The 72,089-nt window shown below is 42.6% G+C and overlaps 1 protein-coding gene across 1 annotated transcript; it reads right to left on the reverse strand.

The window, feature by feature from the left end:
- Positions 1-23,454: 23,454 nt before the first annotated feature.
- LOC121854734 (neural-cadherin-like) lies at positions 23,455-59,537 on the reverse strand. Its single transcript, XM_042349471.1, has 18 exons — positions 59,503-59,537; positions 58,731-58,922; positions 56,164-56,410; positions 55,718-55,934; positions 55,224-55,334; positions 54,779-54,944; positions 54,086-54,594; positions 52,916-53,149; positions 51,864-52,055; positions 50,434-50,499; positions 48,234-48,424; positions 45,124-45,313; positions 44,468-44,650; positions 43,987-44,045; positions 43,582-43,712; positions 40,586-40,694; positions 23,941-24,080; positions 23,455-23,480 (listed from the first exon to the last, which is right to left on the reverse strand). The coding sequence occupies exons 2-18, from the start codon at positions 58,840-58,842 to the stop codon at positions 23,455-23,457; spliced, it is 2,883 nt and encodes a 960-aa protein (XP_042205405.1). The 5' UTR covers positions 58,843-58,922; positions 59,503-59,537.
- Positions 59,538-72,089: the final 12,552 nt, after the last annotated feature.

Raw genomic sequence — 72,089 nt, forward strand, 5'->3', positions numbered from 1 at the left:
CAGGAAGAGAGATGTGTATGTGTGTTACTCGTTACAAAGATGTTACAGATGCGTTACATGCACAAGTCCTTCGTCACGTTACTGCCTGTTATCGTCTACACAATCTTGCTCTCACTCTTTGATTTATCTTTTAACGCCATAATAATCTGTACCGATAACTTGTGCTGGGTTAAGATATACAAGTTTTTATCAGACACTTGCTGGCACCATAAAGAGCGCCATAAAGAACACCATAAAGAGCGCCATAAAGAGCACCATAAAGAGTGCCTTATAGAGCGCCGCCATTACTCTCTCTTATCACTATAATAATCTCTTAAAAAGTCAAAATTTGTGGCAGCAGATATTTAAGTCTGTACTGTACTGAGCACTGTGGCCTGGCATCATAAAGAACGCCATTAAAGGCAGAGAACCAGTAAACATTTGTCTGGTGCAGCTTCCGTCAGGGTCGTTGAGGGAAGGTTGGAACGCCAGGCGATGTTAACTGCTCGATCAAGTGCTGGGTGTTAAGGGTAGAATGCAAAGGTGGGTGAGGGGCAGGTGGGTGAGGGGCAGGTGGGTGAGAGAGGCAGGTGGGTGAGAGAGGCAGGTGGGTGAGAGAGGCAGGTGGGTGAGAGAGGCAGGTGGGTGAGGGGCAGGTGGGTGCAGGTGGGTGAGAGAGGCAGGTGGGTGAGAGAGGCAGGTGGGTGAGAGAGGCAGGTGGGTGAAGGGGTGAGAGAGGCAGGTGGGTGAGAGAGGTGGGTGAGGGGCAGGTGGGTGAGAGAGGCAGGTGGGTGAGAGAGGCAGGTGGGTGAGAGAGGAGGTAGGTGGGTGAGAGAGGCAGGTGGGTAGGTGGGTGAGAGCGGGTGGGTGAGAGGCAGGTGGGTGAGAGAGGCAGGTGGGTGAGAGAGGCAGGTGGGTGAGAGAGGCAGGTGGGTGAGAGAGGCAGGTGGGTGAGAGAGGCAGGTGGGTGAGAGAGGCAGGTGAATAAGAGGCGAGGGGTGCATGTTATACGTTCATCAGGGTGGTGGAGGAGGTGAACGTGACCCAAGTCTTCAGGAGACAGTGCCGGCCAGAGGTGCTAACTGCTGACCCATCATGTCCACTCATCCTGTTATCGACCCCCCCCCCCTCACCAACACCCTCCGGACACGGGGCAACAAAAGGCTATACACATCCTTACTCAGCGCAGATAGTCGCTCACAACGTCAATCCGTGGGGCAGGTCTTGCTCTTACACACACACGTACACACTTTTTCCCGCCAGGTCTGTACCGCCTGCTCCTGCTAATGGCGGTAAATGGACAGCACTAACGTAAACACCACTTATTCTTCCTTGAGTCGCCACCACACGCAATAAACGCCTCATTAAAACTTTCCTCAATCCATTGTTGGAGTAAAGTTCAATATCCTCCCTCTTCTTTCTCCTTCGTTGGGGTGGGGTGAGGTAGAAAGGGGAGTAGTATTTAGGCCGGGGCAGATAATGGATTAGGTGAGGTGATGGTGGGTGTTGGTGCTTCAGTAATATCACCTCCTCTCCACTCAAGGCAGTTTGGCCACGTCAGGGACCATCACCAGCACACAACCTCCCCGACCTTCAACACTAAAGGGACGCAAGAGTCGGTTCCTTCGTGTCAACAGAGTTATATAATCATTAATATTATCCCAACAGTTACCACGAAGCGTTATATAAAAAACTGAGTCTATTAAAGGTAAAAAATGAGGATAATTAGAGAATAAAGGTAATTATCCCCTCAATTTGCAGCAAGCTAAATTACACCACAAGCCTAACTTAATTTCAGACAGTACAGGTGAGGCCAGAACGAGGTCACACTACTCTGGGGAGGTCAGGGAGAGGCCACACTACACCGGGGAGGTCAGGGAGAGGCCACACTACACCGGGGAGGCCAGGGAGAGGCCACACTACACCGGGGAGGCCACACTACCCCAGGGAGGGCTTCAATGCTCGTTCCTGTAATATACATAACCAATATATTCCCCTCGATAACTTTATCTCTAACTTTTCCGAACACCGAACAGCAACAATGAATCACCTCACACTGTAATTAGGTCGTTCAGTTCTCTCTCTCTCTACCTGATAATTTCCACCACTAAGTTACAGCCAGGAGGAAAACTTTCCACACTTTAAACGATAGATTGTAAGGTATTAGGCTCTTTTATGTCTCCTTCAGTGCCTCCTACAGTATGCCCGCTGCTGGAGCTCATTATGTCAGGCAGGAAGACCCACCAGAAAAGAAGAGTCATTATTATCATCAGGAAAATTATTACTATTATTATTCTAAATGAGTTATTATCCTACAGTCATTAACACCTTTTCTTCATTCGTTTCGTTATTAATGTTATACCGTAATTATTATATGAATACTAGTCATTATTTTAGAGTATATTTTTATACTCTAGTTACCTTATACAGAACTTCACTAAAACATCAATTTCTTTCGTATTTTTGTACCTGTAATCAATGTGAATAGTTAATATGTAAGTAATTGTTGTGGGTGAACCTGTGAGGAGGCTACAGGTGTGTTTAATACCTGACTGAGTGTGGCAGGTGAGCTTACCTTCCTGGGGCAACACCTACACCACTAACACCTCTCACCTACACCACTAACACCTCTCACCTACACCACTATCTCCCACCTACTACACCACAAGCTACTCTCTATCATCGCACACTCCCCATTCACACTTTACTGACTACCCTTCTCCCCCCCTCTCCTCCCCTCCCCAACCCTCATCTTCACACTGAATTATATATTAAACTAAGTTCATTAATCTCTTCCGCTCGACTTACAGAGACAAAGTTATCTAAGGGTGACATATTCGTGAGGCTGTGGCTTATTACACAATGAAGCTCCATAACTCTTAACAGCAGGAGTTATTGGGCCGGCAGCATCCTCACAAGTGCCCGTCATCCATCACTGCACAACACGCGGGCAGCAAGTGGCGGGGACCTTCGTGTGTGGGAGATGATTTTATATGGGTCATCCATCACTGCACAACACGCGGGCAGCAAGTGGCGGGGACCTTCACACACACACACACACACACACACACACACACACACACACACACACACACACACACACACACACACACACACACACACACACACACACACACACACACACACACACGATCCAGGCTATAACAAGATACACACAGTAATATTAGTTAATTAAAAGACTTCAACTGAGCGGGAAGGAACAAACTCTTAATTGAAAGAGAACAAATAGACCCACTAATCAAGAAACTGTATTTAAACAACTAAACAACTTTGTTATCGGTCCCCAAAAAAATAAAAAAAACATCTCATTTGTCGTATTGTTGTCGTCTCCAAACAAAATATTTCCTGGTGCATATAAGACAAATTTTCCTTTCAACGATATTATTCACAAATTAGATTCAATATACGATCTAAGAAAACTACTCTCTCGCTCTCTCTCTCTCTCTGCTGTAGGAACATCATTTATCTCAGAACAGGTCATCAACTCAACAAAAGCCTTACAAACCCCATGAGTCGTGAGCACAGCGGAGACCTACCACTCACACCAAGTAATAAAACGGAATAGAGGTGCAGGTCTTCCCGTCAGCATCCCAGCCTCCTCACTAGGTCCCCCCGCCAGCATCCCAGCCTCCCGCCAGTGTCCCAGCCTCCCACCAGGTCCTCCCGCCAACATCTCATGAAACCTCCCGCCACCGCCTCCCTATCGCCAACATCTAACAAAAATTTCACGACTCTCCACACCGGCAGGATACATCAGCACGACCCATCACGTTCCCTTACCAAATAGAACTTTATTATTATATACAGGATCACAGTGGAGCCGCGTCTCTAACCCACAACTGAGGAAACGTAGAGAAGTGTTGTGTAAGATCCTCGCTACCTGTGTGTGTGTGTACTGCGTGAGATGAAGTGTTATTCAAGGACACACACACACACACACACACACACACACACACACACACACACATACACACACACACACACACACACACACACACACACACACACACAAACACACAACATACGCTCGCATGCAGACTAATGTCAAACACTAACTTGTACATCCTCCCCCTCAAAAAAAAAAATAGTTAAAAATTGTGTTGAGTTTTAGGGAGAAATATCGGGAACAAGACACAAGGACTCGAGTCACATAAAACTGCAGTAAATCCAGACTTGCCGAGTATAATGAGGGGAGCAAGTGGGCTGTTCTGCTCCTGAAGGGTGAACCGGGACCTCCTGCAGGGTAACACACACACACACACACCACCGTCAATGACCCCCTCCCCCACACACACATGAACATTAACGACCTCACACACGACCACAAAAAAGAACCCACACACACACACAAGGTTTCCAAACACGCACACATGACCGTCAACGACCCCCCTCCCCCATCTCAAAAACACACACTCACTTCTCGAGCTTTAGGTAAATATATTCCCTCCTTTCCACCAGTCATTCCGCTTATCTGTAGAACTGGTCCATTGTATTATCCTGCCAGAATTCAACTTTATAAAATATTCTGTTTTTCTTTCCCACTGGAGAGACGTAAAGTAGAGAGTGTGTTTATATATAGACGCCCGTGTGTTCCTCTCATGTCTGGCTGTACTCCTTGACTAAGCTAACAAACACACTCTTCATATACAACTACACTACAGATAGTTACTATTATTGACTGAAAAAAATAAAAAAATAAATAAACAAAACCATACAACTAACAACAGAGCCACGAGAAGGTGTATAAACATGTGTCTGTCTCAAGCTACTGTGTTGAAACAAGAGGAACGCCAGGGTAGTGGACAATGGTATTTCCTTCTCTTCGAAAAATAGAAAAGCTAAAAACACAACAATGCTTTTAGGTTACAGACACACAACAACAAAACACTGTCGTACAATGGAGCTTCGTACCATCACCACCAGAGGGTTCTCCATAATTCAAAAGTTGTTAGCGAGAGAGAGTGTGTGGGGTGGCGATGGTGGCGAGCAGTGGATGGGGTGGTGGAGGCGAGCAGTGGATGGGGTGGTGGAGGCGAGCAGTGGATGGGGTTTTGGAGAGTAAGGGATGTGGTTGTGGCGATGGTGGCGAGCAAGGGGATGGGGTAGTGGTGGTGGTGAGCAGAGGATGGGGTTGTGGAGATAGTGGCGAGCAGGGGATGAGGTTGTAGAGGGACAATATAACTCCTAATGGTTTAAAATATGTTACGTCACGGGTAAAGTATAAGGTATTAGTGTCAACATGGCCGCCAGGAAAGTTGTGGTGGGTCACAGTTCTCAAGTTTGGTGGTCAAAAATGATATAAAGTTACAGTAGTGGTGATAAGGGTGGTGGTAATGGAAGGGAGGGGTGGTGGTGATGGAAGGGATGGGTGGTGGTAATGGTGTTGGTTGGGGGAAAACTCTGCCTCGTTCAAATATCCCCCCCCCCATACTCGTCTGTTTGTTGTACGATAATTTAATAAAAAAAAAGTGGTGGGTAAAACTGAGGGTAAATTTAGCCCCTGGAGTGAAGAGAGATGCTCCTGCCTCCCCAAGATAGATTATGGTGTTGAGTTATGGTATGGTGGTGGTGTTACGGTGCTGGGTTACGGTGTTGGTGTTATAGTGGTGGGTTATGGCGTTGGGTGGAAGGCTCCTGGTTATGGTGGTGTAGTGCTATCACCTGCGCAATAATTTTTACCTTTACTCACCATTCTCCACCACCATCACCACCTGGGTCACCATATATAGTCACCATCACCACCGTTCACTACCATCTTCCACACTACCCTTATCACCATCATCATTGTCAATATCAAAACCTACACCACTACCACACCACAAACAGTACCACACCTCCATCACAACCACAACACCACTACTTCCCACCACCATCGTCATTATTCACCCCAGCGCCACGTATAGCTGCAACAACAATATATTTGCTTAAGTAATGGCGGCCCCCCACTGCAAACTCTAATTCAAGCGGTGGTTGTGGCGTTAAGTGTCGTATCTCCACCACCACTACTACCACTACCACCATTCTTCAAGCTGTCCCACTTCAGGGGTCATATCTGGAGCTCAAAGTTAGCTTAATACTGTTTTTGAAATCTCTCTCTCTCTCTCTCACTACAGAGTCAGTACCAAGAAATATGTGAACCAAGTCTACATAAACAAGTATATCATCATTAAGTAATAACCGGTCTGTCAGTTACTCAGGTCCTTCGCTTAACACAGGTCCTTCGCTTTACAAACACAGGTCCTTCGCTTAACACAGGTCTTTCGCTTGACAAACACAGGTCCCTCACTTAACACCATGGCCCCTTTACCATGATGTGATAAAACAAGGAATCGCTGGCCACCTCGCTAATACACACAACTCGCCGACGTGTTAGGCAGCAACAGCCATATAGAGAGCCGGTGTGGCAACATCTGGTGGCGATCAAGTTGGCTAACAGGGTAAAGGTGGCCACGTGATGGCCACCTCGCGCTGGGCCATACTTCTCTCTCCGCCCCCCACAACTCCGTTTAAGTTACTACAATCAACATGAAATCCAATTTTTCTTTCCGCTTCCCGAGCATTCGCTTTTATCTGATTAAACCAGGATGCCAATTTTGAGAGGAGTTGGGATGGTGGTGATGGGTGGTGGTGTTAGGGGGAGGGGTGGGGGTGGTGTTGGGGTGGTGGTGTTAGGGGGAGGGACTCTACCTCACACAGTATTAGGTAAACTTGTAAACCCTTGCACCACCAAGTGATGCTCAACTCCGTCTTGGTACACTTGTTGACGTCACCAATAACCTTTACTGCCCACCATCCTCTCTCATATTAGTCAAGTTTCATAAACGTGTCGATCAAACACAGACGACACCTCAACACGACAACATAAAGTGCTGCTCAAGTGCTACAACAGTACACAAGGCCCCTAACATTCACTAGCAAGTCTACGGCCTTGGCGCACCCACATTCAACCACAAATATATATTAAACCTACCATACGTGTAGTAATTCCTGTTAAAAATGTAAGTTATCTCTGTATTTAAACTCACAAATTCAATATATAAATAATAAAATAAATTGAACATTAATTTACCTGTCTAAAACACCCATCCTCAGGTATATACACACAAAATAACAGCACAGGTAAACAACAGGTAATACCATATATAAAGTACCACAGCCACACATATAACACAGTCGTTAATAAAACAAAAACCCATTATAAAATATAACAAACAGTAAACCATCAGTGTATGAGCCATAACACTCGGCCAGCTTCACTATCACACCACGTCAGGGGATAATACTCAACACGTCATTATACTGTATATGTTCTCAGGCGTTAACTCAACAACTTAAAGCCTACACACTAACACACAAACACTTTGACATACAAACAAACAACCAACTAACATATCTGGTGAAGCTTCTTGAGTGACACCAACAAGTATTAACTAGGGAGACAGTTAACGAAGGAAGCAGTTAACAAGGGAGACAGTTAACCAGGGAGACAGTTAACCAGGGAGACAGTTAACAAGGGAGACAGTTAACAACGGAGACAGTTAACAAGGGAGACAGTTAACAAGGGAGACAGTTAACCAGGGAGACAGTTAACCAGGGAGACAGTTAACCTTTGAGAGGATAATGCACCAGGCTGCCCCACTGACGTAACAGAGACAGTGTAGAGACCAGAGTATAACAGCGTCAAGATGAGGAGGTCGGCAGCCCCAGCGGGTCTCGAGGTCGACCACACCACCACCCTGTAACAGGCTCCACCGCTTCCTCCAGGCTCCACTACTCCTCCTCCAGGCTCCACTACTACTTCTCCAGGCTCCACTACTCCTCCTCCAGGCTCCACTACTACTCCTCCAGGCTCCACTACTACTACTCCTCCAGGCCCACTACTCCTCCTCCAGGCTCCACCGCTTCCTCCAGGCTCCACTACTCCTCCTCCAGGCTCCACTACTACTTCTCCAGGCTCCACTACTCCTCCTCCAGGCTCCACTACTACTCCTCCAGGCTCCACTACTCCTTCTCCAGGCTCCACCACTCCTCCAGGCTCCATCACGCGGTATTTGCAGCAGCCGTGAGTGAGGTACATGTGTTCCGGATTAATTAGAGGTATATAGTGTGGTAGCCGGCGAGGGAGACTGGTGGGGCTGTGGCGCTTGTTCCTATTATTACTGCGCCGGTATTACTACTATCAGTACTACTACTACTACTACTACTACTACTACTACTACTACTACTACTACTACACACACACACACACACACACACACACACACACACAGACAAACTCTCTCACATGTCTAAACTCACTTCATTTTCTTCCTTCATAATAAAAAAAGGAAAATATTTTTTTTCCTCGCCACAAAAATAGTTTCATACCTTTATATACTATATTGTTAACACATTTACGATCCCATTATAGTGTCGGGGAACACAACACCTCACTAAAACTTTATACATTGTTGTAATCTGATCACACACTAACAACCCTCAACACAATATCAACAACAAAAAACAATTGAGCAGCACAATAATACGCCACCAGGAGGCAGGTGGACCATGGCAGCAGGGGAGGTGGACCACGGCAGCAGGGGAGGTGGACCATGGCAGCAGGGGAGGTGGACCACGACAGCAGGGGAGGTGGACCACGACAGCAGGGGAGGTGGACCACGACAGTATACAATGACAAAAAAGGCTCCCGCTTATATGACACGGGAGGACCAACACATGCAGCCAATATTTACAACCTTAATATCACCGCCAGCATCACGTGCCGCGGTGACAACGACCCCACCCACCAGTAATAGTGGTGGCTGTGACGACCTCCCTGTTGTCACGACCTCCCTTATGTCACGACCTCCCTGATGTGACGACCTCCCTGCTGTGACGACCTCCCTGCTGTGACGACCTCCCTGAAGTGACGACCTCCCTGAAGTGACGACCTCCCTGAAGTGACGACCTCCCTGATGTGACGACCTCCCTGAAGTGACGACCTCCCTACTGTGACGACCTCCCTGCTGTGACGACCTCCCTGATGTGACGACCTCCCAGCTGTCACTCTCAACCCACAGCTACCATCATCCAAGAGTCTATAAGCTTCCCATGTGGCCAGTGCCCCCCATGAGAACACAGACTGGGTGTGTGAGGACTGTGATGGGGTGTAGTACAGGTCCCCGTCACCACCTCCTCATTATTAGCGTCTCATGGGGCCGGCCAGTATGGAGTACACATGACCCATTTTAATCTATTTCATTTTCTTGTTGATGGTAAAGGTGCATTTTACGGTCCACTGCTTTTATGGGTCAGTATATATCGTGGTGGTGTTTATCGTCTCCCCGCCCGCCGCCTCGTCGATACCACCAACAGCCGACTATCTCTCTCGTCATCCATAAACTAACTGTAGTGTAAGTCAGTCAGTCAGTTAGTCATAACTTTTACTGTGGTGGGTGACCTTACGGCGCTAACATGTAGTAAACGTCACGAACCTAAATTGGAACTGTGTGTTATCATCAGCCTGAGGTGGTGTGGGGGTGTTACTCAGTGTGGTGTGAAGAATACATCACCATTCACCTCTAATACCATCCGCCATCACACCAGTAAAAACACCAACAACCTCACACTCTCTTATCAGTACAAACATGATTCCTGGATTAACGATACAACAGTACAGAACATCACGAGTGATAGGCAATAGCCACAGGCAGTCGTTCTCCTTCAATACAAACGGGATTTATGTAGGTATATTGTGGAGCCCCGTCAAGAGCCCCGCGGTGCTCACTCTTGCCTCTCCCGCTACATTACACATTGGTCTTAGCGAGTCACTGCATCACTAACCAGTTTGTAAATTAATGGAAGATACTTAACTTCAATATCTACTACACGGTGACACGAGGAAGGTTGGTAAGATTATCAGTGTGGCGGTGATGTGGACAGTACTGAGCACAGTCTGGTGAGCACTGTATCTCACCCTGTACCTCACCCTCCACCACCTCCCACATCTACTAGTAACATCAACGCTCCACAAACACTCCATTACAACACCCACGAATCAGGAAGTAGCGTGGCACATCTAGACTTATTTCTGTTTATGGTGCTGGGAGGTGAGAGGGAGGGAGGGGCAGCGGGGTGGTGAGAGGGAGGGAGGGGCCAGGGGTGGTGAGGGGAGGGAGGGGCCATGGGTGGGTGAGGGAGGGAGGGGCCGCGGGGTGGAGGGAGGGAGGGGCCGTGGGGTGGGTGAGGGGAGGGAGGGGGCGGGGTGGTGAGAGGGAGGGAGGGGCCGCGGGGTGGTGAGAGGGAGGGAGGGGCCGTGGGGTGGTGATAGGGAGAGAGGGATGAGGGAGAGGCCGAGGATACACCAAGAGGAGCTACATACGGTGCAGCCACACAACACAACACACTCCTTCCTAACCTACACTCTCTTCCTTACTAACAGTACCCGAAAGTCGATGATGGCACCACACATTACACCATCACCACTACGCCGCCACCATCACCACTACGTCACCACCACCACTCCAGACACACACACGACCACAAAAACTTAAACTATTAAATCACGTTTTTATTACAGGACGAGATAATATGTTAGTCCATCGCCGTGTACCATGTGTGTCAGTCTCACAGCAACTCATCAACCTGTTATGACCCATTTAAACTTTACTGGACCCATGAGACAACCGATGACCCACTTTGGTTACGTATCTATCATGATATATACGTAAGGTTAACTACACGTAAGGTCAACCACACGTCATGTTAACCACACGTAATGTCAACCACACTAAGGTCAGGTCAACTCACACATAAGGTCAACCACAATAAGGTCAACTCACACGTAAGGTCAACAACACTAAGATCAACCACACATAAGGTCAACCACACTAAGGTCAACTCACACGTAAGGTCAACCACACTAAGATCAAATACACGTCAGGTCAACCAAGGTCAAAGCATACGACCTAACATCTCTGGTTTAAGAAAAGAATTACCCTGCTAACATATGAGGCAGCAGCCCAGGGCGGAAAAAAAAACACTGAGCGTCACCTGAAGTAATTATACACACTGGCTCTGGGAGAATCCTCGAGGCGGCAGCGAGTTACCCACAACAATTAACTTTAAGGATCTTACGTGAGTTAAGAGAATGGCGAATCTGTTCAAGGATCCTACGAGAATTAAGAGACTGGCGAATCATCCCAACTGCCTCATTCCCTTCTTAACCTTTCGAGTCCAGAATGGTTAAATCATCGTCCCCCAAAGGGTTAAACCATCATCAAAGAGTTAAAACATCGTCGTGAAAGAGTTAAACCATCACCATTAAAGGGCTAAACAAGCTGATTTATAATAGGGTTACATATTTTAGAAGCACCACCGGTCCACCACCAGTAATTTCGAAAAAAGTGAGATAATTTAATTTTTCTTTAGACATACAACCCCCCAAAAATATTAAGAAACGGGGGATCAAGCCTTTTCTTACACATACACATCAGTAATCTTCAAAAAAAAAAAATAATAATATTCCCTTTTCTTTAGACGTACAGCCGTAATCATCATAAAAGGGAGAAAAATTCCCCCTTTTCTCACCTGTATGATCAGTAATGTTTGTAAGAGTTCTCGAGTTACCTGAGAAGTTAAGCTAAGTTTTGGAGGCGGCACAAGACTCACACTAATGCCTCCCGCCCGCCCATGGTAACGAGAGGGCGGAGGAACACCACTGAAAAGAGGTTTGCATTTAGTTCATGTCGGGAGGAGACGTTCGTGGGTACGGGAGGAGACGAGAGACCGGGAAGAGGAGGAGGAGAGAAAAGAGGAGAGGGAAAAGGGGAAATGGCAAAGGGAAGAGGGAGGAACAGGAAGAAGAGAAGGAAGATGAGGTAGGGAAAAGAGGGGAAGAAGAGGAAGGGAAGGAAGATGAGGAAGAGAAACGATGGGAAGAAGAAGGGGAGTGGAATGGAAGGACAGTGGGGATACTATATGAATAATCTCGAAAGAAAAGTAAAACAAGAAAAAAAAAGCACACTGATGAACAAGGAATGAGTACGTCGAAAAATATGAGGAAAATAAAGATAAAGGGCGGAGGAGGAGGAGGGGAAGAAGAGGGAGGAAGAGGGAAGGCTTAACGGCAGAAGAGTGGAAGAGAGGAAAAGGAAATGGAAGAAGAGGATGAAGAGGAGGAAGAAGAGAAGAAGAATGAGAAGGAGGATGAGGAGAAAGAAGAGGAGGAAGAAAAAGAGAATGTGAATGAAGGAGGAAGAAACACGAGAGAGAAGAACAGGACAAAAAAGAATAAACAATAACAAGATCAACTAGGTCAACTCGACGTGTATACTGTACTCGACGTGTGTACTGTACTCGACGTGTGTACTGTACTCGACGTGTGTACTGTACTCGATACTGTACTCGACGTGTGTACTGTACTCGACGTGTGTACTGTACTAACTGTACTGCACTGTACTCGACGTGTATACTGTACTCGACGTGTGTACTGTACTCGACGTGTGTACTGTACTCGACGTGTGTACTGTACTCGACGTGTGTACTGTACTCGACGTGTGTACTGTACTCGACGTGTGTACTGTACTCGACGTGTGTACTGTACTCGACGTGTAAGCTTTCTGTATCAACAAACTCGACTGGAGGAGTGGAAGAAAAAGCCAGGCCAAAATGTAAGTTTGTGCCAGAGTGTGATAGTGTGACGCCATTCTGTACTTCCTCCCGGGGGGACCGGTGGGGAAGTGAAACTGATAAAAGTGTAGCATTGAATCCGGCTTCCACAACAATAACAATATTCATAACAATAAAAACAGCAATAATAATATCTGTAATAACAATAAAATCACTAATAATAAAAATACTACTACTACTACTACTACTACTACTAATAATAATAATAATAATAATACCGCCAAAATATTCTCAAAATCACGTCAGAATTGGACCATGTTGCCAGCGTCCTTTTAAATCTTCACGTTCGGCTTAAAGGCTCAACCCTGTAATACCTCGAAGTGTAACACTTAAATATCTACACCAAAGTTTTTCCCTGATAAAATACTGAAGAAAAATATTACTACGATTATTATTACTCATATTATTACGAAATAAATATCATCATTATCACTAGCATTAAAATAATCATCACATTTATTGGTTAAGTTACTTTACCTTAGGTTAGGTTAGGTTAGGTTAGACTTTTGACACGTCCACAACAAAATGACCACAGGTTTAGCAGCGTTTGGGTGTAGCTACAGTATATATGGGTGTATAGGTGTTGTGGTAGGTGTAATCACTCGGGGGTGAGGGGAGCAGCAGAGGGATGGTCCAGCCTACTACACCAATCTCTTCATCCTGTACTTCTGCCCTCTCCCCCTCCACTCTCCCTTACTACCCTGTGTCACCCTTTCATCCTGTAAACAAAACAGTCACCATCTCTCTCTCCCAATCATCACGAACACCATCATTACACCATCACTTCCACTATCACCACCACCCATCACCAAGCACATAATCATCACCACTGATCCCCCCAGCAGCCCTATCAACCAGATCGTTACACGGGGATCATTACAGCATCATTAACAAGCATCTCAACACCCACAGGTCCACGACACGACCCCAGGTTAATTGTTTTGTGGCGACCTGTGTACCTACGAGAGGCTGAGGAGGAGGTGGTGAGATATAGGAGGAAGAAGAGGAGAAATGGATGAAGGAGGAAGAGGGAAAAATGGATGAAGGAGGATTATTTACGGCTTACAAATTTATTGGCAAAGCTTGGAGTACAGTTTGCCTATTCGGAGTAATTCAGTCAGGTTTTGACACTGAGGGTGGTATCACTTCTCACTGCCACACAGGACAGAGGTTCATAAACAAAGAAATAGATCATATTCATTAACAGTATATATAGGTCAGAGTCATGTGGGTGATGTCACTGTTCACTGCCACACAGGACAGAGGTTCATATACAGTAGAAGTCATATTCTATTTGAGGACTAATCAGTGTGGGCTAACAAATTTGGGATAAACAGCAAGAATGGGTGGGAAAGGGAAGAAGAGGGCATGTGGACAAAGGAGAAAAGGTAGAGGAGGGGAAAAAAGAGAAGAAAAGAATAAACAGGATGAAAAAAAAGAGAAAATGGAATGTAGAGAAAACGGAACAGAACGCAGGAAAGGGGAGAAGACAAGAGGAAGAGGGAAAAAAAGGTGATCAACAAAGATAACGGGACGGGAAGAAAAGGAAGAAGAAAGGAGAAAAGGGAGGAGAGAGGGGAAACGGGAATAGAGAAGGACTAGGAGGAAAAGGAGCAAGAGGAGGAAAAGGAGCAAGAGGAGGAAAAGGAGCAAGAGGAAGAAGAGGAGGAGGAAACAGGAAGAGAAGAGGAAGAGGAGTGTGGTCGTTAATCTTGTTTTACTGAAGCACCAACAATCTCTCGCTGCTTCCAGGCTCTTCCACCACCGCCGCCTCCTCCTCCTACGCCCTTCTCTCCCTACCCCACCTCTCACCGCTCATATGTATGTGTTAGGACGGAATTCACTATTGCCTAATATCCTTACACACACATCCATCCATCCACTCACATTCCTCATCACCTACCCACACACACCCACCCATTTCCCCACCTTCACACAAAAACGCACCCACCTCCCCACCCAAGATGTAATGCCAGGCAATATACAACACACTCAACACATCACCAAAGCAACAAAAAGCTGGGTAGTGAACCGTGGCTGACAATGGATCACTGTCCCTCAGCAACACACACTAACAATCCCCCGGGCAAACACACATTAATCAAGGAGAACAGGTGAAGTATGACCCCATTACTACACGCTTACCTGTCCACACCTGTGAGGGAACCTATTACAGCTCAAGTCATCTGTCGACATTTGTACGACACCATTGGGATATGATCATCTGTCGACATTTGCACGACAGCACTATAACACAGGTCATTTGTCGACACTTGTATTAGCGCCATTAAAACAATAACGTGTCGACACTGCAGAAGTTATTACTCCATAATTACAGAACTAAATGTCGTCGCCGTTACACGTTACCAAGGTTGATGGCGTTACAGGAACCTGGCGTTACAGCAACATGGCGTTACATACTGTATTCAGCTTTATTGTTAGTTTTATGCGTCATTTGCCTTTAATAATTCTCAATGAAACAAGTAATGTGTTTGGAATATCCTCACATGACCTTTTTTAGTATAATGTTACTGCCGGGCCGAGCACTGCTCAGCACTCCAAAGTATTTTTTACTAATTATCGCTCGCCTTCGTTTAATAAGTTCTCGCTGGGAAAATCAGCGAGTTTCTGTAATCCACAATGTAATCTGCATACTGTCACGTTAACACTTAGTAAAATCCTCAACAGCGGGTGTAGGTGTGGGTACTAGTTGCCAGGACATGAACAGTGCAGGACCTCAAGTGTTTTGAGATCTTTGCTACAGCCTCCACCAGTCTTAACACGAGGCTGGTGGCGGCCACAACCACAGGTGGGTCACATCCTCCCCTGGACGCCTCTCACCATCATTCATTTATTTAACTGATTTATTCAACTAATAATTATTCAATATACATAACCTTGTCTCTAATATTCAGACCTGTACAAATTAAAAAAGAAGTCTCCCACCCACCCACCCATCAACCCACCCACAGGCTCTTCAACTCGGCGTCTGTGTGCCGACCAGCCGACGAACAGTGAGCCAATATTCCTGCTGTATTTTCCTTGATATTTATCTTCTGGATCTCACTCCCTCCTCCATCTCCATTCTATCTGGACACATGAGCCATTTCCTCCAGGTTCCATTACTCTACCTTCTTCAAGACCCTCTTCCCTTCTGCAGGTAATACTCTCTAATTCGATTTGACGACAGCAGACGGTGGAGAGTCGACTCCCCCTCCCTCCTCAAAGTTACCAACCCCTCACCCCCATCCTCCCCGTCCTCCAACACACAATCACCTAATCTCCAACACAATACCATCACCTAACCAGCATTACCGAGGGCACGACGCACTGGGGCTAGATGCAACACGTCACAAACACGTCAGATACACCCGCGAATTATCCCTCCCTCCCCCCTCCCCCTCACAGTCCCTCTTACCGCCTCATACATCACACCTCGAACTGTGATCTCAGCAAAATCTTGAGGAAAATTGCATAGCTGCCTTTGTTCACGTCAAGCAAATACAAAAAAATGGTAAATCTTTGGTGTGTGTGTGTGTGTGTGTGTGTGTGTGTGTGTGTGTAGAGAGAGAGAGAAAATTCCTTCATCCCTCAACAATTAGAATGACAAAGCTCTGGGAGGAAGAAGTGAAGGAAACGAACGGGAAGACAATGAGGAAGATGAAAGAGAGGAGGACAAGGCGGCGTTAAGGAGGACAAGGAGGAGGAAAAGGTTGACAGAAGACACAACTAAGGAAATGCATTTTAAAGAGGGAGGAGACAAGGGAAGAGGAAATGGGAGGAAAATAAATATAAAATAAGGAAGTGGAAATGAAAACAAAGAGAGAGAGAGAGAGAGAGAGAGAGAGAGAGAGAGAGAGAGAGAGAGAGAGAGAGAGAGAAATAGTTAAGAAAGACTCGGTGGAAGCAATAACCTTCCACTCAATAGCACACACCCCACCCCACCCCATCCCACAGCACGACGACAAAACATCCATCAGTCAGACTAAGAAGGCTTCCACAGGGCTGATTAAACACAGGTAAATACACGAAGCCAGAGTGAACACAAAAGTGGAGGTGGAGGGAGGGGCACAGATGAGAGCATGTTTACCGGGACTATTTTACCGTGAAAAAGACTGTCAGAATAATGGCTGGGAAAAAACCTGTACGGGGTAATGTTTGTTTTTTTTTTCCCCGAGGCCTGGAGAGCTCACTGGGACAGGTACCGTGGGGAAAAAAAATTAGTGGTGGTGTGTTGAAGTACAGGTGGTGAGGGAGGGAGGGAGGGAGGGGTGGCAAAAGACGTAAATAAAGTGAGGCAAGTGTTAGGTAGGTCAGACAGAGGTAGTGGTTCTGGGGTGGAGGTGAAGTTGAGGCCAGGCAGTGTTATAACTCTGTGGTTGTAGAGGTGGTGGTGCAGCTGCTGTAGGGGGGTGTTCTAAGGTAGGTTTGGTTAGGTTATAAGAGATGAGGAAAGTGAGCTCTCATAACCCTGGCCACCCTCCCTGTGACCCTCAACACCACACAATAACTTCCAGGGTTGAAATTCTCTCTCAAGCGCTGGATATGAGGCAATAAGACTGGGGGAGATAGTGAGAAATGAGGATGACAGGGAAATGTGATATAGACAAAGGGAGTGAAAAAAAATTAAAGAATAATGATGAGAGTTGTGGAGATGATCAGGTCATAAGAGGGGAAGGGGTGACTGCTGGTGGTGAGGTGCTTAAAGGAGTGTAGGAGGGGAGGTGTGTGTGTACAGACCAACACACCATGAACCAACCCAGTTAAAACGAGGCACACTCGATACCTGGCCCGTTTTACTCGTCTCAATCACCCACCTGTTGTGAGTTATGAACAAAATTACTTCCACAACATGATGGGCTCCCAACGATTTATAATATCCCTTCAACCTACGATCCATCCTCCTAACTTAATCACTTCCATTTTAATTAAGTTGACGCGTCGGGGTGTTGATTAGCGGAGGCTGTTGGCACGTGATGTGTTTAGCTGAGTGAGGCGACACATAATGTTTACCGCTGCTGCATAGTTTTCACCAACACTGTCGCCACCACTCAATCACCAACACTGTCGCCACCATTACTCGCCAACACCATCACCACCACTACGACTCACCAGGATCGTTACCATCACCACCACCATCACTCACCATTCACCGTCGGCAACACACAGCAACACCGTCACACACTCCCACGATATATTATTAAACATGCTCCAAACACATTTCCTCAATATGATGTTCGGGCACAATCGTTCTCATAATTGAAACTGTCCACCATAATCCAGGTTACAATTATTATCTCCCTCATTGTCGATTCAAACATTGGAATAATATACAGACGAACTTCAAACTGGGTGCTTCTCCACATAAAACACCGCTAATGACAACAGACTGTGTAATGAACAAGGTGGGTGCAGTGAAGAGCAGTTATCGCCATCACGAACACGTCATCATTTCCAAAACTTACTTAACTACCCCCCCCTCTACTGGAGTAAATGAAAAGGCATTTATAACACCATTTTGTTTATCATCTTTGTAAAGTATAGTAAGTGGGTCTCTCCCTGGCCCCCATCCCTCCCTGACCTTTCTCCTTCCCTCCATCTCTCCCTGATCTCTATCCCTCCCTGATCTCCATCCTTCCGTCTCTCCCTGATCCCCATCCCTCCCTCACTATATACATGTACCCTGCCGGACACTTCCTCTCTTACACGCCAACAACCACAGCACTACCACCATCACCACAACCATAATAATAACTTACAACACGATGGACGGTAACGATGGGGAGTTCATCTAGCGTACCACAACCATGTACCACCACTACCACTAACCACATCCACACATTCATCCGCTACCACATTACAACTACCATTACTACCATCACCATATCCACCCTTCCATACGCCACTACAACCACCTAAATCATCACTACCACCACCAAATACGACCACTAGCCTCTACCACAACCATCACCAAACAGACCACTAGCCCCTACCACAACCACCACCAAACAGACCACTAGCCCCTACCACCACCATCTTCCTTCCCCTCATTAGCGTCACACGTAAACCACCCACAATACCTTGATCACTCTCCCGTCAGTGGCCGTAATCACTAACAACAACAAGACTCCCAATAAACACACACACAAAGACGGTAAACCTATCCCACACATCAACAGCCATACTTCTCATACACAATACACTAAATATACAGGTATGATTATCACCGATTATCCAGGCTGGCAAACACAAACACAATATCCTTTACACATGTTAAATATGAACTAAATTTATCACCATAATTACAAGATGTTTCCTATATCACAACCGTTCGCCTTTTTCTTTAGTTGAGTTTACCATCATCAAACACTTATCATGATCAGTTAATATATTTACTAAACAAACACTTTGTCAACAGAGAACATCAACACCCAGATACAAGGAGAGGCGACTATACCAACGTCAGCCTCCAAACTACCCGCTACACACGTCCTCCCACCACACACTGTCTGCCCCGCCTCTCACACGCGCCTCCACCAAAGAAAACGAGCGTCAAGGCTTATAGAAAACGGGTTCAGTCTGGCATTTAAAAGACACCTCCCCCTCCCCCCTGTGTTTACAAGTTACTGTGTATTTATAAGTACTGACACCTGATGTATTTTAATTCGTCTTCTTTCTAAGCGGAGACGAAAAAATTAAAACTGCATAAGGGTATCTGATGACCCACCAAAATGAACCCTTACAAAACCAACCAAATAGAACCCATATGAACCCACGAGCAGGCTTAAGACAGTACTACATCACTTAACAACCTTTGAACACATATTTAACAACCTAAACACCGTCACAAAGGGTTTCTTATTCCAGATATTTCACCCTGGGCGCCGCGGTAGACATGGACCATCAGAGGAGAGTAACCGACCACAACACCACGCAGTATATAGCGACTCCTTCGACGTCTTAACCAATACCGCTCATTTGTTTGTGACTTAAAAGACGGACGATTATCGGAGCCATAAATCAGGAAACAGTCAGGCCGAACATACGAACATACACACCGAAGAGGGGGGGAGAGGGGGGGTGGGAGAGGAAGGGGGAGGGAGGGAAGGGGTGGGAGAAGGAAGGGGAAGGGAGGAAGGCTATACATCACAGGACTAGCGGGAGGGAATCTCTCTACATACTCCAGTACAGAAATATATGTATATAATATTTCATGAATAATAGAGATATTATTCATTTCTACAACCCACTAAGGCAATAATAGAAATAATTCACTTGCAGATTTAACTAAAGAAAGAATATAAATCATTGATGTTTCCCATTGAGGCAACAGTAAAAAACTTAAAGTATTAACGAGTAAATCCCACTACAGTTATAATGTAAATATCAAGGATTCATTTGTACATCCCAGAGCTTTTTGTTAATACCACACACACACACACACACACACACACACACACACACACACACACAGAGGTAATTACGGTCAGGCTACACTCATCTTCATCACCGCCACTCCAACACTCTCCCACCAGCGTCCTCCCACATCTTTACACTTGTGTTATGTCATCTACATCACCAACACCATCACCACCACCAATCTACATCATTAACTTCTTATCAATCTTCATCATTACCGTCAATCATCATCATCACTACAATCTTACATTTCACTATAATCATCACTAGAGTTGACTATGTAAGTACCGGTACATTAGCAATAAAATCCCGGTAGAGTAGCAATAGGGTATCAGTAAAGCAGCAGAAGACTATAGTAAGTAGCAGGCACTCAGGAACCCATAAGTGGAACAAATCACAGCTCTTGGTACAGTATTTATTACATTCATTACGGGCGGGCGGGCGGGAAGCCAAGGCTGTTAACGCCCTATATACCTTATGTAATTATCCCCCTATTGACGGACGGACGGACACCTGTAGTTTGAGCCTCTCCCCACCTAGTTATTATAGATCATATTTGTATCACTTATGTTACTTGTATATTATTTGTAGATCAGGAGACCAATTCTCAAATTATGTTACTGTATATTTTCAGCCTTCCAGCTGCCATGCTCTTTCAATAAACCGTTAATTATTATTATTATTATTATTATTATTATTATTATTATTATTATTATTATCATCACACGGCCAGAGAGGTGTTCGTTCCGGCACTTGCCGCTAAAACTCTACGGATATGTGTCGCCATATTTCACTATCACTGTTGAGAGGAGACGCTGATTTTCTCTCATACACACATACAGTAGACGCACACCAATACTTTGTTCTCGACCATATGTTTAAATCACAAAAATTATACAGATGAGAGCAACAAATAACAACAATAATAACAATAAAACACTGATAATAAGAACAATAACATCAATAATAATAAAAATTATAATAATAATAATAATAATAATAATAATAATAATAATAATAATAATAATAAAAGAAACAATAACAACAAAAATAACATCAATAAAAATACCAATATATTAACTTTCTGTGATTCACTCAGGAACATTGAGACAAAATCCCAATGGAAATAAAATACCACCAGAGACTCCCACAACCGAACACTTTCCCAACGAACACAATCCCTCCCTGGACACCGTAACAAGAGTGGGGACTATCCTACCTGCCTAAGGTCTTTAAACCCCTAATACCTCCACAACTCACTCTTTTCTGCCCACGACCCACACCACCCCCAGTCACTTAACCTCAACATATGGGTTTAATCTTTATTCACATTTATAAAGCTCGACTCCTCTCTATCTTCCACGAAAAATTCATCTTCTCAAAACTCACCGGCGAGATCTTGACTCTGGATGCCGATTCTCCGAGGTTCGGGCGTTCACCCCCTCCTCACCCCTGCCCCCTCCACCCCCTCCTCACCCCTGCCCCCTCCACCAAACTGATCCTAAATGCCGACTGAGAACGAATCAAGTTTCTGGTCGATTCTCAGCGGGATTCCAACACTATTTTGGCCGCCATCGTCAGGTTAAGTGAATCAGTTAGGTGCCATCTCACATCTCCCAGTTATGGTTGGAGGAAATTCAACTTTACAAACCTTTAAGATTCCCAGAGCGGTGAGGGCAGCGGCGGCAGAATTCACTACTGAAGGTAATGGTGCAATGGAGAGGAGTTTTCGGAGTATGGAGGAGGAGGGAGTAAGGGGGAGGCGGGAGTAGGGGAGTGAGGGGGAGGCGGGAGTAGGGGAGTGAGGGGGAGGCGGGAGTGGAGGGAGAAAGGGGAAAACTGGAGTACGGGGGAAGCAGTGGGAGTAAGCAGGAGGCGGGAGTAAAGGGGAGGAGGTAGTAGGGGAAGCGGTGGGAGTATGGGAGAGGAAGGAATAAGGGGGAGACAGGAGTAAGGAGGAGGCGGGGCGGGGGTAAGGAACACACAGCGAGCTTCAGAGTGATAGCATAATAATAACCACTTAAAACTCGGAGCGAGACCCACCCCGGGGATTAGCTCAGGCCGCGCCACCCCACAGAAAAACGCTTCGCTAGACACATCCCAAACTGAATACACCCGTCCACCTTATGAACGATAAAGATTTAAGTTATGCACAACTACACAGTCGCCTCACGTATGCTCAGGACGTCGAGGGAAGACTTTTATAAACGGCCGCAGTATGGAAGTGGAGCAGCGGACTGACGTGGGTGAAGGACGAGCCTCGCAGGGCACTGGAGATGCTGATAAAGTATATTGATAAATGGTAACTGTCTGAATAGCAAAGAGCTTATCTCTTAATACGAGAGAGAGAGAGAGAGAGAGAGAGAGAGAGAGAGAGAGAGAGAGAGAGAGTCAATACAACAGTGCAGCTGCCGGGACTTGGCTGGTACTCGATTCATTCACCAGCAGTCTTACAGCAGGCAGTAGGAGAGAAAACAAGAAGTGACTTATGATATATTAGTAACCTGTGTGTGTGTGTGTGTGTGTGTGTGTGTGTGTGTGTGTGTGTGTGTGTGTGTTAATAACCAGGCCGCCATAATAATAACAGTAACTCAGGTGTTACTGCTGGACACCGCCGAGGCATCACCTCATAACTCAACAGTAACAGTCTATTGGAAACTATACACAAGGTCAGAGAGCTTCAATAATACTGTTATGTGAGCCACCGTCTTCAACTCGTGTTAAGGGCCTCTTGTTGACCTTACTGGAGCCGTAGACCATAGTGTGGCTCTACAGGTATTACTTGTAATTAATGTTTCTACACACCTGCCTCTATCACATCTTTATCTTAAACACTAATAAATATTTTCCTTTATCTCAGTCATTACAAATGTGATTCCTTAAGTCATGACACACGGAAGAGGATGGTGACCTGCTGATGGGGCGGTGACCTGCTGGTGGGGCGGTGACCTGCTGGTGGGGCGGTGACCTGCTGGTGGGGCGGTGACTCTTGCAGCTGGTGACCCTCTACACTGCTCACCATGCACAGGGTGAGGTACAAACTGCCACTGGATAGACCCACAGTAACCCAACACTAACACGGTGTACTAAGGACGACACTTGACACAGCGGGGTTGTGTTCACTTTAACAACGTCTAGTGTTGGGGTTTTATCTGGTGGGAAACAGCCAACTGGGGTTATGTGGAGCACACAACCTCCGCTGTGACCAAACAACACCATAACTAACAGTATAATGTTCACACCCAACACCACAGTTTAGTTTTGTTATGTGTTTTCTATATGTTGCTGCCTTGTGAAACACCCATGTTGTCCCTCCTAACTCATGTCCCTCACTACCAGGTAATTCAGTACTTACCGAGACGAGTTCTAACACAGGAGGTCTCGCTTCTTACCTGTCAACAAAACAAACAAACATTAATAAAAATTATCGAACATCTTAACTACACAAACACACCAACATCCTGATGACCCAAACACTGTAATAATATATACATCTGAGACGGTAACAATACGTATGATACAGGTACAGTACAAGGAAGCCTGGCAGTAGAGGACCTTAATGAGCGCTGGCCCTCACAGTGTACACGGCCAGCCACATACTCCACCAGTGGGGATAATATATTGCCTAACAAATACAAACACCATTTCCCACATTTTTTTTCACTTATTTTCATTAAACAATTTTCGCTTTATTGCCATACACCCGCGTTAGGGATACACACGATGTATTTAACTTATCCTCACTTGTTAAAACAGACACATCCATCCCCCTCCCCCCCTACCACACACACTCCCTTCAGAGTCAGTTGACGCGCGGTGCTAAACTTAAGCCAAAAAGAAACTTCAACCCACAATCTTCAGGTAAGCTGCTGCCGCCACCAGAGTTCAACTTCAATCGTCGGTAAAAGCAAGTGAATTCAATTACGAAGTTGCCACAAGCTTTACCAAACTCCCGTGTGCGTCTGTCTGCCACCAGCGCCATTCCTCCACTCCTGATTGGGACAACCACACTCAGCTGAGAGCTAGTTAGGAGGTCGGTTTTAACTTGCTAGATGGCGTTTGTTTACGTGTGTCACAGTAGACAATGTTATTCTACTCAATTAGTTCAGCAACAGTTATTTTGGGATTGGGTTAGGTTAGGTTAATAGGACAGCCCAAGACACCACACCCCTCACCACAGCCCGGCACATCTCACCTCCCTGACCAGCCCCGGGAAGGTGTTTGTGTATCCTTCCTTTACCGTGCACGACTATTCTGATGCCGGGAAAAATAATAATAATTTCATGGTTATGGGCCTTTAAATTCACCGTCTTGCCGGAATAATACCAACTGGTTTTTTCTGAGGAGGTCGTTGTCGTAACAGATGCAATACGCCCCCCCCCCCCTCTCTCTCTCTGCCTCCTCCCACCGCCCCACACACCCCCACACTGCCTCCCACGTCGTCACTACCGTCTCATACACCCCCACACTCATCACCACCACCCAGATAACACCATCGCCACATCCACACAACCACCATCACCATATCCACACAACCACCATCACCATATCCACACAACCACCATCGCCACATCCGCACAACCACCATCGCCACATCCACACAACCACCATCGCCACATCCACACAACCACCATCGCCATATCCACACTACCATCACCCACACCCTGACTGGTAACAAAACCACGACCTGCCTTCTGCACTATGTCTAGTGTTACCTGTATATTTAACACAAAAGATGTGCACTATACTTCACAGCCACACCATGCACACAATACTTCACAGCCACACCATGTACACTATGCCTCACAGTCACACCATGTACACTATACTTCACAGCCACACCATGTACACTATGCCTCACAATCACACCATGTACACTATACCTCACAATCACACCATGTACACTATACCTCACAACCACACCATGTACACTATACTTCACAACCACACCATGTATACTATACTTCACAACCACACCATGTACACTTGTTCAGTAATCCTGTTGAAGAATTAATCTTTTACCAAGTAATTTAATGCCTCGTGGCGTCAGCGTCCTACAATCAATGTCAGTTTGTTTACTGTGCACCGAACAGGTTCCGTGATGGGCCCAGGGTAGGAAGAGTACCGCCAGGGTGACTAAAAACGACGGAAATTGACAAATAAAAAAAATCAGACCCATAAAACAAGCGGTGTCCCGACGTCACCCCACAACAGCTAAAAAACTTAAATGTCGACGAAAAATGTGGGATAGAAACTTGGCCCCCGAGCGGATTCATCCAACTCAGTTTCAGGGCAGCGGACAGCTCTCTCAACTACGGTCACCAACTTTACGGTTAAAAAAATAAAAGATATGTGTTTCCTTAATCTAAAATGAAGGTTATAGTAATACTTGGGTCCTACTTCTTGTCCGGAACACAATAATTCTCTAACTTTTAACATATTCAACAAATAAAACGTCCCGTGTACCGAGTCTCTCTGACACATTTATGTGGAGTAAAATGGCCAGAGTTTGGCCTTTCAATATACTCAAGTGACATCAACTTGTGCACTAACCTGGTCCAGATGCCTCCAGTCCCCCACGATACAGATCCAAGACAACACAAACGTTCCCTCTTACCAGCCTCACGACCCTAAACCTACCCATACATTCCTTGCCTTCTATACACATACACTGTAAACCATTATATACTGTAACAGGCGGTAGTTATAAATTAAGTTAAGTGTGTGTGTGTGTGTGTGTGTGTGTGTGTGTGTGTGTGTGTGTGTGTGTGTGTGTATAACTCGTAGTGGAGCAGGAAGGAAGGAGGGCGGAAGCTGTGGTGCCTCATGGTCGCAATGGTAATATTATTATTATTTCAGTTGAGTCGGTCACCTGGCGGGGCTCCTGTACCCTGGAAAGTCTCTCACTGACTCTTTAAATAAACGTTTGTTGTATCTCGAGGATATAAATGTGTTACCGTCTACGGGTTTTATGAAAGAGGAACCTTGATAGTCGTTAACTTCACAACCACTACTCGGTTTTATTCCCGTTGTAATACCCAATCTCTCTCTCTCTCTTAACATCTCTCTCCTTCACTTAAATTTGCATGATAATTCTTTCCATCACTTGACAGTTTCTTAACTTTCGTCATTAAACAATAAAAAAAAAAAACTTCACAAACTTCAAACAGAAAAAAATTAATTAAAATAATGTCTTTAAGGCTCAATGTAGCGTGTGACTCCTAAAGTACATCTTATATCGTCAGAGGCAGGCAGTGTGTGTGTGTGTGTGTGTGTGTGTGAGAATGGATGGGGGGAGGAGGAGCAAGGAGTCAACACAAAAGGAACAGAATAAAACAACATTGAAGTATAATTAAGAGAGACAGCGACATCTAGAGACGGACGAGAAACTAACACACAAACAACAGACCAACGAACAGCACACAAGAAACAGTAATTTGTACCTTGTCTGTGTGTCTGTTAACCCTCCCCTCCCCTGATACAATTTTTACAACAACCAACACAATAATAATCCACTGAACTCAAGTCACACCACGTCTCAACACCCAACACTAGCGGAAGCACATAACAGCACATACAACACCGCTAGCACATAACACCGCTAGCACATAACACATAACACCGCTAGCACATAACACCGCTAGCATAACACCGCTAGCACATAACACCGCTAGCACATAACACCGCCAGCACATATAACACCACATAACACCGCCAGCACATAACACCGCTAAGACATAACACTGCCAGACGCTAGCTAGCACATAACACCGCTAGCACATAACACCGCTAGCACATAACACCGCTAGCACATAACACCGCTAGCACATAACACCGCTAGCACATAACACCGCTAGCACATAACACTGCCGCTAACACTTAACACTGCCGCTAACACTTAACACTGCCGCTAACACTTAACACTGCCGCTAACACTTAACACTGCCGCTAACACTTAACACTGCCGCTAACACTTAACACTGCCGCTAACACTCGACCTTAATCCCTCCCTCTCATAATCCTTTCTTAAGTGATAACAATAGTGGCTTCTTAACCAGGGAGAGGTGGGACCATTCAGCGCCGGTAAGAGTATTTCTAGTGGCTCATTACACTCTGTTATGGCGCTGAGGAGAACTGTACCTGTATCTAAAACTGTATTTCAGTGTCGGAAGAATATATTGTTTACAGTATTTAATCAATTCATTTCCGACTGACCTAACCTATGGATGTTTTTCGTGAGTGAGAGATTTTTTGTCGTTTCTTTTATATAGTGTGACGTAAAGCGGCAAATGAATTCCTGTTTAATTGGGTTGTTCCTTGTTTAATTAAGTTGTTACGCGTATAATTGTATTGTTACTTGTTTAATCTGTTTGTTCCTTGTTTAATTTGTTAGTTAATTAAACTAATGGACTTAGAAGGGAAGTGAGGCGATCTTGAACACAACCCCACCGACAGACTGGCTTATGGCGGCGGGTTACAACTGACAACTTCTACCACTATTATCATACCTTATCACTGCTTGCACTAATCCACAGCTCCACCTTCCCTCATACTGGCATGTTGGAAGCACCGTGTTGGGATTACGCTAAAGTCTGTCTTTACTGTGTGGTGTAACGAGGCGACAGTGTGCAGTGCTTCCAGTCGTCCCTTGATGTTTGTGTTTACAGAGTCCCTTGAAGCTTGTGTTTACATTCTCTTGATGTTTGTTTTTACAGTTATTTGATACTTGTGCTTACAGAATCCCTTAATGTTCGTACTTACAGTAAACACACACATCAAGGGACCGTGACTACACCTTGCACCCCAGGAAGAAGGCCCACAGTACCACTCCACCACCCTCAAAACTAACCCTACGATACATAACCATAACCACGATATATGTTAATAATAATAGACCCATTACTTTACCCCCACCTACCCTTCGTGTTTACATCTTACCATTAGTATTACAACCTCTACTTATTTACTATAATATTTTAACAACAAAGAAACTTATTTAAGCCTTCTGGATGGTGGGGAAAAATTCACATATCGCGCCAAGTTTGAGCAAAACGACCACGTCAGCGGGACCCTGTGACAACCACCTTCTGTATTGGGCAAGTTTAAGGCAGCGTCAGCAAACTAATTTACGGCGGTGAAGAGCGAGATTTATGGTGCAAAAACGACGTCACAGCCAACAGGGAAGGAGCCACATGCCCACCCCCCCTATACCTCTCTCTGTGGCCACCCCTAATCTTCTCTGTGGCCACCCTCTACCTCTCTGTCCATCAGCCTACTAAGCTACAAGTCACGGTCACTATGAACGCAACACAGTATCCATATACACACACACACACACATAGTAGGAACGAGGTAAACATGACCCTAAACACACACACATAGTAGGAACGAGGTAAACATGACCCTAAACACACACACACATAGTAGGAACGAGGTAAACATGACCCTAAACACACACACACACATAGTAGGAACGAGGTAAACATGACCCTAAACTCACTCACTCACTCACTCACTCTCACTCTCTCTCTCTCTCTCTCTCTCTCTCTCTCTCTCTCTAAAGCTATTACAAACTTTCAATAGGCGGTCGGGATCCCTCTCACAATTCATTCTTTGCGTCATTTCTTTTACCAATAAGTTCACGACACCCAAATTCTGGCCTCACTGAACACTAGTTAAGGGAAAAACCTACAATAATTCGTCTTATACCGAAATGTTTAACGTAGGAAATATCTCACCAATATGATTCACAGGACAAAAACACCAAGACCCACCACAACAAAACACGGTCTAGGAAAGTGATCGGAGGGAAAAATGTATTATAACTTAGCAATTTAATAACTTTTTGTGTTATGTGGAGTGGCGGGTCATCCTTCTGGTGATAACGGCTCCTCAGCGCCACACCGGCCATCACCACCACCAACAACACTGACAATGTAGTTTATTAACATTATTCACAAATTAGGAGAAAACAGCATGAGCAACGCTAGGTACTAAAAATAGCCTACTTTTGTGAAGCGGAGGTAACTGACGGACAGACACACAAACAGGCAGGCAGACAGATAGACAGGCAATCACTCACATCAATACACAAGCAAACATTTGTTGTGGTGATGCATGTTATTTAAATATTTTACACGAACATAAAAACAAAAACAAAAAGCTATTCAACGTGTTATATATATAATGGAGAACAGGTGGCAGGAAATGTTCACATCAATCCTGTGTGGCGGGGGGAGGAAGGGTAGGGGGAGGCTGGGGAGGGGTAGGGGAGGTTGGGGAGGGGTGGCAGGGGAGGGGTAGGGGAGGTTGGGAAGGGGTGGCAGGGAAGGGGCAGGAATGATGGTTTCTAAAAACAAATGGGGGAGGGAACGTGGCTACCAGGTCAGCCGTGTAGCAGTTCACAGAGGCCGGCCTCTACCTCCCGGGAGAAGAGCTCGACCAAGGCGCCGCTCCCGGGACAACAACCTGACGTGTAGACCTTAAGAGGAAGACAGCTACTCCCTCACTGACACTCCCCCATCACAACCTCCACTACCCCACTGTCACAACCCACAACCTCCACTACCCCACTGTTACAACCCACAACCTCCACTACCCCACTGTTACAACTCCACAACCTCCACTACCCCACTGTCACAACCCACAACCTCCACTACCCCACTGTTACAACCCACAACCTCCACTACCCCACTGTTACAACCTCACAACCTCCACTACACCCCACTGTTACAACTCACAACCTCCACTACCCCACTGTCACAACCCACAACCTCCACTACCCACTGTCACAACTCACAACCCACTACCCCATTGTACAACTCACAACCTCCACTACCCCTACCTCCACTACCCCACTGTTACAACCTCACAACCTCCACTACCCCACTGTTACAACCCACAACCTCCACTACCCCACTGTCACAACTCACAACCTCCACTACCCCACTGTCACAACCCACAACCTCCACTACCCCACTGTCACAACTCACAACCTCCACTACCCCACTGTCACAACTCACAACCTCCACTACCCCACTGTCACAACTCACAACCTCCACTACCCCACTGTCACAACTCACAACTCCACTACCCCACTGTCACAACCCACAACCTCCACTACCCCTCACAACTCAACCTCCACTGTCACAACTCACAACCCACTACCCCACTGTTCCACTACCCCACTGTCACAACCCACAACCTCCACCACCCCACTGTCACAACCCACTACCCCACTGTCACAACTCACAACCTCCACTACCCCACTGTCACAACCCACAACCTCCACTACCCCACTGTCACAACCCACAACCTCCTCTACCCCACTGTCACAACTCACAACCTCCACTACCCCACTATCACAACCCCATTACCTCACCGTCACAACCTACAACCCATCAGACCAATGAGAAAAAATACCCAAATTATCCCATAAATATAAATACTTTAATACTGTTCCATCTCTTCTGGCAACAGTATTTTGTCATGTTATGGTTTAATTACTTTGGCTACTTTTTTTTACAACTTTCTATTTAAATTTGTGGAAAGTTGACACAGTGATTGGTTGAGCGGGAGAGCTGGCTGGGGGAGGAACGAGCTGGCCGGGAGGAGGAACGAGCTGGCTGGGAGGAGTGAACAGTAAACAAACACACTGGAGAAGTGGGGGGGGAGAAGGGAGGGGGGGAGGGAGGGAGGAAGAGAGAAGAGAAAGGAAGATGGAGGAAGGAAATAAAGAGAGGAGAAGAAAGGAAGGAATGCACGAATAAATAAACGAAGAAAGAGGAAGAAAATGAGACGAGGAAGTGGAGAAGGAAGGAAGGAAGGTAAAGAGAGGTGGCGCGGGGTGGAAGGTGAATCAGGTATGCCAATTCCTTCACAGTAATCAATTCCAATAAAACAACTTTCGATAACATTTGGTCGTAAGTAAGATGGAGGCATAACCAAGGTGCGCGTGTGTGTGTGCTCTTGCCACCCCTCACACTCAACACACACACTCAACACACACACTCACAGTGACACCACCAACAATACTTAGGACACCTTCACCACCAACCTTTGCTATCACCTCCACCTCCACAACAACCACTACCTCACCACAACAACCACCACCTCACCACAACAGCCACCACCATGTCCCATCTCCTCCAACAAACCTTTGAGAGAGAGAGAGAGAGAGAGAGAGAGAGAGACAACACGCGTCCTACGGTCACCTTTCTTCCCTATATTACTATCACTTATACCAAATTCAATCTAGCAAATGGTGAAGCCAATCCCCGGGTCAACAATGTGAAGGTTATTATGAGTGTATGGGACGGTGACTCTCCCCCTTCCACACACACACACGGTTGATCAATAGTTCCTCTTACTGCTTGCTACCCCCCACCCCATCTACCACTACCCCCTGCTTTTTATTCTTCTCCTCCCCTCCTTCCAGCATGCACTTATTCTTCCTTCCCATTGTTTTGTCTTTCCTCCCTTCCTCTCCTCTTCCTTCTCTGTGTCCCATTTTCCTCTCTCTCTCTCTCTCTCTCTCTCTCTCTCTCTCTCTCTCTCTCTCTAAACACGTAAAACTTGATTCAAAACTTCACTTTACGCAGACAGTAGGAAGCGAGAAGCCTGGATACAGCTGGTACAGTGTAGGGAAGTTGGGGCCCTTGAGAGCAACACGACGGCGAGGATGATGGTACCAGCCAGCCACTACCTCCTGCTGGTGCTACGTCGTGTGGCAGCCGTGTGTCTAAGATGCTGCTACTACCACCATCACTATTATTACCATCTGTCGCTTACCAACACCACTACTATCATCACTATTAACCAACACTACCCACCACTACCACCATCAAAACCACTATATCCCATCACCACTACAGCCCACTACCACTATTACAACTCACAACCACTACCACAATCCACCACCACCTGTTTGTATTGACTGACAGGATCATCAGGTGTACACAATCAGTGACCTGACAGGACTCACCCAGTGTAAACATTGCTTATTATTGTTTGTATGTAAAACGTTCATGTGTATGTGTTGTTTATGGGGGTGTGTCCTGGCAGTGTGACCTACACTGTATACACGCTGAGCTGGTCTAATACACCGTGGAATTTACATATCAACCCAGAATGTTTGTCTCGTGGGCCTGGTCTAACTACCACAGACAAAGGATAGGTTAATGTCCCCCCGAGGTAGTGAGGCAGTAAATATTGAATCCGGCACCAGTTAATCACCCCTACATCAACCATCCCATCACCACACTCAGCATTTCCCCATAAGTGGTTGACAACAGAAGCATAAAATAACCACATTTCTCTCTGTCTTCTTAATAAATTCCGTGAAGAAATAACTCGGTGAGAAAGTTTTCACTGCACAAGTAACTTGATGTTTCAGAGATTTAAAAAGTCGTCCAGTGTCACTCTCCGACACCCGCGCCACCCAGCGTGAGCTATGGCTCCACCGACCAACATTTGTATCCCGGTGGCTGCTGAACCATCTAAAATGTCACCATGGACCAGCCCTAACACATAATAATGGCACCATGTCAACACACCTGGTCGTTCACAGCAACACTGGGACAAATGGCTTAATTGCCCCACACCGACCATACACCAGACCTTCAGTAAGAGAGAAGAATGCTTGTACTCGACAGCCTTCACTTTCCCAGTCATAAAGTTGGGTACCCATCCTCAGAAGGGTGAACAAAGGGTGCTCGGGGCGCCCCTCGACGAGGATAAAGTGCATCTTATCAGGTTGCGGCCACCATGAGCCTACCTTTAAGAGTGACGGGGAGCAGCAGAGGTGCGGGGAAGGTCGTACAATGCCTCGCCTTAGGTATAATACTTTTGATAAATACCAGAATACATTACCTCAACAGCCACACCTGAGGCTGCCAGAAAACGTTGGCCGGATATTAGCACGTCATTTGGGCTGACAGGTTACCTCATACGTATGCTAAATAACACCTAACTACCCACTGCCGGGCACACTGCCATCCTCACTACTACTACAACCTGCCATTACACAGACTTACGAGATATGCCGCCGTTCACTCCAATACTCGACCTCACGACGAACGGATAACGTAATGACCGTGAGAAACGTATTAAAGTCATTACGGTCGATAATCACCCAACACCACAACAACTAACAACTAGCAGAAAGTTGACTAAGCTGACGAGGTTATGGAAATATTACAACAACAACAGTACCCCTACACCCCACGCCCTGACACCCACACCCTTCACACCCTGAAGCCATTACCGGAAGACCTGGCTGTGTTCCCACCTTCAGAGTCGTTCACTTGATCCCCCTCAACGCCTCCGCCGCCGCCTCCTGCTGCTCCTTACTCCTCAACACAAACTGCCCCTCATCCTCTACCTTGTCTTGCCATCCCTCTTCTCTCCTCCATACTACCTTACCCCCTCCCTCACTCCAACAATATTACCTCCCTCCCTCACTCCCTTCCTCCAACAACATTACCCCTCCTCTCTCCCTTCACCTCAACACTCTCCCTCACTCCAACAAGACCAGCATATACACCCCGTCTCCCGCCCCCTATCCTGCACACACCAAACAACTTGTGTCAGTAATCAAATTCTCTGACTTGTGGCCTACGCTAGGAGAGAGTACGTTTGCCTGCATCAACAAGAAGCTGGTGAGGTCTCTCTCTCTCTCTCTCTCTCTCTCTCTCTCTCTCTCTCTCTCTCTCTCCTACGTTACCAATTTAAACACACACACACACGCACACGCACACGCACCTACCTTGTATCGACGTAGCTACACCACCATCATCACCAACCTATGAAACTGACGTAAACATAAAATAATATGTAAAAGTCTTCCGGAATAATAACAGTCAACAGAATGGTCGACAACACAGTCACTCTTCACCCGAGATATTGTGTTCCCTTCACCACCATACTGAAAATTCCTACGACACACACACATTCTCTCCACTTCCTTCATTCTTTCTTTCCTTCCTTCCTGCCTGCCCTCCCTCCTTCCCCATCACCGAGATAAACGCACATAATTAAATACAGTTGAATACATTATAATTGTTATGTTGTTGTTGTTTTTATTTAAGACTTTAGCTGCTTCTGTTTCCAGGGTCATTAAGCACTGAATATAAGTCTTGTTTACATTACAACAGAGTTTAATACAAAAATTTTTAAATATTCTGTCTACATATCAAGCTGGTAAGTAGGAGAGAAAAGGGGTGAAGGAGGGGGTTGGAGGGGGGTGAAGAAGGGGGTTGGAGGGGTGAAGGAGGGGTTGAGGGAGGGTGAAGGAGGGGTGGAGGGAGGGTGGGGAAAGAGTGAGGGGTGGGAGACGGGATGAGGGCGGAGACAGAGTGAGAGTAGGGAGAGGAGGTGAGGGTAGAGGAGGAAAGGGGCGAGGGAAGTGAGAGGGAGGAAGAGGGGCGAGGGAGATGGAACAGTATACAATGGGGGAAAAGTGTACAATAGAGGGATAAGGAGGGAGAGAGGATATACAATGGAGGAGGAGGAGAGGACATAATGAAGGGGGATGGGAGGGAGGGGAGAATGGGGAGGAGAGAGGAGACAATGAACGGAGGGAGGGGGAGGGGGGAGACCCAGAGTAGGGACAAATGGTTTGTCACCAGAACAAATGTTAGGTAATAATGTCACTGAAATATGAAGAGGGAAAAACCTGTCGAGATACACAGAAAAAATGTCTTACTGTAGGAGTTTAACATAAACACTTAGGACCGTATAAGATGGAGTCACGAGATGGGAGACGACGTCACTATGTAAACAAGATTGGCGGGGTGATTATTATTAAGTGAAATCGTCATATTAAGTTCAATTTGGTCTCGACAGTTCAGGTATAACTTTTGCCAAGGATCTCTCTCTCTCTCTCCCTCTCTCTCTCTCTCTCTCTCTCACACACACAACACTGACAAATGTCTGGTTGCCGCTGCCACGACGCTTCATTTACTTCTTATCTGTGTAATGGTGAAACTGTCGTGGGGAAGATGCTACCTCGATGGATAGCCGCCGTCACTACCACACCCTGTACTGTGTGTGTGCTCTCTCTCTCTCTCTCTCTCTCTCTCTCTCTCTCTCTCTCTCTCTCACACACTGAGTTACAGCGAAGACACACATTCTCCCTTCCGTCTCTCAATTACAGTAGAGAGAGACAGACACACAGACAGACAGACAGGCACAAAACACCCCTCCATGTATTCTGACGCGACCGTAAATCTCGGTGTAATAAGCTTAAGGCCACGACGCTCACAACAACTGTCTCACACCCAGAAAACATAGATGTATTGGGTGGGTGGGTGTAGAAGTGGGTGGGTGGGGGATGAAGGAGGAGTAGAGGGTGGGGGGGGTGAGGTGGGTGGTAACGAGGTGGATGAGTGTGGGTGGGGGGAGAATAACGAGAGAGAAATGGGTGAGTAAGGGGAAGGAAGGGAGAATAAGGGGAGGGGAGGGAAAGTACTGGGAGGGGAGCAAAAATAAAGGAGAAAGGGTAGAAAAAGGTAAAAATAGCAAAATAATTAAGGAAGAAAACAATATTAGAAGAGTAATGAGAGAGAGAGAGAGAGAGAGAGAGAGAGAGAGACTATTATTTTTTTTTGTCCCTACGTTTTCCCTATCTCACATTTACATTAACTTCCAACCCGTCACCATCACACGAGACACACCAGCGGCGGGGAAAAAAGTACCCCAAAAACTATCTGCTAGGGAAAAAATGGTGTAGACATGCCATGGCGGGTGGGGGTGTGGTACAAGCTGCACTACATCACAAACACCCGGGTACGCACACACGGTCATAAGCCCGATAACGGATACAGGATTATTTCGTACATGTATTTAAGATAACTGAGATTTGCATAATAACAATAACCAAACCCAAATTAACCTAACCCTCACCTAATCCAACCCAGTCAAACACAACCCAATTCAATGTAACCTAAGCTAACCCAAACCTACCCAATGCAGTGTGTGTGTGTGTGTGTGTGTGTGTGTGTGTGTGTGTGACCTGGCTATTTTGAGTATCTTTAACACCGACACATTAATAACGGTAAGTAAAAAATTGACTCCAGCCACTAATTGCCTCACCTGCACACAAAAGTTCCCAATGGCCTTGAGTTTTGTTTTCTATTTCCATCATAAAAAACATAAATTTAAAACTTTTGTTAAAAATCCAGAAGTGATTCGAGCCAATAATCCTTTAACGGGCAGACTTGAGGCATCAACAGCCTCGCCTCCAGCCCTGAATATTGTATACAAAAATATTCATCCACCAGTTTTAGATATATGGCCTCTAACTCCCATGATTACTAAATAACTATTGTTCTGTACTACTAAGTGCTATTGTCTATTACTAGTTCTATTAACTACAAATGGTATAATCAATACCTTATACAGTAGTTCTGCCACCTATTGTACTGCTATACTAGAGGACTAATGCCTAAAACAAACAAACAAAGGCTAGTGTACCAGACCACTGCCCTACTGTACACCCTCATCCCTCCCCCCACGCCCCAACCACCACACAAGTTCTCTAAAGTCTTCTTCATCGACAGTCGACCTATACACTACCCAGTATCACAAAGAATTTTTTTTTACCTTAACAATGCTAAAATAGTCACTTTATCTTTAAATTCAGTGAATACAGAATACCAGAGCACATATACACAGTACAGTATTATAAAAGACAGTGCCAGCACAGGCAATAAATAGCACCTTTCATTATCCTGCATGTAGTGATGACAGGTTTATGAGAGCTACGTACATACATTGCTCACCTTAATGTAACAATGAATTTCTTTATGACATGACGATCAGCTTTGTTGATTTTATGATAAGTAAAAAATTCACAGAAAGTGTTAAATTCCTGACCCACAACTTCACAATAAACATAAGGCTAGTTCACACGTCAGAGTGAAGAGAGGGTGTGAGTAATTGAGCGACATTTATAACCCAGGAGCAACACATCCACTATTATAACGGAAAGACGCAATACCTGAGAGTGAGTCAACAATGAGCGCGTATGGGTAAAGTTTGGCGCAGAGCTTATCAGCTGCGACCATCAAATAACTCAGTGGAGGGAACAACGGCTGCCTGAAGGAGATTGGCCTGACGAGGCTACTTTGTGAAGGCCGCCACCGCCCCCACCAAGACTATGACCACACACACACACACCTACAACTGTGACCACAAGTACAACACAGTCACACACCCACAAGAAATAACAACACACCCACACACCCTCACCTCCACACACGTGCACCACACACACACACAGGAGACAGTAGCCCAAGTTATCCCTGCACCATCAGTGTCAAACACCACCCACACACTCGCCACTCACTCCTACCCTTTTCACCTCACTTCCCTAATACCTCAGGGTAAATGTAAAGGACATCTCGGACAATAAGACCTGCACCATTACTACTCTGCCAGCACGAACGATGGCCAGGGCCTGGAATTCCCCTCCACTCTGCAATGACAATCTTACAAGAGGTGCACCAAAACATCCCCTCCTCCTTGCAGTCGTCTTTTATGGTATGAGCATTAGTGTCAGGGGTAACTCAACACCGAGGATATCTGCGTTGTGGGTGAGAACGGATTCAGGCTTACTATACAGGGACTCAGGCAACGTAATGTGTGGATGGTCACCCAGGCAGTGTCCAGTCTCAGCATTAAGAAGGGAAGGCTCAGGAGAAGTTAGGGAGGATGTGAGCTGAGATATTCATCTTAAAAACCACCATAATGAACACAGTCCATCTCAGTCCGCTCTCTTAGTTGCCAATTCCTTCTTCCTGACCGCCTCGTATTTTGTGGGAATCATGGGTGTAGCGAGCCAGTGACTGTGACTCCCATGCATTTTGCTAAAGCAAAAAAATAACATTTCCTTTTCTTTCATCACAATTATCACATATGCTTTGATTTCATCACGTGTAACACCAGCAGACTGGTGCAGCGCTTGTGGACATTTCACGATATAATTTAAGCAAACGAAAAAAAATATGACATCTTATGAGCGACCAATTAAAAACGAACAGTAAATCTCCAAATGCAAGTGGTGCTGCCAGAGACACAGCAGTAAAAAGAGCCATATATTCTGGTGGTGGAAAGTGGGTGAGTGCTGCCACCCTGGATGGTGGAGAAGGGGTGAGTACCGTCATTGGTGGTGGAGTAGGGGTGAGTACCGTAATTGGTGGTGGAGAAGGGGGCGAGTACCGTCATTTGTGGGGGGGGGGTGTGAATACCACCATGCTGGGTGGTGTAGAGGGGTGAGTTCCTCCACTCACGGTGGGGGGAAGAGAAGGCGAGTGTTGCCACTCATGGGAGGGGGAGGGCGAGTCATGGATCATGGGGGGATCAACAAGATTGTCACACTGACCCTGGCACTATCTACACACCACAGACAGCCTCTGCATCTCCTCCACAGTAACACATATGTAGGTCTACACTGACAACCACTACCATTTCACTTGACCAAGTTACAGTATACTTGTAAAGAATGCAAGTGTTCACAACCACACTGTACTGGGCCCACCCACACACTTCCCCTGAGAAATGTTCTTTCTCTTGTTATGAACTTTGTAATAAAAATAGGTAATATTAGTGATGTACAGTATTATCATCGGTTAGTGGTCAAAAACCACATCTTCCTTGATTATATAACACTATGTAACCTGAAGATCATTTATTTCTGGACACTCTATGCAGAGCCTCGGGGAGATGCAGTATGATGCGCTTCTAATTGGTACAGAGTTTAATTTAACTTGATTATTTGGGATTGTGTTTATTTAACCCACCCAGCCTGCTGATGGCACTCTCACATCCATCTGGTTTGACCATTCATTAATCTGGAGGGGAGGGGAGGAGAGCGGACAGAGACCTTATAATTAATGTCCCGTGTGGCAGCTTCACCGGCCACAGTCGAAGGCTCCGCTTCCTCTCACATGATAATTATAATAGATCCCGCGTGTGTTTGTTTACACTAAATCCAACATGCGGTATTATCAATAATTCAATCAGGTCAAATATAACTACAATATATATACTACAGGATGATGGAAGGGGCAAGGAGGTGGTGGGGTCACCTCTTCTCCCAGACATGAACAAAAAAATTTTCTCTAACTGGTGATGTGAAAAATCATCTAATTTCAGCATCATTCCCATCACCATTATCACTTGTTCCCATAACACATCACTATCCCCATAACACCACATCACTATCCCCATAACACCACATCACTATCCTAAAAAATATAGTTATAAAGGATTACACAAAGATTTAATGCAATACCCAAAGATTAAAGACATTACCCCTAGATTTATTGCATTATACTAACCATAATTCACTATCATGTACAATGTTTATTGGTGTGAGGCCTGGTGGATCCCCTCCCATCGCACACACACACCATCCACGGGGACCTATGACACACCAAGGGGTTATTTTCTCAATGTATCTTATAATTTTTTTTCCGGGACAGCTGGCAAATAAAATCATCTGGCTAGCATAGTCCAAATACAACTACAAGACCCTTCCTCCTCCTTTCTCCACCACACTGAAATCCCCTTCAATCTCCTCCTCCTACCACACTGACACTCCCCTCCTCCTCCTCTTTCTAGGCTAGCACTTGAGGTACTGGATGGGTGTGGCAGCTCCCCTCGTGTTCAGGAACCTCACATCCCCCCACCACCAGCTGCTGAATATAGCAAATTGGAAGCTTCCACTGGTGAAAATCTTCATGTAGAAATTGGCTGGGTCATTAGTGTGATCCAGTGGCCCATAAAACTGACAGTAATGCAAACTATTAATGCTTTTAAAATGTTAATTGTGCCATACCTCTCCATTTTCAGCTCATTCATTTGAGAGAGAGAGAGAGAGAAAGAGAGAGAGAGAGAGAGAGAGAGAGAAGAGAGAGAGAGAGAGAGAGAGAGAGAGAGAGAGAGAGAGAAATCATCACTCCACATGTACCATTTGTATGTTATGTTAAGAAAAATAATAGTAATAATAATAATGTTTCATAAATAGTGACTGCAACAGCTATTTGACCTAATGTCAGCACATAAATTACACATAACACAAAAAGAGTACGGTAATTGTTCACCATCAGCAATTGTAACTTCAATGTTACCAAAATACAACTGTTATATTGTACGATTTCCACAATTACGGTAATTTACACGTACTTTAGAAAACATGTAACCTCAAAATAACGCTTTTAAACATTATTATTATAATTCAGTATAAAAATGTCCCCTCCGTTAACTGCCTAAAGTGTGAGTAGTGTTCACAAACTGTGTTCCATAGACAGAGTTGCCACAGTGAATAAATTTCCAACACATTTTTGTACTTGACATTGTAAAATAAAGAAAAATATGTGGCTAACCTTTTATATAATGTTAGGAAATAATATTTTTAAATATTTTTCTGATAATTTAGATTACAGTATTTGTCGAAAGAGAACACGTGTTACGGACGATATAAAAAATACAGTACGAAAAATACACTCGCAAGCCTGGCTGGATGATGCCATCTAGAACTAAAGTTATGCAGCCCATCATCTTATCACGCTCAATCTTACCGCTGTTTTCTACATTTTCAAATTCTATGTCGGACATTTCAACGCTGTATTTTGACTTATAAACATGTTATTGTAACATACTGTACTCCGTATTAAGGAAACAGATTCAGATTAACTAGAGGAAGTCTCATCCTCTTGTTCCACTACTACTGACATAAAGAAGTATCTTACGTTTATCTGTTTCTCACAAGGGGAAACAATAATGTACACTTTTTTTGTAAAGTGTTACCTGTAATTCTAAATACTATCACCTCCAACTGCATTTACAACATATGTTACATAAGCAACATTAAATAAATGCATTTAGCAAATTTTTATTCTATGAATGCTGTAATTCGGATGGGGGAGACTTCGAGATTGTCTAATTAACGAGGTTCTTGTGTAATTCAGCTTTTCAAAAATGTCTCAAACTAGTTTTGGGTCACACCCCCTCAGTCTGGAAAACACTGCAGTACAGTACATACGAGTAAATTTTAACAGATGAAATAAGTACTGCACAGTAATGGTCGTACTGTACTGTCCCACTACACTACATACAAAACTGCACAGAACTACGAGAATGACAACATTGCACAGTGCTTCAAACTTCATGGGTGTGTACTGTACAGAATAATAATAAAGCTGCCCTTTCCTAATACTCTCAGTTTATATTATCTGAGCTAGAATTTGTTTCAATAACTACAATGTTAGTTTATAAAAGTCTTGCAATGTTGAACACAGCAAATTATTTCACCTTTAAAAATCTCGTTAACTATAATCAGACTTGACACAATGTTAATCACTAAATTCTCCTGAAATAAACTGGTAGTGTAAACAAGTGAGGGATGATGCCTCACATACACACTGCCACTTTAATGAACTACAGTAATTAATTTTCTCCTGCCAAATAACTCACTTCTTTGGGTTCCAAATTTTATGATGCAATCAAGATTTCAGTTGAACATAATGCAATGATTTACACTGATTACAAGTCATATACATGAGCAAGGTGTGTGTTATGTGAGGGGAATAAGTTTAGGCTAATGACCACATGTGTAGGTATGACAGAACAAGGCTACCGACATGTGTAGGTATGACAGAACAAGGCTACTGACATGTGTATGTATGACAGAACAAGGCTACTGACATGTGTAGGTATAACAGAACAAGGCTACCGACATGTGTAGGTATGACAGAACAAGGCTACTGACATGTGTATGTATGACAGAACAAGGCTACTGACATGTGTAGGTATGACAGAACAAGGCTACTGACATGTGTATGTATGACAGAACAAGGCTACTGACATGTGTATGTATGACAGAGCAAGGCTACTGACATGTGTAGGTATGACAGAACAAGGCTACTGACATGTGTAGGTATGACAGAACAAGGCTACTGACATGTGTATGTATGACAGAACAAGGCTACTGACATGTGTATGTATGACAGAACAAGGCTACTGACATGTGTAGGTATGACAGAACAAAGCTACTGACATGTGTATGTATGACAGAGCAAGGCTACTGACATGTGTAGGCATGACAGAACGAGCTAAGACTGATGACAAAATACGGAGTATGTATTACTGGTAACCCCTTCACTACGGGGACAACAGTTTTAATATTTTATTTTCTAATGCCAGATGATTCTATTCAGCTCAGAGGGGACCCGGTGCCCAAGTGGTTAACACAAAATAAATTAAGGATAGTGATGTTAAGGTACAGTAAGGAAAAGCTAATGTTTATCTGCTCCAGAGACACACCATCCAAGCTATCCTCAAGACTTTAACCAACACCACTCAAGAGTTAATCTGCGCTGAGTGGATAATGACAGTAATCTAGGAGCGACGCACTTGACAAAACGAGATGGCAATTTAAAAACATCTCATCAACCTCAACGCACAAGAGATTAATCTGGTCTCTCTCTCTCTCTCTCTCTCTCTCTCTCTCTCTGACTCAAGTATGACGATCATCCAGCTCTGAGGTGAATAGACAGGCCGATACCGGACCGGCAGGGTCGTTCACAGATGATGCACACACACACACGGATGCACTGGAGAAAATCTTCCATGCATATCATTGTCAATCAGCTACATATAGTTACATTCATATAAACATGGCTATAAACACAGAGTGACTGTCATATAAACACAGTCCCACACACATATACAGTACAGTTAAAAGTCAGTCAGTCTCTCTGGCTAATCTAGTAACCATTTGATGTACCAGTCACAACCATCAATACAGTGACAACATATTTTTGGTGCCATTCATATCTTGCCAAGACCCCAATAAGTCAACACTTTCAACTCGACTGATACCAGGATACTCGTCATTATATAAAAACACATCTTAGAAATATATGATTTTACACATGATATACAGTACTGTACTTTTCAATAAAATAAGCAGTTTTTAAAATTTCATCCTTGTTTCCATAAAAGGGTACTGCACTTACCTTTCTTATATGCATCAGTATATGCTAAATAATTTACAGTCCTTTTCCTTAACAAAATATCTCTGCATAAATTCTGGCATGGAATTTGTGAGAGTTCAATAGAGTGGCTGTTCAGGAACTGGGGAACTTGTAGAGATACCGGTAATCTTCATTTACGTATTTCTCTTTCCATTCGCCATCATTTTCATTACAATTTTATTGATATGACATACAAACAGGACATCACATATTGGTGGACTACCCCTCAGCCTGTGTTACCAATGAACCTCAAGTTTAGGTTATTGACATTCCATGAAATTTATACAACAGAAGTATGAATGTGACTAGGCTGTCAAGTCCTTCACAAGATATCTTGATGACAAGCACAAACTAAAAGACAAACTGACAGACGGCTGGTCTTGGGTAGTGATAATACCCATCAACCAAAGTTGGGCTGAGGGATAAAGAAGTACTGAATAATTTTTCACTCTACCTGTATTGGGTCGACCGTTGGCATTTGGTCGGGCCGATGCTGCTCCATCACGTGCTTCTACTTCGAGGGCATAAGCTTGTTTTTCTTCACGATCGAACTCTACACGAGTGAAAATTTCACCAGTACGCTCCCTGCACGGATACATTGTAAAACATTAATGCTCATATAATAGACTTCTGTGAGTAATATACTTCAGGGAACATAAATAACACATACAGTATAACTTTCCATGACAGAGAATTTTGGCCAACACATTAAAAGTTCAGTGTGTGGATGATGCTATTCTGTTGGTGGAGTCATAATTTTAATGGTATGAAAATGGGGAAAATTAAATGCATAGCTCTGATCTTTACTTCAACACTAATAATAATAATCATAATAATAAAAGCAGTCCAATAACCTCACCTGATCTCATAGAAATCACGACCTTCATTTCGTGGACTGTCAACAATACGATAAAGAACCTGGAAAAATAAATAAATAACATCAGAAAACACGTAAGATTGTACAAGTCCTGAGTAACTAAAATATATTTTTCATTTCAGTCTTGAATCAATGAATAAAATAGCATAAATGACTGTACAGTAATGAACAGAAATTACAATATGCTCCGCTAACTCTTTTTAAAGATATCACAAATTAAAAATCATTGTCTTAGGTTAACATATAAATACTGTATACAGAAATAAATTGGGCTTCTATGAGATGTTTTGATGAGCACAGTATTTCTCAAGACAATATGGTTAAGTTTAGCACTTACAATTTTTGATAATCTAGAATCGACAGATGAACAATAGTCTATTGTATAGGAAGAGTCAGCAGAGCCCAAAAAACATAAAATAGCTAAATCACCATTAACTAGCTTGTGAGAATCTTATACACTCACTTCATTATTGGGGTAAGTTCCATCCTTGTCGATAGCATTGACCTGCGTGACCTTGGTACCAATTGGCTCGCCTTCAAGTACCGTCTCCTGTTCACGTTCAGTAAACAATGGGATTTCATCATTGACGTCCTCGAGAACAACATATATAGTGGCTTCCGAGGCTAATTGTTGTGGACCATTATTCTGTAAAGGAAGAATAGCAAAAATAGTGTTAGCAAATGTCACATGAAATAGGAAGAAGATTTAATACTTTTCTTTACACCTTCAAGTTAGTGGTTGTATGTTTAATGATTTCTGGTGAGGAGGGGGGGATAGACTGGCTTATGTAAACAAAATCTTTGGATGAATTTACCAGTTAAACAGCCAATTCTGGATGGTTGCCAGACCTGTACACTCTCCCCTTATCTTCTCAACAGTTTTACACAAGACAGAGATCCAAAACTTAAAACTTGGCCACATAAATTTCTCTAGATCTGTGACTTATGGACATCCCAATACCCCCCCTGTATATTCAGAACTACATATAAATAATAACTCGGTCTTACACTCAATATACAAATGGTTAATGAAATACAATCAGAGTATAACAAAACAATCATATACAAATCAAAACACAGACATTTTTAAACATCCTTAAGAAACAAGAGATAACTTACCTCTACTCGGACTGTCAAGTTGTACTCCTTTATACTCTCATAGTCTAATGGATGGTTGACTTTAATATCTGCCCAGGTGTCCCCATTATCTGGCCGTTGTTGTAAGTAGAAGGTATCATGCTTGTTGGTCTGTGCTGTGGATCCCCGGATGATTCGATAGAACACTACCGGATTATCCTTTATACCAGAGCTGTAGTAGTATCGTTGTACCAGGGTGGGGAACGATGGTCACATGTTAGGTTTTGAAATGGAGCGGTGAAAATGTTGGCTAATCATTGAACATAAAGGTTAGCATAAATTCTATATTTATATTTTTCACAAACATAATTCATCAAAACCCAAGTCAATCTTCATGAAAACAAACTGTATATATAAAAAGAAAAAAATTATCTGAAAACTAAATACTCGCAGAGCTAAATTTTAAGAGTCCTACTACAGTACCTATGTCTAATATAAAATATCCTATTGACATCTGTTTTTAAACTAAGATCTGACTTCTTCTCTGATGCCACACTATATGACTATATCTGTAGATTCTATTTGACACTAATGCTGTAAGCAAAGATGGAGCTAACGTTTCAAGTACAGGAATGGAAATGCAGCAAATATTCTGATATACTAAATTCGACTGCTGCATTAACTACTGTGCTCTATTTCCGAGTTAGCAACTATTATGCATCGGAGTTCAAAGTGCACTTCCTGCTCGGTTGATCTACAATGTGCATCTACTAAAGCCTAGAGTGTGTGTCTGTTATTCATAATGTGCCAAAGATCTTCTGCCACAATTGTGCTGTACAAATTGTCACTTCAAAATCCTTATGATCCAAGAAGTACTAAACTGTCCAGGAAAAGCTTCTAAAGCAACTAACGGATGGCTAGGCAATTGTTTACCTCGACAGCAATAATTAAACTTGGAAAATGAGAATTTAAAAGTGACTAAGGTGAGACCTATTACTTGATAAGAGAGTGAGGCCAGATCAGATGGGTGCATCTTCTATTCCACTTGTACGCATTTTGCCGAAACTGGTGCTATTTAAGGCCAAAAACGATCTTGACTAAATAGCTCCTGTGAATGGTATGGGCCGCCCAGCCTCTGTCCAGCCTAAAGAAACACTGCAGACCAAATCCTCAGCAAACTGAAACTGCTATAAACTACACGAATGGTGTCCGATGAAATAAAAAAATAGCAACCAAAGTCAAAAGTAAGATCAGCACAGCAATCATAATGATCCGCTTACAGGCACTGTGTAAAGAACGATAAGAGTAAAGAGCAAAACAAGAGACAGCGTGTGCCATGACAAGAGACATTGAGCTTTGTCCAAAGTCTTGCTAAGGTTCTCTTTCCCTCGTCATTACACAATAAAGCATTCAGTCATTTGAGAGAGGCAACATACTTTGAAAGTCTGCTTGTATCTTAGACCCTCAAGCCCTAAGCCTAATTCTCTAATTACTAACAAATTATACTATTGCACTAACTCCGGGCTACAGCTTCACAGCTTCAAATAAACAAAAAATACAACAAAACAAATATAATTTACTTTTATCTCTAACCAAGGTTAATTCTGTTCCAATAAAATTAAGAGCCAACTTGGGAAGTTTATTAACTGCTAAAAACTTTCTTAAACACTGGATGCAAAAATAACTCATACCATTCACATAGCAAACTAACTAACATGGTAAAAATCATGCTGTCATAACCCGTCTTTGGGCTGAGCAAAATTGTTATGGACATTCAGGGGGCTGAGTTCATTCAAAGTGGATAATTTTTTGGTCGTCAGGCAAAATGGTAAGGTGTGTGCAGGTTTAATCCATTCTCGGTTTAATGACATAAAAAATTATTAAGTACTGGTGCCATCACAAAAAAGTTCTGAATTAATAGTTCGTTGTTAGATTCCTAACTACAAATTTTGTTTTTAAAAATTGGTCAATGCTAAACCTAAAGCTATGCTAGTGCAGTCCTGAAAATAACTTTGTCAAAATGGGTTTGAACATAGCAATTAATAATAAACAAAAAATATCACAAAAATAAAAGAAAATCAGTAGCTCAGGGTTAATTGGAAAGTCTTAGCACAAAGGGAAGAATAAAGAAGAGTAAGAGGAACATGCTAGGGTGGGCTTGCTAAGTATTCATGCAACTAATGCGTGCTATGATATTCATGCATGTTTGCTGAGGCAGGGCTTGGGAGCAACGGGTCAGCGTGCCAAATGCTCCAAATCTTCAAACAGCCCGGATATCTGAAGCAGCACACCACACTCAGTGTTCATGTTGTACCTCATGTGGACACCCTTTTCTATTCACTCATGGCTAGGCCTACATATTATCTTGTGACTGCAATTTAGCACTGACTTTACAACAAAATACTTGAGCATAGCAATAAATTGATAGCAGCTCCTAAAATATGACGAGCAGTACTATGGTAAAGGTGTCAGCATAAGTGAGTGTGAGGTGCCTGCAGGAGCAGACCATCGCGTGCGGGGCAGACAGGCCCAAAGGGTCTGGTCGAGCAGCACAACAGACCTGGCCTTCACTGAGATAACTCCTGCCCCTACTGGCAAGTTTTCCTTGATGTAAATGGGGCCATAGATGGACTGGGTCCATACAGGAGGGTTGTTGGCGCGATCCACTACATCAATCTGAACGTCCACCGTGCGAGACAGTGGAGGGAATCCACGGTCCTGAGCTACGGCGGTCAGCCGGTACGATTCTCGCTGTGCACAGTTGTGGAGAGAGCGAACATTAGGGTTAGTAATGTTAGTGTCTTTGTAGACTCTCTAGGCTACCTTTAGGAGACTTTAATGGCATAAACAAAAATTATTTAGGAAAAGAAAAAATCTGCCACAGGTTTGACTGCGCTGGAAACTATGAAAAAAGAGTAGTACACTATAAGCGGCAGAGAGGGTGCTGAAGGGGGCGTGGGTGTTAGTACAGGTTGGTTACCCCGGCCCGGCCCAGCATACCCCCCTAGCAGCACAGCAACACTAGCTAGTAACTAGTGGGAGCTTGGTAGTGACTACACGGCGGCAGTGGAATTGCTGGCGGGAGAGGCCCGGGAGGAGAGTTAGTGGCCTGCTAGTGGCCCGCCCAGCATCATCCACTACCCACTACCAACCTGGCCTTGATGGAGTAGACGGTCTGACCCACACTAATATTCTCTGGGATCATCTTGCGCTTATAGACCTCCTCATCCCACACAGGGGGGCGGTTGGCTCGGTCCACGATACTGAGACGGACCAGCACCTCCGAGGTGAGGGGAGTCTGACCCTGGTCCGTGGCTGTTACAACCACCTCGTACGCCCCACGCTAATCACACACACAACATTCACCACATCCGCCACATGGGGGAGAACGAGTCACAAGGTCAAAATCAGGATGGGGTAAAAAATGGCTCAAAACCTAGTGGAATAACACAGTTAAAAATATTATCTCGGACATGAAATTACACATAAAAAAAAAATCATAATAAAAATTAAGGTTGGTTCAAAACATGAGTACAGAGGATATTAAGCACAGATGGGAACATGAAGACAATTCCTGACAAACAGCAGGATTTCTCAAGGGATAATCACTCAAATGCCACATCAAAATACATACTGACGCCTTAACAATACCCTTACGTATGTACCTTAATACTCGTACGTTAAGGTAGAGGCTGGTAGGTTCCTACATGGCCTTATACTGTATAGCACTGATTACACCCAAGATTAATGGGTCACACAATCTAAGAAGGTAGAGGCTTGTAGTTCATATTACTAAGGATGTTAGATGTATAACTGTAGGGGAAAGGTTGGCTGTAACTTGTTAATAACACCAGGATTAATAGAACTGTCCAAGCATAGATATTACTATTTTAGGAAGTAACAAATCTTATATTCTGATACTTACTGGCACACATTTACTTACAATAGGCAGACATGACTTGATTTAAAGTGGTAGAAAAAGAAAGTATTAATTACTTGAAGTATTTGCTACTTTATGCTGTTATCACATAAAATAAAATGCATAGCAGTGCCAAATGAGAAGTATTTAGTGTTTTGTGTTCTGTTTAATAAGTAAGCTAAATTTCTTTGTGGCCAACCAATCATTCTCAAGACAACTCTAAAATTTGTTGTTCAAGTTTCTTTAGCCAATAAACTAATACAAGTTTAAATTAGACGACTCCTACAAGATCAAGGCCATTATAAGCAGTGCATTTTAGTTTTAACATAATTGAATCTAAACTCCTTCCTTAAATCAATGATTATTTTCCATGCAAATACAGTGAAACCTCCATATAAAGGACTTCTCTCTCTATATAATCCATTACATGGGGGTTTCCCGTCTAACTGACCCTCGATATAATGATCTTTCCTCTCCACATAGTCCATTAAATAGAGGTTTCACTATACAACACCAACCCATCATACTATACTACTGTAAAATACCACAGCTGCTGCTCCAACTCCTAACATAAGTGACAAGATCTTTCTCTTTCATCCCTCAGCAGAATTTAACATACCGGTATACTGTATATTTATATGTAATCCGTAAGCTTAATAAAACCACCATTTCTTATAATGTATACACAAGGTCTCTTAGTGCCTGGGGAAGATGCTGCCTCTCAACTGAAACTGTCTGGGGAGGAGGGGGGGGGAGGAAATAATTTATATCACACAATTAAAGACAAATGTCAGCAAATAAGTCTTGTATAATTCAACTCCCTTTAAAAGCCAATCTGAAAATGATTTAGAAAATCTATAAAGTAGATTATTCACAAGGAATAAACAATTTTACTTAATATTTAGTATTTTATCAAATTAAATGACAGAAAAAACAAATTGTGTCATTGCATAAATGATATGGCACAATTTGTTCAAGTAATTCATCAATCTCTTTATGTATTCATTTAACAGTGATATAGGTACAGACCCTCCAAACTGGATCTAAAAAAAAAAAAAAATGGGGGAGGAGACATTTTTTCCCTGGCAAAAATCACCTCGAACCTTTGGTTTAATTTGCCCAATGTTAATTTCAAGTGCAATGTGAAAACAGCAATAATATTTTAATTAATAAAAATAAATATACGTAACTAAAAATAATCAATGCTATTAATTCGTTAAGACAATAATTATTTATGAACTCTATAACGTACTTATGGCAAATGTTGTGACTCACAAGAGAAGTTTCTGGAACATCAGCAAACCCATTTAACTCACAGTTAATGAGCTCTGAACTTCTAGATAAAGTTTAAAGTACATATTTTATTATTTAAAGTACTGTACGTATGCAACGATATCCTCTGTTTTGTTATCTAAAAATCAAACAATGTTCACCTGAGTTTGTGTGTCGCAGCAAAACTTGTTGTTGTCTACTGGGAGGCCTGGGGTAACATGGGTGACCTAAGACCCAGGAAACCAGAAAAAAGTCCCAGATTTGAGGGTCTATACCTGTAGTTACTATAATCCTTCAAGTAAAAGGTTTTAAGACACTTTGAACAATATGAAAAAGAAATGCTGACTGTCAATAAAGTAAAGTACAATAATACTAGTTTTAGATTTGGTGAGTTAAAGCTTACATAATGAGATAACTAAACTGAGTTCTCAAACAGTTTGTTTTTTAACCTGTTCCTGAAAGTGTATTCTTATCTCTTTCATCAATCTTAGTTTTATATATCTCTAGGATTTTGAACTGACACATTACAGGGTACTTACAAAGTTTGTATCATACATCGCACATTTTTTTTTTAATTCTTTTGTTGTTTAATAGAGGGCAGCCAGAAGCAAGGGCATAAACCCAGACACACATTTCCCCTTCACTAACGGTCGTTCACTCAGTTTTATTGCCGTAACGTATATTTTCAGTCGTAGTCCAGCACAGTACTGTACTCCTCTTCCACAAAAGGACCCAAATATGGGTTACTCCTGCCACTTAACACAAACCAACAAGAACCACTAACAGAACATCTTTTTTCTAACTACAATCTTCTTACAAACACTTGAGACAGCTATGAACAGTGTCATGTATATTGTACCACAAACATTTAGAATATCCCCCGTATCACTTTTCTACCCACGCTCTTGTACACGTTCTCTTAAGTCAGGAATACTAGAAACAAACTCTTCCCTTCCACAGAAACATCTCCATCATGTTTTTTAATGCAAAAACTTGATCCAAACATCCTCTTCCTTATGTGAACTCATACTGTTCCTTCCCTCATACACACACACACACTTAAGTTGCTCAATAATAAGATTATAATACATACCAAAGACTTTCTCTGATATATACAGTTATTAATTTCTCTATAATTCCAAGATTCTCTCTTTATCACCATAAACTTTGTAAAGAACCATTTTAATTACAAGAGTTGTATAAATCGTTACTTGTCCTAATGTCAAAAAGCCTAAATATTTAACTTTCTAAAAGTATCTAATACCAGAACAACTTCTCTTACCAACTGATATTAGTATTTACTCCAAAATCCCAGCATTTCCTTTGTTGATATATACAGTATAAATAAAACATTATATTTCTTTATATACTTCAATCATTCCAGTATATACTAACAAAAATTATATATATATATATATATATATATATATATATATATATATATATATATATATATATATATATATATATATATATATATATATATATATATATATATATATATATATATATATATATATATATATATATATATATATATATATATATATATATATATATATAAAATCTCCATAACTTGTACTGTACTTACGTCTAGGGGTTTCTTCAAGATTATCCAACCTGATTCAGGTTGGACCTCAAAGTAGTCTAGATCACCGGCATTTGCTGCTGAAGTCAGGTTGTAGACGATGGCACCATTGTTGTCAGCATCTTCATCAGAGGCAGACACACGCAAAATATTTGTTCCTACATTTGTATCCTGCTTCACATTCTCTATGTATTTCTGAGAAAGAGATCAATTAAGCTATGGTAATAATGCTTACAGTCATCAATTAATTTGGGGGGAAATTCTGTAAAGTATTAAATTTACTCACAAGCTGTGGAGACAAAAAAAAAAATCTTTCTTTCACTCTTGCTGCTTCTTTCAACCAACCTACATATAGTTCATTAAAAGTTAAGAGACAGATATTCAGTAACAAAAGTATATAAAAAAGTGATAAGTGTGAAAAAATTACTGAGCAAGTGGAAAATTACTAAAACAAAGATGTGACAGAAAAAGAACTGAACTGATATTATCTAGAATGGTAAATAGAACACATTCCCTTTAAATATAATACACAGTACTAATTAAAGGTAATTAATATGGAATTTAAGTAATAGAGAATTGGTAATAAGTTGGTAGAGTGAGGCAAAATGAAGATGTGTGAGTGTGTGTAGAGTTCAACTATTCTGAATACTGTCTGATAAGTAGAGGGTAGTCCATTTTATTTAAATTCTGTATTCCAACAGACACACACAAATTTAATATTAAGAAGAATACACCATCCTAGATTTGGTAAGATGGGCTCAACATAACTTGTTACCATTTGTGGATTTTCATCCAGTGCCAAGGACAGAGGATATGTCTTAAATGAATAAGTTTTAGGGGAAATGTGCACGCAGGCCTACATACATACACACATACATACGAACATGGAAAAAGGAAACAGCATCATTTCAAACAAAGTTAGTGGGGACAAGTTCATGTTGTCTTTCATAAAAAATACTTCTACTCTGGTTCCAAGGGGAATAATAGTGCTATTGGTATAAAATTACACTAAATGTCTTTTTAACGTCTTGAAGATGTAATTGTGTCCTACTTACCTGACGATCAAATAGTGGAGGATTGTCATTAATATCTGTGATCTCCACAGTGAAGGAACAAACACCTTCTAGTGATGGGTCTCCATTATCCGTGGCCTTTACTGTCACAGAAACAAACTTGCCGTCTTCACCTTCACGATCAAACACTTTATTGGTAGTTACGTCGCCTGTCTCGGGATCTACTGTAAATTTGGTGCCTTTCTGGTTGGGCTGTTGGACAATACTATAACGGACCTGCAAACAGAAACAAATTAATTATTCTGGTTTACAAAACTTGCTACATAAGAATGTACTGATTTTCTATTTAAATAAAAAACACCCCATCCACAACAAAGCCCCAAATCTTGTTTAACCCTCATTCTTCACATGAGAACATCACCTGTCGGCAGCACATCTTTCCCCAAAATCATCACCATGTTCTACACTCTTTCAAACACACTAATGCTTCCTGGATGTTTACCCCCATCAAGTCTAGCATATCCATCACCCACTGAACACCATGCCATCAGATCACCACAGCTAACCCACACAAGCATGGAAAAAGGGCATAATAGATCATGTTAATGATAATGATGATGACTCTTCCTAATAAACTACAAAAGATGCTTTGAATATCTTTTTAGTGCTTCCCATATCATTTTCTAATCTATTCTCTCCTATACATTTTCAAACTGTACAATTTTTTTTCCTTTCTTCAGAAACTTTTCACTATGTTCTTATCCGTCTTTTCTATTATCCTACTACAATGTACACTAAGGATTTTCTTTCTTTGTGAACCATATTGCCCCCACTATCAATCCTCTCAACACACATTTACATTATGTCTCTCTCAATTCCATTCATTCCCGAGACTTCACATCAATCCCCTCCACTTTCCTAACACTATCTCTTACATTGAAATCCTTCAGTTATCTTTCACAATAAAGTATTCAATGCTGTACACTTATTCAGGTCTCCCCAGAAATTTTTAAAATATTAATTAAAGTCACAGGTATATTTCACATTTCTCTTTCCAATCTGAAACAATTATAAATATTCAGTATCTTTCTACAAGGATTTCATTGAAATCCAAAAATAGAACAATAAAACCCGTCAACATGAAATAATCATGAAATAAAAAACTGACTCACAGTATTAAACATTAAATAACTATGCATTGGGTGAACTTACCTGTCCATTAACACCCTTATCCTCATCAGTGGCTCGTACAGTGATGACAGGTGAACCATTAGGAGCAGACTCTTCTACTTTTGCATGATATGAAGCACAGTCCTTGAACACAGGTTTGTTGTCATTAACGTCTGTAATAAAGACTACAACAACAGCAGTAGAGGTATGGAGGGAGTGCTGTCCTCCAGGACAACAATTGCCATCATCAACAGCAGTTACATTCAACTCATATTTGTCACGATCGAGGGAAATGGCTCCATTATGCAAGCGAATGACACCCGTCATCTTCTCAATAACAAACTGGCCAGATTCACGGGCTCCACCAACAAAACCAAACTCTACATTATCACCATCTTTATCTGATGCTACAACTGTTGTCACAAGAGTATTTGGTCCAGCATTTTCATCAACATTTGGGGTATACACCTGCTGAGAAAAGTTGGGTTCTTCATCATTCTTGTTTTTGGTATAAATACGGATTGTTGCTGTACCTTCCTTGACTGGTTCACCTGTACAAAATATGTGAATTAATATACAATACAATACATACTTTATAAATGCAAATTATTACTACAACAGCAAATAAACAAATACTATATCCAATTTGAAATTTATGAAAGCAGAAACATTTATATTCAATGATCTCTACAGATACATAATCCGCATCTTTAATCTTACACCCAAGTTACAAACCTCTGTCTGTAGATGTAACCGTGAACTCATAGTAAGCACTGTTATCATCAGCATCGAGAGTTTTACGATTATATATGATTCCCTTGTTGTCAACACGAAAATGATCATCAGAAACAGAATAAGTAATCTCAGCATTTGTCCCAGAGTCGTCGTCACGAGCTTTCACCTGAATGAGTGGAAAAGAACATATTTGGTCAGTCACATTATGGCGATTTATAATGTTTATTGTAAAACATCAAGCAGGGAACTAAACTATGCGATCACAGCTCTAAGTTAACAGATGGCGGCTTTACAGTTAATAATCAATCCTCCTCCTTATATAAAGCAAAAGTAAAATGAAAGTCCCCATAAGGGTGTCCCTATTATAATTTGTATAATGATTAACAAGACCAGGAAAAATGAATCACAAAAAGTAGTGACACAATGCTTATTACTGAAACCTTACCCGGAGTATAGATGAACCAATCGGGATGTCTTCATCAATGTTGTGGGCTTGATAATCAGGCAAATCAAATTTCGGAGGATTGTCATTGACATCTGTCACTTTAATAGTCAGCTGCAAGATAGAAAATGTATGTTAATTCAATTTTTACATAATCAACACATGATTGAAAAATTTAATATTGCCTAATACCATTTGTTTTAAGTAAACAGCTTTTATGTTACCTGTGTAATATTTTGTACTAACTAACTGGCAATTTAAAAGAAAACAACATATCAGTATACATGCCACAAGGCATTACAGGTTTACGTTGGAGCAACAAAATCTTGATCAGAAACAAGACAAAATACACTACTGCACTGTCCTGTATTCACTCCACCTCCCACAAACTTCATAGAGGTGGTATTAAAATCAAAATTCCTAAGTACTGCAGATTACTAACTTATTTCTGTAAAAATTAACATAAAACAGGTTATTCAGCAAAATAGTAAACTTACATCAACTGAAGTAGAGAAACCACCAGAGTCTTCAGTTGCTGTCACAACCAACTGGTAGATGTGTGGCTGACGAACATCTTCAAAGTCGAGTTCCTTGGCCAACTTAACAATGCCAGATGTTGGTCCAATATTGAAAGTTCCTGCACCTTGGCCTTTAGCTTTTAACGTATAACGGATTTCTCGGTCAGCGAAAGATTTAGCTTTAACAGAGATAATGCTGGAAGAAAAAATATTTAATTAAAAAACTTAAATACTTTCAACATATGACCAGACAAGCCTCAACCAAACCTCTATTTACTACAACGATTCACTAAACTATTACTCAAGAGATGTAAATTGCAATAATGTACAGTATTAGGAATCATACTTTTCATGTTATCAATAATATCAGATGACTTAAGGAAGTAAATTAGACAACGCCTTTTCAAGTATCAACAAGCACTTACTCTGAATCTTTGGCTGCATTTTCTGGGATGGTCTTTTCATATTTTGGGAGGTAAAACTGTGGTGGCCGCTTACCACCAACAATGGACAAGCGTTCTTCGGGTGTCGCCTGGAAATGCTTATCATCAATCCTTCCATTCTGGTCTTCAGCTTTCACATACAGAACATATTCCATGTCCAGCTGAAACATCTCTGACCCACGAGTGCGAACAACACCAGATTTTTCATCCACCTCAAATCGTCCTCCAGCTGTAGGGAAGTAAACTTTAGTGAGTATCTTGCAAAATATTATTATAAATTCACAACACCAGTAACCCAACAATATGGATGTACTGTATGCATTACTAATCAATTTACAATACCTTATTTTATTTTTATATACCTGTACAAGTGGAAAGAATATGTACAGTAATGGAATACAGTACTTTGTATGTCATAACAATATGTCTGTCTGTCATCATTAAAAGAAACACTGCAGTATTCTCTAAGCTCATCCTGTGTCACTTGTTAACCCATAATTGTTTGGTCAGTGAAGCTTTACTCCCACTACAGCCTTCACTGTTTCCTTCATCTTCAATTCTCATCCACTTGGATTCTGTAGTTAAGTTTCATCTTGTCACTCACAGTTCCCTCTTGTAATATCTGAACATCTAAGCTCCTTACACTGTACAGTACTACAGGAATAAGTCAACAAAGCAGGAAGGAACATTTATTTAATTTGGAACAGTTTTTACTGTGTGGACTAATAACATGTGCTGACTTTAAAATTCAAAAATGAATGAAATATTTCCATATGATTTAGTGGAAACCCTCATCTAATGCATGAAAAATGTTATCTGGAACAGAATGACTTATGGCTACAACAAAGGCTTCCTTCCCATATAGTGCTACAAAACAACTGTAAAAAATTTAATTACTGAATTAATACCAAAAAATGAACTCTGAATTAATCTCATGAAAAATGTGCAGGGCCAGCTCTGCTTTTCATCACTGGTGATTAAACACTACTGTATTTGGTGGTTAATTTGTATAAAGGTGTATAACCCGGCAAAGTGATAAAACACGAACATTAAAAATAAAATGGCAACTCATGATTATGGGCAGGTAAACAACTACTGTACTCCATTTTTCTTTAACTTCACTAAGGGGGAGGTGTCGTAAGTAAACGCTCATGGGTTCAACTCTTCCTGGAGAAGAATGACCATTCTAATCCTTATGTCATCCTACAGCTTTGATTTCAACAGTCTTTTAAGTCTTCAAATCTCTCTTCCTCAGATAGACTCTGATCCCCAAGTTACAATCCTTTGATGTTCCTCCTCTACTACTGTATATTCTCTCATTTCCAGTAAGTTTTCTATTTCTGTTGCTGTTAATGGGTATATACATTATCTTTTTCTTTCCCATTCACCAGAGATCTCTCAAGGCTGTCCTTTCTCCCACTCTTACTTCTTTTCATCAATGACTCAAATTCAGTTCACATTTCATGCTTGATTTAATTCTCTCCGTATTTCTACAACATCATTTCATTTGGATCAGGACAGAATTTTCCAGTGAGGAAGATACAAACTGAGAGATAAAACAGCATACCCAGTGTTCCAGAATCTTTTATGTTAATCAAAATGTTATGAACAAAATGTATCACTATATCTAGTTATGCAAGTGAAGAAGTGAGTTGGTTCCATAGGCATGACAACCAACATCAAGAAACCTTTAATTTATCTTGGATACTCCACACAACTTAGTGGGAATCTTGTTTATATGTCTGAGGTCCTCTCTTCTGAGCAAATACTCCAGTATTATACACCTATGACTAGCTCACCCCTGTATGGAGTATTATTCTCATATCTGGGAAGGCTCAACAACCCCACAAACCATCAAGACAGGGTCAAGTTAGAAGCAATTCACATTATTAACTCTCCCTTTCCAACTTCAAAGCTTGCCGCAATTTCCCTTCGCCACAACGTTGGTTCCCTCTCCCAAATTTATTGACATTACATCAGTTTCTGCCCCCAAGAGCTGGCTGCCTCCATCCCCCAGTCATTGTACAATGCTAAACCTGACAAGCTGCTGTGACACAGTAATTGTGAGGCTGTTGACGACATGAGGGTGGGTTGTTATGGAGATGAGTTTTCTCCTTGTGCTAAATTTGAAGAATTCTTGCCTTTCTCACATTTTTCAATCAAACATGACCTGACCATCTTTACAGAACTGTGCAAATATTCCACAAGCTGAAAAAAAATCTTTACTTTTCATTTTCCACTACAAGGCCTGACCTTCACTAATGCTGAGATCCTACTAGGTCTTGACCCCTGGATATAGTGAGTGCTATATAGGAGTCATCAAGTGAACAAGGATTAGGCCACAAACATAATTGAACAGTAATGTATTATCAACAATGTCTACCCAATAAACATAACTATTAACGACATGAACAGATTTTTCTTACATTACCGCCGTATGTTACTTGTACAATATACAGGTGTATAAAGAAGAGTACTGAATTTAAATATACATATATAGTACCTGTACAATAAAAACAGGTCTTAGGTATCTCCTAATTTGCACTTACTTCTGTCCCTGACAAGAAAGTAGTGTATGTCATGGTCCTTATCAGGGTCCCGGGCTTGCAGAGTGAAAACTGGAGTGTTGGGAGCAGCGTTGAGCTTCACTACCGCCTGCATGGGTAGAGGACGATTGATGAAGTAGGGTGGCTCATCATTTATGTCTGTTATCTGCAGAATCACTCGCTGGTTGTCCGTATCTGTAATGAATGGGGAGATCATTAACATCGGTTCTATAGTTTACATTAATAACTTAAAAAACTATTGCGACAAATATACAATCATGCATATAACTAACAATACAAATGAAGTTATAATGCTTGGCAAAAATATAAGATATAAATAGTAATACTGTACTATTAAGAGACAATGAACATTCAGAGAACAAAAATGCAATACAAAATGATTTTGTAACAAATAACATTATGAAATACTACTGTACTGTACAGCTTACATGAAAATACTGTATACTGTAAATAATACTGTAATTGTTATTTAATATGAATTTTTAATTCGTCTGAATATAGTAAATAATAAAGCTGCTGCACTAATCACTACTCCACTGAGCAACATATGATACACAGTGAGGTAATAACTAGTGGAGCAAATTACAAAGTCTAAATGATAGTGAAACATTCCTGTCATTTTTATGCAACATAATGACAGTAACATATAGTACTGGTCATCAGGCTATGTAACAACCACTATATACTGTATATGCCATGCATGACACACACACTCACACACAGTCATCCATGGTACAGTACACTATATACTCACAACTGATGCCTGAGTTTCCGGAGTAGCAGCAAGAGTAGGGCAGCGGGAGGGGAGAGAGACGAGAGAGAAACACAGGTTAATACCAACACCAAAAAGCAACAGACACCAACTTACTCACTGGTCAATATTATAAGTCTTTATGTTGGTGATAATTAACAAGTTGTTATTCATGTACAGACAAAGTTAATACAGTAATCACAATTGGGGTAAACGTACAGTTCCAACAATTTAACTTACATTCTCATTTAGACAGAAAGTTGGGATGTGCACAGAATGAAACACATTACAGGTACAACAAAGTTGGTGATTACAAAGCCAATAAGTTTGTTTATATAAAAAAGTGTGAACATATATAAGTCCCATATATTAAGAGAAGCTGGTGAATAGAGCAGCAAGCAGCGTCAGTCATTATTACATGTTAAGTGCCGTAAAAAATACTGTGTAAAGACATGTGCAACTGTTTATACATTACCTGTACATAATATTCTTAATTACATAAAAAACACATCAAGATTCTTCAAGCAGAGATGCAAACAACTTATGGTAAGAAAATATGTACAGTAAATATATAAAAACATGTAAAGTGTATTTCCTATGTTCCATTATAAAGTATTGTAATATTGCCACTACACTGTAACCACTTTTTACCTTGTTTCCACTGTACTGTACAATGAAATCTCTTTATATAAAATTTCCGAAAAATGAAAGAAATTTACGAAGCTCAAAATTCCAGTCAACTTTCTGATAATTCAAGTAAATTAAATCTCTAAATCTCTCACACATAAAGAATAAATGTTTCTTCCATACACATACACACACACTTGTAATACTGTATATAAACATGTATACTGTGTGTGTGTGTGTTAACCAGGTGGATCAACAGTTCATCTCCCCACCTACATGACCCATTACAGCCACCACCTAAACCATCTCTACAACAGCCTTTTACAGTTCCCAAAATGCTGCAACTGTCAAGGCAGAGTGGCATAACCACACCCTCTGCCACTCTTCATCTAATTTCCTTCATTTAGCTCAAGTTAAGAATGCTTTCACCACACTTAACACACAAGACCTTACTAATGCCACCACTTTTCCTCCACTGGGCACTCAAGTTTATCATCCAAATTATGACACATGTGAGTATTAAATGCCTTTATGTTTTCCATTATATTAATGAAAAGAAAATCCAATATTGAATGTGTGGAGAGAGAGAGAGAGAGAGAGAGAGAGAGAGAGAGAGAGATTAGCTTTGGTCTCCCTTTGATGCAATAGCTTTACTGAACCATATAACTGACACACCCCTCACAACCACACTCCTCAACCATATTAACCACAATCCTCACAACCATAACCACATCCCTCTCAACCACAATCCTCACAACCACACTCCTCAACCATATTAACCACAATTTTCATAACCATCGTAACCACAATCCTCTCAACCACACTCCTCACAACCATCATAACCACACCCATCTCAACCACAATCATCTCAACCACACTCCTCAACCATATTAACCACAATTCTCACAACCATAACCATCGTAACCACAATCCTCACAACCACACTCAAACTGCCATATAACCAAACCATAACCATCGTAACCACACCCTCTCAACCACACTCCTCAACCATATTAACCACAATCCTCACAACCATAACCATCATAAACACAATCCTCACAACCACAACCCGTCACCACCATTAACCCTCTAAATGCAGATACAATTACCGTGGTTATTACCCCTCCTCCCCCCCTCCCCACACATTCAAGTTTAATCAGGACAATATTACATTCAAATTACTGTACCATCTCCGCTCCACTCTTCCGCCTTCCCATTCACCCAAGTCACTTTTTCATGTCTTTTGGAAATTTAAAGTGAAAACACAGATGGTTATTGCTAGGGGTCTCTGTATAGGCCCTAAGAACCACCACCACCACTACTACTACTACTACTACTACTACTACTACTACTACTAGCACCAGCATCACTCTGGCAGCCCTAACGTCCCCAACTACCTCACTACTATTGATCTTTCTACGCTACTCTACCTTGTCTCCCCAGTAAGTCACCTCCTCTCAAGTGTGGATCTTCAAGACATTACTACGGAAGTTAATATCGTTGGTTTAAATTAACATTATTACACGTAGTGATTGTATCTAATGTCAAAAACCCGTCATATATATTTTTTTTAAGGATCAATGTCGCAGCTATGTCTGGCGGAAAAACCTGGCCAAAGCTTGAGGAATTACCACGTTCACACTAAAGCTTAACAACCAATAACACGGGTGGTGGAGGACGAGGTGGTGCGTGATCCAACAACACGCTCGGGGATAATAACAAATATTTACAATCAATGACAATTTTAGTTAATTGAAAAGCTCATTACTGATTTATAAATATATTTTTTTCCTCCTCAGATTAAAACTATCCTCCAAGACATTTTTATTTTAAAGAATAATTTATCTCAGGGGACCGAAGTCTCCTTCCTTGCCCACTAAGTAAACACAACGTCACTCTACATAACAAAAAGTTAGCCGTGTGGTCCACCAAGTTACTATAGTCTCCCCCTCCCCCCCTTCGTTCTCTCTCCTCTCCCCCGTCATCAACCCCCACCCCCCCATCCTCAAACTGTGCCCACCATCCCATGTGTCTTATATTCTCCACCATCCTCCACTGTTCCCCCACTTTATCTTTCTCCTCACCATCTGAATTTTTCTTTCAGAGAGAGAACAGAAGAAAAGCAAATAGAGGGGAGGCCAGACAGAGTAAAAGGCCAAGATAACAACAGGAGGGCCTATTATAGATATCAACAGGAGACAGGCCGTTAACGGGAGAGTGGAACAGAAGAAGGGCAACACTAACAGAAAAAAAGCAGGAAGAGAGGCAGGGGAGCCGTAGTAAGGAGCCACCAACACAGGACTATTGATCTCCCTGCCTGCACCTCCCACACACGTGTGCCTCCCATAACTTAATACTCCCGCAGTTAATACACCAGCATAATTGTCTTACACGAGTCCAGGATGGCTCTCATTAAATACACATGCTAGACAAACTTACACACACACACAAAACACACACACAAAACACACACACACACACACACACACACACACACACACACACACACACACACACACACACACACACACACAAAACACACACACACACAAAAACACACACACACAAACACACACACACACACACACACACACACAAAACACACACACACACACACACACACACAAACACACACACACACACACAAAACACACACACACACACACAAACACACACACACACAAAACACACACACACACACACAAAACACACACACAAAACACACACACACACACACACACACACACACACACACACACACACACACACACACACACACAGGATATTATGTAAACCTTTAAGTTTGTGTACAACTTGACTTTTTACCTAACGTAACACTGTACAACAGTGGGTAATCCACAGTGTTTGTTTACCTTAATTAAGTTAGATTTGTTTGCACCTGTAATGGGTCCGAGCCTTTAATTTTTTGCTCTCGTTCACTCAGGCCATTATCCGCCTCTTCTTTTAACTGATAAATGTTTTTCGCGCCAGAGGGATGTTTTCTGCGAGACTTTATGCAGCTGTTTCTGAATTAATAAACCGAAATTAAATCTTCTCATTCTCAATAAGGAAGAAATAGTGTTCATTGAAGCAGAGTAGTAAGGTATATGCAGTAATTCCTTCGTTCTTAGTAAATAAGGACGATTAGGTCAACAGAGACGAGGAAATGGACAAAATTCCTACATTTTCGTCCAAGATTTAAACTTTTTTAATAAATTGGATTAAGGGGTAGGCGCGAACATACTACAGTCACGGTGCCATTTCGACGCCATTTTGAGTACTTCCCTTATTGAGTGGAGGGAATCAGTTGCACTTACATTCGAGATTAAATTGGTCATATGAGGATACACTGTCCCTCCCCTCTCTCCCTCACCTGGTCCATCACAATGAGAGAAAGTATCTGAATCTTTCACTACCTGTCACCACTCCATCACCCTTCCTTCTGTGATAAATGTACTGCACTCTATTAGGGTACTCCCCCCTTCTCTACTGCGAAGGTCTAAAATATCATTATTATTATTACTTTTATTATTATTATTATTATTATTATTATTATTACTTTTATTATTATTATTATTATTATTATTATTATTATTATTATTATTATTATTATTATTATTATTACTTTTATTATTATTACTTTTATTATTATTATTATTATTATTATTATTATTCTTATTATTATTATTACTGTTATTATTCTTATTATTTTCAAACAATTATTAACATCACCAGTGTGTTGTCGGACTCTTCATCCAGCTTAAATAAAATTCAATATTCTAAACATTTAAACGGAGATTATATCAATAACCATCCATAATTTTCTTCCTCATCTCTTACAACCAAGAATGACAACAATCACTGTATAACACCCTTAATATCTTCCTGTGTTGAACTTCTCACTTCCTCTTAGTGCATTGGACAAAATCCCACCATATAAAATCACAGGAGGACGAGCAACCACGGTAAAACACCACCAACTACTACATAAAAAATAAATACCAAAAAAAATTAAATTAAGTTTATTTCTGAAGCGGGGAAAAAAAATCCAGTATCTCGCCCAGCCATACACAGTACAGTATACACATTTTCCCCAGCCACCGCCCCAATATTTTTTTTTTAATAATTAGTTAATTAATAAATGCGTTCAGTGTATGGCTGCGTCCAAAAATTCCCTGAACACTTTTTTTTTCTTCATATTTTTGGTATCATAATACTTAAGGCTCACGTAGTTAGGGGGGAAATAAATGGGGACTTTTTTAATATATTGACAGATTATTATTTTTTTTGTATTTTTTTCATGATATTATTTTCGCATATATCAGTTCCATATATGACCCCAGTCACTTGTTATAGCCACATATATGAGCCACCGATACACGTCAGATATATGGTCAGGGATCAAGGGAATTGTGATGTGTATAAAGCGAAGTTTTATTCCCATACAGATTATAACTTAGTATATTTAACCCTTATAGTATGATGACTTAACACCTCTAGCATAATGAGAAACAGGTCAGTGTTGATATAATACTCAAGGGATTAAGTCATCGTACTCAAGGATTTAAGAGAGATTAATTAATAAAACTAATTCACTAAACTCTATAGACATGGATATCACACACACACACACACACTAGGAAGGATGGTGTCTATGTTGCAAGGTACATATCCTGCTTCACCTGGCCTTTGTTAAGTTACCTGTTTTATGTCGTCACGTGTCACACTCTTCACCACTCAATTTATGACACTGTTCCTACTGTGGCCACGACTACAGTAGGACAAATTGTAATGTGGTTATGATGAAAGATGGGTGGTAAAAAAATGCGCGCTCTCTCTCTCTCTCTCTCTCTCTCTCTCTCTCTCTCTCTCTCTCTCTCTCTCTCTCTCTCATTACTTGTAACCTTTCTTACTCATCTAGTACTACTGCATACACCCCCCCCACTAGATTATCCAACAATGCTCGCTTGTCACACTTCCTCACTCCAGTTCTTGTCGCCCCCCGCCCCACTCATCAGCCCATGTAACGTCCCCCTCACAACACCTGCCCACTTGTCTACCTTTCTGAACTGAGATAAATCATCATCTAACCCCTCCCCCACCCGCTAGAGAATGCCTTACTATCCAGGTACTTGAAGGACTGTATATAGCCTCTCCACACCCCCCTCCTTCTCTCAACCTCTTCTCCACGCTCTGCCTCACTCTTAACTTCCCTATTTCACAACCACCACCTTACTCTTAACACCTCTTGACCTTCACCTCTTTATCATCTGACGGACTGTGAGTTACTTCCCTATACAAGGTTAGGTTAGGTTAGGTTAGGTTAGGTTAGGTTAGGTTAGGTTCATCCATTACTTGTGTCATTATCAGCCAACAATAACAAACCTTCCGTCCTTCTCTCCCCATACTAAAACCCCTACACTACAGAACAGCTAATATGGCAAAGACCGTTCGCCTCTCCCTCTGAACCGCGAACCCCCCCGAGAGAGATTCAGACTCGTGAACCCGTAGCAGTAGACTCATACATTATTCTCTCCATAAAGGCTTCGGATTCATGTGTCTAAATCTCTCGGGGGTTCGCGGTTGAGAGGGAGAGGCGAAAGGTCTGTAATAGTTAACTGTACATCCATAAATAAATAAAAGTACTTATCAAGGTATAATTTCCGGTGTATATAAACATTACAGGAATTTACAGCACTTACATAAGTCTCCAGTTCCACCAGCAGTTACTATGGTACACAGCGAGTCCTTATGGCGAAGAAATTAACACACAATCCCATAAACGATCTCGTAGGTCATCAAAAAACACTGTACTCCATAATATAGTGCAAGAGACACCCAACAGGACTTAAATATATGTCTAAATACACAGCTATACACGTCATACACTGAAGGGGAATACACACTCATACACAACACCTAAGGAATGTACGTATTCGTGTTGGGTTTTCTGGACAAATTCCCGCATGGAAATTCACGACCTTTAATTTTCTACGTATTTTCACGATGTGCGTCACTGGCGACTATCATACGAGTGGCAGCAACAGGTTAGGTTAGGTTATGCACGTACACCAACACCTCCGGGAGTAGACAACATTATGAAGTACTCTCAAATAACGTGAGAAAAAGAGAGTTTAGAACAAATAAATTACTACGTATTAAAACTCCTGGATAACACAGATACTCTAAGTAAAGCAGCCACACACACACACACGCACACACACACACACACACACGCACACGCACACGCACACACGCACACACACACACACACACAGAAATAACCTAGAAATCTCGCCGACAAGATGGAAAAAACAGCGAACACGAGTAATTAAAATCCTGATGAAGAGGTTTTAGACAAAAGATTGTGAAGGTGTGCGTTTGGGAGGGCGACGAGGAATGGGGGGGTTGGTGGAGGGCGACAAGAGGAGAGGAGTTGGGGAGGTGATACAGTGTGGTGGAGATGCCATCTGTCACCCCCCCCCCTCAACAAGCACAAAGAAGCACCAGTCAACCCATTGTTTACCATGATGAGACGTATCAAGTGAAACATGTATATGGAGCAAGTAACAAGATCACTAGATTACAAGATGTTGTAACTGCTAGACTAAGGTTAGGATATAAGTACCTCTGGCAGTATATTCCTCAAGCAGATGTGAACAAGGCTAAATGGAAAGTGTGTGGCCAGACATATAGCCACACACTCCAACACTATGTCTTGGACTGTGAAAAAATAGAACTTTTAGGGACAGTCCAAGTATACTGTGTACACAATAGCACAGCACTTTATCCCTGATGGCGAGATAACTGATATACTAAAGCTGTACCCTATCCACATGACGCACCTGTAGTAGCCAAGTAAATTTGTGTGTGCTGAACTAAACAAACAAGGTACTGGAAACACTGTAACACTCAACGCCACAATATCCTGACCACTGGGGTCTGATCAACACCTTTTGTGACCTCTGCTCTGTAATCCTTTTTGTGCTACCGCTCACAGGATGAGTACGGGGTGCACAATAAATCAGCTACTGTCCCCGGTAAAAATTATTCAAATCCTTCACACCACTGTACGCCATACCCTCCCTCTGTTCTAAGTCGTATGGTACCTTGCACAATCACTCAAAATCAAGATCTATAGTGTTAATCGTCAAAATGCGTAACAGTGCACAATAAACACCATCACCAACTCTTCCTGCGGTTTTCATTGGTTAAAAAAAAATGAAATATCCAAAAATGGTAAAGACTCGCCGAGCCTTTTGGTGCAATTGCCGACCCTCTTAGTTCCTTATCTTCGTCGTGTCCATTGTCCTCACTCGGTGCTCCAAGATGGCGAAACCTTTCTGTATGTCTCGATTGGTTCATTGTCGACCCTGAGATACAACAGCCAACGACCGATATTTTCACGGCATCCAACAACAACCCCTTCCTCAGGTAGAGTGCATGTAATCCCCCGTTCTCTCCTTCCGTCAGTAGATCATCACAGCCAAGTGCCTTCCCTCATTCCACCTCCTTCATGACACACTCCACGATGTACAGTATTCGCTGAGGGATAAGATCACTGTCGTCATCCACTACTTAGGTGTCCTCAACCGCCTCCCACTCTCGCTAATGTGTTGTGTCTGTGTTACTCCGCCTACCTGGCCAGTTTGTCGTCTACCTCCTTACACCTCGTTTCAGTCCCGATTCTTTACTTCCACACACACACACACACACACACAGAGTACTACATATAAACACACCTCTTATAAATGTATCGTTAAAGAAACATAGTGAAGGGAAGATCAAAATTTAACGGGCGGACGGACAACACACCATAATAAGTTTCCAAATTTACGGCCATATAAAAGTCACGTAACACACAAACACAAGACAAGAACGTGACCGCCCTTAACGTGACATAAACCTTCGTGAATAATATCAAGCTGTCAACATAAACTTTATACACAGTGAATAATAGTGAATAATTGTGTATAGTGAATAAATGTATAAAATAAAATATCTAGCGAGTTTCTCTTCACACAAAACTGAACAAAGATCCACGTAAGATATTTCCCTGATCAAATACAATATGACGCCAGTCCCATCACCAAGACTACGGACATTTAACACTTGGCCCCATATCAGTCCCCTACCACGTATCAGTCAACCACGTATCAATCAACCACGTATCAGTCAACCACGTAACAGTCAACCACGTATCAGTCAACCACGTATCAGGGACTGACCGTCCTTCAGGATCCCAGGTGACGGCATTAGTGATGCAGGAACCTAACCTAACCTAACCTCTTGTACACGATACGAGGGGAGTCCTGTATACATGCTGGTGTGACTGCCGCTGCATCAAGTTACCAACCACACACACTTGAGCGAGAGGTAGAGAGGTGAGACTCGAGGGAGAGTTTTGGCGACAGGTTAAGAGGTAAAACTTGGGAGAAGTTAAAACTGGAGAGGAAAAACTTGAGCGGAAACTAAAACTTAAGTGTGAGGTAAGACTTGAGCGTGAGGTAAAACTTGGGCGTGAGGTAAAACTTGGGCGTGAGGTAAAACTTGAGTGCGAGGTAAACTTGGGGAGGTAAAGGTGAAGTACATAGTAAAACTGTGAGTGTGATGGAGATAAGGTAGAGTGGGAGAAGTGAGGGAGGAGGAAGAGGGGGGAAGAGGAACGGGAGAAGGAAGAAGAACGGGAAGGGGGAGAGTAAGAGGAACGGGGGGGGGGAGGAAAAGACCCCCTCCACACACACACACCTAAATAATCTACACCTCACACTTCGCCGCCCGCCCATTCACCTAAATACACACATCTACACATCCACCCAGATCCACGCACGCCCGCACGCACACACTGCCGCGGGGAGGACAGACTCGTCAATTACACACTGATGGTGAGGTTTCCTAAGCGTCTCCATGGTAACGGCCCACACCTATACCTGGTGACAGCATACACCCAGCTGCTGGTAGTGGTTGTAGTGGTGGTGGTAGCGGTGGTAGTGGCGATGGTGGTAGTGGCGATGGTGGTAGTGGTGATGGTGGTGGTGGTTGTGGTGATGGTGGTTGTAGTGGTGGTGGTAGCGGTGGTAGTGGCGATGGTGGTGGTGGCGATGGTGGTGGTGGCGATGGTGATGGTGGTTGTAGTGGTGGTGGTAGTGGCGATGGTGGTGGTGGCGATGGTGGTAGTGGTGATGGTGGTGGTTGTGGTGATGGTGGTTGTAGTGGTGGTGGTGAAAGCGGTGGTAGTGGCGATGGTGGTAGTGGCGATGGTGGTATGATGGTGGTGGTGGCGATGGTGGTGGTGGCGATGGTGATAATGGTGACGGTGGTAGTGGTGGTGGTGATGGTGGTGGTGGTGGTGATGATGGTGGTGGTGGTAGTAGTAGTGGTGGTGGTAGGTATAGTAGTAGTAGTAGTAGTGGTGGTGGTGATGGTGGTAGTGGCGATGGTGGTGGTGGCGATGGTAGCGGTGGCGATGGTGATAATGGTGACGGTGGTAGTGGTGGTGGTGATGGTGGTAGTGGTGATGGTGGCGGTGGTGATGATGGTGGTGGTGGTGGTAGTAGTAGTGGTGGTGGTGGTAGTAGTAGTAGTGGTGGTAGTGGTGGTGGTGTCAGTGTGGGGTGACAAGTCCTTCGAGTCTCTACCTACGGCACCCACCCCACAAAGGTCACTAGCCTCCTCTTTTCCTCGGCACTGTCTGGCACCTTCCCTCAGGCCTCGTTCACTGACGTCGCCGCCGACCCACTTACCTCCACGATTAGAAAATAATAATAAAAGTAAATAAATAATATCAACTTCGCTGTCAGCCTCGGGATATGAAAAACTATTTCGCGAAGAATTACAAATATATACTGTACCATGTATGTATGTATGTATGTATGCATGTATGTATTGATGGATGTATGTATGTATGTATGTAATGTATGTATGTATGTAATCTATGTATGTATGTATGTATGTATGTATGTATGTATGTATGTATGTATGTATGTACAGTACTTATGTATGTAACCGGGATATAAATTTAACGAGACAGGTAAGGTAAGGATGATGGTTTAATGGGACGATGGATTAATGGTTTTATGGGACGATGGTTTAATGGCATAACTGGTTTAACACCTCCACGTGGCCCAGGATGACGACGGTTTAACCCCTTGAGAATGACAAGCTTAAACCAACATACTCAAAGGGGGTTAAAACAGGGTTATATACGGGTCAAGGTAATAGAGAGAGTCACAGTGTAGTTGGCAATACTGATCTACAGCACCTTACCTAGAGTACACCAGTTAATAGCACCTTACTCTACGTTAATAACAACATTAACGTTAGAACCCAGGGATAATTTACAAGGTTAACTTAGGTGGGGTCAGGTGAGGTTAGGAGATTAACATATATATACAGTTAGGTTAGGTTAGGTGGGGTCAGGTGAGGTTAGGAAATTAACAATATATACAGTTAGGTTAACTTAGGTGGGGTCAGGTGAGGTTAGGAGATTAACATATATATACAGTTAGGTTAGGTTAGGTGGGGTCAGGTGAGGTTAGGAAATTAACAATATATACAGTTACCACGATTGTCTGCGCAACACTCGGTTCACAGACTCACCTGCAACACAAAGAAAAAGATAAAATTAACAACACTTTAATACAATATAAAACACATACAGGTGAATACAACCTTTAAAAATACATCTTAAATACACCACATACAGGTAAATACAACCTTTAAATATGCAACTTACTTTATTAAGAACACTGACACTTGTGAAAAATTATACATAAAAAATAATATCAATTCAAGATGTATTAGAAATAACTATTGTTTATTAAGGAAAATATTCAAGTTTTTTTTTCCTTTTTTTAGCAATTTTCGACGCGCCCAAAAATCGCAGGATGGCTTGTGTATAAAAGTGAATATTCGTCGGCAGGTTGTTTGAACACTGAAGAAGAGTCAACAGGAAAGAGCCCGCAGGTCCTCCTCCCTCCTGCTGCCCCCCTGGCGAGTCATAGTTCCTCCTACCCCTCCTCTTTCTCTTCCTCCCCCCCTCCTGCTGCCCCCTGGCGAGTCATGGCTCCCCCTCCCCCCAGCTGCCCCCCCTGGCGAGTCATAGCTCCCCCTCTTCCACCCTGGTGCTGGAAGCTGTGCCGATAGTTCTATACTTCTAATTCTCTGAGCCACGTCTTCAGCCTCCTTACCCCACCCAATATGATTTACCTGTTTCAATATTTAAATTCATCATCTTGGATTCCTTATCTTCCCATACTTCACCTGTTTAATTCACCTGCATCATCCAGTTAAATACCCAAGCATTAATTACTCATAACTCACCTGACGCAACTACCCCAAAACCCATAAATCACGGAGTAAAATAGACTGACTGGCAGACAAAATAACACGTCAATAACCTCATAACACGGCTGAGTAACTGAACATAAACAACATAGGGGGTGAATACCTCGTCCCTGCAGCAGTCGAGGAACCATCACTTCGTCAGCGTCTCCTACTGTAGGTCTTTACAGGTAACATTCCCTTTAACCACACCATTAACTTTGACAGTCCACATAGGGAACCTTAAACGACTGCTTTAGACTGGCGGCTACAACAGCTCTTTTAACTGGCCTCCCTCGCTGTCCCTGTATCTGACTGTGAACTGGATTCGTGTGGTAATTTCCCGTTAAAAGGGGATATAAAGATACATGTGACTGGTTCATTAAAGCTACAGCGTTAAGTAATTAATATGAAACGACAACAAGTAGATGCTTAGTAATGGAAGAAGAGGAGGAGGAGGAGAGGGGGAGGAGGGGGAGGAGGAGGGGGGGGGAGGAGGAGGGGGGAGGAGGAGGGGGAGGAGGAGAGGGAGGAGGAGGAGGAGGAGGAGAGGGGTAGGGGGAGGGGGGGAGAGGAGGCCGTGCCAATGAAAAAATTCTCAGACGAATACAAGTCATAAAAAAATACGAGGAGACAGCGGT

This window comes from Homarus americanus, unplaced genomic scaffold (genome assembly GCF_018991925.1).
Source record: "Homarus americanus isolate GMGI-L3 unplaced genomic scaffold, GMGI_Hamer_2.0 scaffold53233, whole genome shotgun sequence".
NCBI lineage: Eukaryota > Metazoa > Arthropoda > Malacostraca > Decapoda > Nephropidae > Homarus > Homarus americanus.

Bases quoted from the DNA above. Each gene is read 5' to 3' on its own strand.
- LOC121854734 (XM_042349471.1), bottom strand. From the start codon at position 58,842: ATGCAGGCGGTAGTGAAGCTCAACGCTGCTCCCAACACTCCAGTTTTC. The intron at 54,595-54,778 runs GTTTGTAACTTG...TATTTTGTACAG, and splicing joins GGTTACATCTACAGACAGAG to GTGAACCAGTCAAGGAAGGT. The intron at 44,046-44,467 runs GTGAGTGTATAA...TTATTTTTCCAG, and splicing joins GAACTTACCCCAATAATGAA to GTTCTTTATCGTATTGTTGA.